At 39.1% G+C, this 52,748-nt stretch overlaps 2 protein-coding genes across 5 annotated transcripts; one reads left to right on the top strand and one right to left on the bottom strand.

Moving 5' to 3' along the window:
- Positions 1-36,283: 36,283 nt before the first annotated feature.
- Positions 36,284-37,549, top strand: LOC102717532 (protodermal factor 1-like). The gene is made up of 3 exons (XM_015838307.2): positions 36,284-36,511; positions 36,607-36,742; positions 36,893-37,549. Exons 1-3 carry the CDS (start codon positions 36,409-36,411, stop codon positions 37,221-37,223), a joined length of 570 nt encoding a protein of 189 aa, XP_015693793.1. The 5' UTR covers positions 36,284-36,408; the 3' UTR covers positions 37,224-37,549.
- Positions 37,550-49,047: 11,498 nt separating this feature from the next.
- Positions 49,048-52,089, bottom strand: LOC107304430. Of its 4 annotated transcripts, none has more exons than XR_001550522.2 (5): positions 51,797-52,089; positions 51,646-51,704; positions 51,150-51,267; positions 49,467-49,580; positions 49,048-49,333 (listed from the first exon to the last, which is right to left on the bottom strand). XR_001550522.2 is itself a non-coding variant. In XM_015838498.2 (5 exons), exons 1-5 carry the CDS (start codon positions 51,806-51,808, stop codon positions 49,295-49,297), a joined length of 393 nt encoding a protein of 130 aa, XP_015693984.1. In that variant the 5' UTR covers positions 51,809-52,089; the 3' UTR covers positions 49,048-49,294. The 4 variants fall into 4 exon arrangements, 2 of the variants coding, with proteins under 2 accessions (XP_015693984.1, XP_015693985.1); XM_015838498.2 differs by having other exon boundaries at positions 51,150-51,318; XM_015838499.2 differs by having other exon boundaries at positions 49,048-49,330; positions 51,150-51,318.
- Between the last annotated feature and the right edge of the window lie 659 nt (positions 52,090-52,748).

The raw sequence follows: 52,748 nt of genomic DNA, 5'->3' as shown, positions 1-52,748 counted from the left end.
GTTTTGAGTAGGTGTAATGGTGTTGTTTGTTTGTTCTTGTCGTTGTTAAAAATTTGTAATTGTCATGGTACTGTGTTGTAACCTGTGGTAATTGACTGTAGTTTCTTTTGAAGTTGTTAACGCCAGATTTTGGCAAATAAACGTTATTGGTTGAAACATGGTTAAAGACCGAATCGGACATGGCAGCTTGAGTCGGCTGGAAACAGGAAACTGGACGCAAAGGGGATGCAGCCGATAGAGTCCTAATCAGATAAGAATGAGAGTCCGATTGGGCCCAGAGCCTGGAGATAAGTTCGGTATTTAACCGTGAGTCCGTGTAAATTAGTTAAATCTATCTTGAAGTATTTTTAGGATTCTGTTGTTTAATTAGAGTCCGAATAATGTAAAATTAGATTGGTAGCGGATTCTTATCCGGTTAGTTATCTCCCGGGGTTATAAATATAGGCGCCCGGGATCCTTGTAAAATATCTCTCGATCAATTGAACTTGGTGCATCGCCTCAAATCTTTGACTTGCTTGAGCTTTCGGCGCGGGGTTTGTCAGCTTCGCAATGTATGTTCGAGTTTGTCAACACCCGTCGATCAACTAAGACAAAACTGTCTCGATTAAGTTCGATCTTCTGCTTGGTTGATCGGCGGGCTGAGTTCTATCATTATTTTAATCTGCTTTGGTTTGAAGTGATGGTAGTTCTCGATCAAGTTCTCGTAAGTTCTTCTGTCTGATCTATTCGCGTGAGTCTTGCTGATCTAATTCTGTCTCGGTTCGGTCCGATCAATTAGGTTTGCTTGATTCATGTTATCAGATTGGATTGGGGGCTTGCGAGGGCTTACTGCTAGAGTTCTAGCCAGTGTTATCTTGAGTAATTTATTGGTTGTTTATTAATCTTGCTGGTCTTCGGGTCTCTGTGGTTATATCACGCTGGGTCGCATTCTGTCTCGTTTAGGTCTGATCTATGTATTTGGTGCGATCTATCTATGGAGATTTGTCCGATCGGCTGAGTTTAATAGATTAGTTGGTGGATTGCGCTGCTTTGCTATCTTATTATTCATGTGCTACAATATTTATCTGATGTCATGTGTGGTTATGCTTAGATCTATACTGTCTCGATTAGGTTCGATCTTCTAGATCTGGTATGGGCATACGTGTCGTTGGTTAATATTGTTTTGTGCGAGTAATTGGTATGGCATTCCAGTTTATTGTATAAATTCCATGTTTAGTCTTATATCGGCTAACAATTTAGCGGGTGATAACCGCTGGAGCGGTCCGATCAGCCGATTAATCTTAAAACTGTCTCAGTTGGGTCCGATCTTTTGAGATTAATTTGCTGGTTGACTTATCTGGTGTTTATCCTGCTTCTGATTTAGCCGATTGAGCATATTTATACCTGTTATCACGAAATTCCTGTAAAGCCGGTCGTCTGGACTATCGGCTAGGGTCCTGGAGCGGTATCGACTATCCGGTCGATAGCGAATTCAGGGTTAACTGATTTTCTATGTTATATCTTGTCAGTTACATGATCAAACTGACTGGCACGCCCGATATATCTAAGAATTAGGTCCTGCACTGGAATAGTCTAAGATTGATTCCCAGGCCTACGTGTGTGTTGATTGTTATTTTCTGCGTCAACAGAAGTCAAGGCATGATGTTATTTAATCCATTATCTTGAAAAAGTTATAACTCTTGCAGTAGAAAAACATAATTAAATCCTTTGCTAACAATGGAGACGAATTGATCCGCTCAACCTCGAAAATAAGAAGGCAACAAATTGATGCCCTGCGAAATAAGAACGTAACTAGACATTGTTATTTCTAATTGTCATTGCATCAATAGGACTTTCGCGGGTGGCTCATATAGATCCCTTACGGACTTATAAATACCTCGCCAGTAAAAGCGATGGGATACACTATAGATCAAGATTCTCCTCACAAAATGATTTTTGTAGGTGGTCCTCTTAAGACGCTCGCGTGTAAAACCTACCAGGTTGTCTGCAAAATGATTTTAGCAGGTGAGAGCACCACACCATCAACACCCTCTCATCTCTCCCTCTCTTCTTACCCCTTCTCTCCCTCCCTTTCTTTCAACCGAATCCCACTCGCACTTCTCTCTCCTTATTCGTGCCGGTGATGATGATGGCGACCGTCCCGGCCTATGTCTCTGCCTTCAGCCATGGTTGTGACACCCATGCTACTTCCCACTCTGTTGTCTGCCTCATCCCCTTCGCTCCTCTTCTGGCTATGGCTGTGGTGCTAGCTTGCTGCCTGCTCGCCACCGCCACCGCCACAGACCCCTGACCCCTCTTCCTCATGCCTGTGGCTACAATGGTAGTGGGAATCAGAGTATATGGAATTGAAGCTTCCGTGAACGATTGACGCTGAGCTCCTCTCCACTCAACACGAAAACCCCCTAATCTCTCACACCCACCTCTCTCCTCGCTCCATCTCACCCACCGTCATGCAGTAGCGGTGGCTAGAGACCACAGGTTGAGGGGGTTGGGGTAGGCGGTGTGGAGGTGCCTATGACTATTGGAGTGTGGGCAATCAGTCACGAATCTAGCACAAGTGATCACCATGGGAGTGTCAGCAATGATGGATCTAGCGTGGGCGATCATAGGAGGCTTCGACATATCTAGAATGGGTGACTACGCGATGTGTGGGTGACCATGGTGACCATAAACCTAGCCTCGAGCTTAAGTCTTCTTTCCACCACCTGGACCTTGCGAGGGTAACCTTAATTAGGAAGGCTAGATCCAACATGAGCTAGGGTTTCAATTTTTGCAAAACACTATTGCTGGCGGGTGTCTTAACTCACCTTAATTTGTGCAAAAATGCCGTCTATGCAGATGGTTGCATGGTGGCTTGCTTGTGAAGAAGCTGATCTTCGGAGGGTTTGGGGTTAGGCAAGGCAGCCAACCGCATGAGTAGGGGGCATTTTGACCGCATGCAAAGTTTTTTGTTGCAGTGTCTCCACCGTTCCTAAAATATAGTAATGTTTAGTATTTGATTTTTTAGACTATATATAATACTCTCTCCAGTTCCATAATTCTGGTTGTTTTGAATAAATTTATGGTGGAAACTTTTAGAACTTTGACTATTAATATTTTTTAAAATATTTAGTTTGAAAAAACTAGGACAACATGTGTGGATGAGTCCTAGCAAGTAATTTTTATATTTTAATAAAAAATCATTGACAAATATTGATTTAGAAGATCATGTCCTTGTCGAAAATGTCAATAATTATCAAACTGGAGTAACTTCTCAACTTGTTTACTCGTTTCAACTATTCATAACCATAATTAATTTATCCACTCACATTATCATCTCATCAACCATAATCATATATATCCTGTTTAATTTCATCTCTCTTCCTATGGATTCCTACGAAAATCTATAAGAAAGCTCATATTTTAAGACGGAGGAAGTGCTTCGACGATAAAGTCATAGTTTAGGTCAGTGACGAACCTACGTTATGCTTCCTGGGGTCCTCGGACCCCGGGTCCAATTCATACTAAATTATATCATATTAATTAGTGTATAAGTATAAAATTAGATAATTGATACGTATTAGACCTCCGGTAATGTCTGTTCTGGGTTCGCCACTGGTTTAGGTTATTTTCTTCTGAAATGTTCCCAACCTATTTCTGTCACGAGCGTGAAGCGTTGCACCTGAAAGGCGTTTGCGGAGCCGACTTTTACCAGACTTAGCGCGGCTGCAAGGAAGGGATCGACACCAAGAGCTAGCTAGCCCTCGCACCACATGGATCCAAGGCGCGTCCCGAATTAATTAGGGAAGCAAGGCACAATAAGAGAGGCCCTAATTTAACAAACGAACCATGCATATATGGATTTCAGACGTACATAGACACATTGCAATGCTCACGATCGCCTGGCCAACTTGGAGGAATTCGTCGCACTGTGTTGGGAGCGCGCGGCTATATATAGGGGATTAATTATACAATCACCGTCGTGGAGCGAAGCCGGCCAGCCTCTGCATGCATGCATGCACGCACCACCATCTGGAAGCCACGGCTGGGCCACACCGAAATCCAACACGTACATTTGTGTTGTTAGCAATGCAATTAAAATAGACCACCAAATATTGTAAACCCTCCTCCCTCTTGTAAATAACTCTTGATTTCGTAAACCCCTCGTCGTTTCGCTTTTGTTTATAGATATAAACTAAAATTTAAATTTTTAATCTTAAATTTAAAGTTAAGTTTGAGATTTTTTATTATAGTTTATTTCAGTCTTTATTTTTAGATCGTTAAAAACATGTATATAAAATTTTTATTCATAAATTATTTCTATGCGAAAAATATGCCGTTTGAATTTTTTCTTAAAAAAGCCAAACAATGATGCCCTAAACCTTCTTCTTTATCTGTACTAATTAAAAGAGAGTCATTCATCCTCTTCTCCACCTCACATAACGCAAGAACAACCGGTCCAAAAAAAAACTAGATAAAATTAAGTGTTTCTTAAAAGTTGTTTATTTTATCTACAAACCTGTGTGCGATTATATATAGGTCTGTTGCAATATACCAATTCATTACAAAAGACAGTCCTCCTGTCCTCTTATCCGAAAAAGATTATTTTATATGCCGGATCGCATGCTGGCGTCTAAATTAAGCGACGGATGCTCAATAATGTCAATATATAAGAAGATATCAGGTATCTCAGGAAAGCTGCCAAGTGATGAGGACATGGATGGATCCGCTAGGCAGGCCTACGAGGAATGATTAGTAACACAGGCAAGGTAGAGTATAATTGTAGTTACATAAACATATATGCAGCTAAGCCCAACTGTTCAGTCTGCAACACACGTTAGATCTCTCTAGATCTCATGAAAAGTCTAATGACATAGGAACTGAGCTGCATTAAGTCAACAAATGACAATCGACTGCATTGAGCTAGCTATAAACTGCAACAGTGAAACTCGATACATAGCCAGTACCTGCTATGGTTTAGTGTCATATGACAGATACGTACCGGCACATAATTAATTAAGCGCAGAGGGCCAAATATAATTATTGTTATAGACTTTTAGTTGAGCACCATTTAGCTTATAGATGGGCCGGTGTCCCACCTGCTCAACGTACCTAATTCAGTTCTTGTCATGAATATTAATTTCTAGATGTGAGCTTTTGTTCTCTCAACAATATGGAAGATATATATGTTACTCAGAATGGGTTAAGCCCAATTAAAGTTGATTAAAATTCCACTAGCACATAATAAATGGTAGAGACAATAATACCATCTTAGAGATTTAAAGTGGAGAAGCTCTACTTAAATAGAGAGAGGTTAGTGAGACTCACCGTTGACTAGTTGAGACGGTAGGAAGACCGTCACACGCCCGCGCGCCGGCCGGTCCGGTCCGGGACGCGGCGTCAGCTCGTCCGGCGGGAATTGAAGGAGGGGTTTCCATATTCCTCCTTCTCCTTCCCGAGGCCGTAGCATTCTTCTCCATAGCTTTTTCTCCTCGAGTTCTTGCGCCACCCATCTGTCTCCCCGGTTTTTTTTCTCTTGCGCGCACGAGAGTTCAGAACGAGCAGACCTCCGGCACCCCTCTCGCCAGAGTACCTGCTCGGGTAGGCGGGTGCTAAGGTTTTTAGGGAGTGCATTCGCACGACTGCTCACTGCGACATATCAACTGATGGGAATGGAAGCGGAAGCGGTGGTGCTCACGGCGACGGCAGCGGTGCGCACGATGACATCAACGTCAACGGGAACAACAACACCAACAGAGACAATACTGCCTCAAACACCAGCGGAGGGCCATTTTCAGGTTATATCGCGCTCTCCTCTATTCTGTTTAGTATTTTTGAATGCCTGATAGCAATGGTTTCATTGCTATATCATGATCATATGGATGCTTGTGCTTATCATATATTAAGCATGCTGTCAAATGTTCTGTTCATAATCGTTAGATTATTCCCTATGTTTGTCATGCCTATTGTCTTATTATTTTGGATTAAAATATGTCGAAATGTGACCATATTTCCAACAATCCAAAAACCTTATAGGACCTTTTTGGTAGTTGGTTTGCTGCTACTTTGAAACCGCATGCATTTGATGGTTCAAACTATAAGAGATGGAAAGCACGTGCACTGCTATGGTTGACATCCATGCAATGCTTCTTTGTCTCACTAGGCAAACCGACCGAAAGGCCTCTCTCACCTGAGGAGGAGGCCAAATTTGAATCGGCGGATTGCCTGTTCTGTGGGGCAATGATCAGTGTATTGGTCGACAACATAGTGGATGTGTATATGCACATGCCTTCGGGGAAGGAGATGTGGGATGCACTTGAGGCCAAGTTCGGAGTTTCCGATGCTGGCAGCGAGCTGTATGTCATGGAGCAGTTCTGTGACTACAAAATTGTCGATGATCATTCTGTAGTGGAACAGACTCATGAGATTCAGATGCTGGCAAAGGAACTTGAGAACAACCATTGTGAATTGCCTGACAAGTTTGTGGCTGGTGGCATTATTGCCAAACTGCCACCCTCTTAGTCAGATTTTGCTACTTCTCTAAAACACAAGAGACAGGAGTTCAGTGTTATTGATCTCATTGGCTCCTTGGGTGTTCAGGAGAAGGCAAGGGCAAAGGACAACAAAGGCAAAAAGGTAGAGGGAGGTTCTAGCGCCAACTTGGTGCAGAAGAAGTACCCTCATGCATCCGACAGCAACAAAAAGAAAGTCAAGCCTGACGTCAAACCAAATGCCACTACTGCCTTTAAGAAGGAAGGCAAGGGAAAGGCCAAGGGCGACTGCTTTGTGTGCGGTAAACCTGGGCATTGGGCCAAGAACTGTCTTGATCGTAATGATAAGAAGGCTGCCAACATGGTCATTAGCGAGGGCGAAGGAACATCGGGGTATGGTAATCTTTTACCTACTGTTTTCTCTGTTTTTCATTCACCTGATTGGTGGATTGATACTGGTGCTAATATTCATGTGTGTGCTGACATTTTCCTATTTTCTTCTTACCAGGTCGGGAGAGGTTCCTCTTTGTTGATGGAAAACGGGTCACTTGTGGCTGTTCATGGTGTTGGTACGATCGATCTGAAGTTTACTTCGGGAAAGACCGTGCAATTCAAGAACGTGCAGCATGTCCCTTCAATAAAGAAGAATCTAGTTAGTGGCTCTCTACTGTGTAGAGATGGTTTTAGACTTGTGTTTGAGTCCAATAAATATGTTGTTTCTAAGTATGAAACTTTTATTGGTAAAGGATATAACAGCGGAGGTTTGTTCTGCTTTTCCTTGGATGATATGTGTAATAATAAGGTTGTGAACCATATTTGTGAGAATGATGAGTCCAATGTGTGGCATTCGTGACTCTGTCATGTGAATTTCGGTTGTACGATGCGCTTAGCCAACATGAGTTTAATTCCAAAATTCACTTTAGCCAAAGGTTCCAAGTGCCATACTTGTGTTCAGTCGAAACAACCTCGTAAGCCTCACAAGGCAGCAGAGGCGAGGAATTTGGCACCTCTAGAACTTGTTCATTCAGATTTGTGTGAAATAAACAGTGTGTTGACTAAAGGTGGAAAGAAATACTTCATGACACTGATAGATGATTGCACTAGATTTTGCTACATGTATTTGTTAAAATCAAAAGATGAAGCGCTGCATTACTTTAAGGTCTATAAGGCTGAGGTAGAAAACCAACTAGAAAAGAAAATCAAACGTTTGAGGTCTGATAGAGGTGGAGAATATTTTTCCAATGAATTTACATCTTTTTACGAAGAGTTTGGAATTATTCATGAGAGGACGCCTCCCTATTCACCCCAGTCAAACGGGGTAGCCGAAAAAAAGAACCGCACTCTAACTGAGATGGTGAACGCCATGTTAGATACCGCGGGACTATCTAAGGAATGGTGGGGTGAGGCAATTTTGACTGCTTGTCATGTCCTGAATAAAATTCCAAGTAACACCATTCGAGGAATGGGAAAAAAAGAGGTTAAATATCTCCTAACTACTCACATGGGGCAGTTTGGCAAAGGTGATTGTACCTATAGTAAAAAAGCGAAAACTTGGACCAAAAACAGTTGACTGTTTGTTCCTTGGTTATGCTATCCACAGCGTGAGTTATAGATTCTTAATAGTAAACTCTGGTGTACCAGACATGCGTGTAGGTACAATTTTTGAGTCCAGAGACGCTATATTTTTTGAGAATGAATTTCCCATGAAGAGTACACCTAGCACTTCTAGTCAAGAACCTATTATATCCCATGAGCACTTTGAAACGATAGAACATGACGATCAAACTGTTGAGGAAAATCCCGAGGAGAATAATATTGTAGATACTCGAAAGAGTAAAAGACAAAGGAATGCAAAATCTTTTGGAGATGACTACATTGTATATCTCATAGATGATACTCCAAGAACCATAGAAGAGGCATATTCATCTCTTGATGCTGACTATTGGAAGGAAGCGGTACGAAGTGAGATGGATTCTATTATGTCGAATGGTACTTGGGAAATCGTTGAGTGTCCATATGGGTGCAAGCCTGTTGGATGCAAATGGGTTTTCAAGAAAAAGCTTAGGCCTGATGGTACAATTGAAAAGTACAAGGCAAGGCTTGTGGCCAAGGGTTATACCCAGAAGGAAGACGAGGACTTCTTTGATACTTACTCACCAGTTGCTCGCTTGACCACTATTAGGGTACTGTTAGCTCTAGCAGCCTCTTATGGTCTTCTCGTCCATCAGATGGATGTTAAGACAGCTTTCCTAAACGGAGAGTTAGAGGAGGAGATCTATATGGATCAACCAGATGGCTATGTACTAGAAGGTCAGGAGGGAATGGTGTGTAAATTGTTGAAATCCTTGTATGGCCTCAAGCAAGCACCTAAGCAATGGCATGAGAAGTTTGACACAACACTCACATCTACTGGCTTTGTTGTGAATGAAGCTGACAAATGTGTGTACTATCGCTATGGTGGGGGAGGGGGAGTAATCTTGTGTCTATATGTCGATGACATGTTGATCTTTGGAACCAGCCTCAATGTGATTGAGGAGGTTAAAGATTTTCTGTCCAAAAGCTTTGAAATGAAGGACTTGGGAGTGGCTGATGTTATTCTTAACATTAAGCTACTGAGAGGGGATGAGGGTGGGATTACACTTGTGCAATCTCACTATGTGGACAAGATCTTAAGTCGTTTTGGATTTAGTGACTGCAAGCCAGTTCCTACTCCTTATGATCCTAGCGTGCTATTAAGGAAAAAACCGAAGGATAGCGAGGGATCAGTTGAGATACTTCCAAATCATTGGCTCATTGATGTACTTAGCTAGCGCAACAAGGCCTAACATCTCATTTGCTGTTGGCAAACTGAGTCTGTTTGTTTTAAATCCGGGAGATGATCACTGGCGGGCTCTAGAAAGAGTCATGCGCTATCTAAAGGGGACAATGAGTTTTGGAGTTCACTATACTGGGTACCCAAAAATGCTAGAAGGGTATAGTGACTCTAACTGGATATCTGATGCTGATGAGATAAATGCCACAAGTGGATATGTATTCACACTTGGAGGTGGCGCTGTTTCTTGGAAGTCTTGTAAGCAGACCATCTTAATGAGGTCGACAATGGAAGCAGAACTCACAACACTAGATACTGCCACAGTTGAGGCCGAGTGGCTTCGTGAACTCCGGATGGATTTGCCGGTGGTTGAAAAACCAGTACCAGCAGTTCTAATGAACTGTGATAAACAAACAGTGATTATTAAGGTGAATAGTTCAAAGGACAACATGAAGTCGTCTAGGCATGTAAAGAGAAGACTGAACTTTGTCAGGAAACAGAAAAACTCCGGAGTGATAGCACTGGATTATGTCCAGACGGCTAAAAACCTGGCAGATCAGTTCACCAAGGGACTATCACGTAATGTGATAGACAATGCATCGAGGGAAATTGGTTTGAGACCCACCTAAAGTTGCACAATAGTGGTAACCTATCCATTGTGATCGGGATCCCGTGAATTTGGATGGTGAGACAAGCTGTTGTATAACTAAGAGAAGAGACCCTTAAAAGGACTCATTTCCATAGTGCATTTCTCTTCTACTCTGTATGGTAGGATGGCTTATGCCTTAATGTGATCCGAGAAGCTTTTCCCAAAGCAGAGATGTTGACCTACAGGACATCTTAGAAGGAACACACCTATATGAGTTCGACTGCTAGTCACAGTCTATGAGATTTGGGTAATCTCTAGATACTCATGAAAGGGCCAGGAGTTTGACTCATATGCTCCAAACAAGAGGGGATGCAGACGGCAGCCTAGTATCAGTAAAGGTTCTGAGTGAAACCTGACCGCACAAGACTGATAATTCAAGGCATAGTCCATTTTTCAGTTGTGGTCTGATATAGCTCCTTATCTAGGTGAAAGTTCAACTTAACAGTCTTCACCGAAACACTGGTATAATAAACAAGATAAGTCTTGAGAACTTTTCTTGTGGGCTATGAAATTTGGTGGAGATTGTTAATCAAAATGGGCTAGGCTCAATTAAAGTTGATTAAAATTCCACTAGCCCATAATGAATGGTAGAGACAATAATACCACCTTGGAGTTTAAAGTGGAGAAGCTCGACTTAAATAGAGAGGTTAGTGAGACTCTCCATTGACTGGTTGAGACAGTACGAAGACCGCCACGCGCGCGCGTGCGTCGGCCGTCCGGTCCGGGACGAGGCGTCAGCTCGTCCGACCACTGCGCCCGCCCGTCCCTTCCTTTTGCAACGACTGGAAATTGAAGGAAAGAATTTCAAATCCCCGTAATTGCGTAACGTCCGTAGCGGTAATCACGCGTTTTGATTGCACGTAACGTCCGCAGCGATAATTACGCGATTTGACTGCGCGGTAATTCCGTAACGGGATTGGGGGACGCGGATTCGGGGGTTTCCATATTCCTCCTTCTCCTTCCTGAGGCCAGAACATTCTTCTCCATAGCTTTTTCTCCTCTCTGGTTCTGCTCGAGTTCTTGCGCCACCCATCTGTCTCCCCGGTTCTGTTTCTCTTGCACGCACGAGAGTTTAGAACGAGCAGGCCTCCGAAACCTCTCTCGCCAGAGTACCTGCTCGGGTAGGCGGGTGCTAAGGTTTTTGGGGAGTGCATTTGCACGACTGCTTACTGTGACATGTCAACTGACGGGAATGGAAGCGGGAGCGGTGGTGTAAACGGTGACGGCAGCGGTGCGCACGATGACATCAACGTCAACGGAAACAACAACACCAACGGAGGCAGTACTGCCTCAAACACCAGCGGAGGGCCATTTTCGAGGTATATCGCGCTCTCCTCTATTCTGTTTAGTATTTTTGAATGCCTCATAGCAATGGTTTCATTGCTATATCATGATCATATGGATGCTTGTGTTTATCATATATTAAGCATGCTGTCAAATGTTCTGTTCATAATCGTTAGATTATTCCCAATATTTGTCATACTCATTGTGTTATTATTTTGGATTAAAATATGCCGAAATGTGACTATATTTCCAACAATATACACGCTGTAATATGCATATGCGTCCGGATCACATAAAAAATCCACGATATATTGCTTCTCCTAACACATGATTAGTGATAGAAAATTCAACCGCAAATTCGTAATTAGCCTTACTAACAATCTTCTTAAAAACAAATTTTTATGTGTGTAATATATATTTATAAACACCCGCAATTAAACCATACAGACAACTTCACCATCCATTCATATGCTTCCACAGTAAGAGCGATGTTGATCCAGGCCATGAAAAGAAAAGAAAATAACTGTTCAATTTTAATAGTCGCAACCACCAACTCATATTTATGTACTATACACGTACCTTCTACTCACAGTGAGATCTGTCTTTTCTGTTCAAAATTGCATAGATTAAATTTAAGCTTATATGTTGGTGCTTAAATACTAGGTACAGTTATATACTACCTTTCGTTGCTAAACGTTTAACACTGTCGATTTTTTTATACGTATTTGACTACTCATCTTATTTAATTTTTTTGTCAAATATGTAAAGCTATATATATATTTAACAATACATAAAATAATATAAAAATAATTAATAATAATGTAATTTTTTCAATAGAACGAACTGTCATATGTACATAAAAAAATCTACAGCGGAAAGAGTATGATTCTAATATTTTCGTATCGGTCACACCGCAAAACATGCAAATTATGAGTGTGATGCGTTCCCTATAAATTGATGCGTCCCTTATACTTGTGAAAATTAATTTGTAGCTAACCTGATATTTATAAACACGCGCCACGGTCGATCGATCCTAGTTAAGACAGCATATATAAAAACACCATGTTACATATAAACTCCTTTGAATTCTACGTGTTGGGTACTTAAAAATAGACGCAAATTTGGTGACATTGTCCCATGATATTTTCGTAACATTGAGTCACTGATGTCTGGGACCCACATATACCTGAACCCACGTGGGTCCCACATGTCAGTGACTTAATGTCATCGATAATATCACGGGACGATATCACCGAATCCGGGTCCAGTTAAAATGAGCCCCGTAAACTACATCACGTTGGTGTAGCATGCAAGAAATTTAGTAGCGGATCGAGATATGTTTAGGCTATATTGCATTTTCTGGTCCGTTAAAGTATTTCAGCTCTGGGTCTCTTGGATTAATCCCGCCCGGCCGATGGACCTACAAATAACTCCACGGCACGAACAACCGTACTTGGGCTCAATTAAACCGCACGTTTAGACTGCCCGGTCGGCGCGATAGCGGTCTTTGTCGGACACCAATTTACTGCCATAGCTATCTATGATCAGATATAACATATTCTATAACCAACAATTTACTGCTCCCTCGGTAGTAAAATATAGCTATCTATGATCAGATATAACATAATATATGACCAACAATTTACTGCCTCCTCAATAGTAAAATATAGCTATCTACGATTTGATATAATATATTCTATCAAACGAGATTCTCTAAAACTTAAAAGATAAATAGTGGCATGACTTTATATGTATTCTCAGCTGTAAGATTGATTGCTATAACACAAGACTAATTTTACTATCTGTTTTTTGACTTTTCTTAGCAAAGTCAGATAATCCTGATGGATATTCTATGACCAAATTTGTATGATTAAAAAGTGTTATATATCGTTATTAGTAGCTATATTTTAGAGCAGAGAGAAATTTGTCACGGAGCAGAGCACGTCGTCGTCGGCTGGGAATGCAGTACGACCCCTTCGCACGAACCTCTCATTACTCCCGTGTTTCCCTCACCCTTTTTCCCGTCCGTGCGTAGATCGATCATCGACGACGATCAAAGCTACGCATAGTTTCCATTTGCTCACGAATTCAGGACGGTGAGCCTGTTAACGATTCTTTTATTTTTTAAATCTTTTTAGTTTTATTACTAAACCATTTAGGTAAATATTTCGACATCCGAAATTTTTGGCCACGCAACCCAGTTCGATGTGACAAGACAACACTGTCACACCGAATAACTAGAGTGGCGTGGTCAAAAAGATTGAGCAAGTAAATAATATTATTAATGAAAAATTTAAAAGCGGGTGATCGGCCAGCTCAGGGTTATATAATAATATAGGACACATTTCACGAAAATAAATTTTTAGATGTCACGTCGGATGTTGAAAGGGGTTTTCGGACACGAATGAGAAAACAAATTTCACATCTCGTCTGAGAACAGTAAGACGAATCTTTTGAGCCTAATTAATCCGTTATTAGGACTAATTAGGCTCAAAAGATTCATCTCATAATGTCCTCTCTAACTGTACAATTAGTTTTTTATCATATGTTTAATACTTTATTTAGATGTTTAAATATTCGATGTGATATTTTTAGAAAAAAACTTTTTGATAACTAAACGGGCCCTACTAAGCACTGTACCGGCGGCATGCACGTACATGATCCCGTCAATCCACTGCAGTTTTGGGGTCCAGGAGCCACTGGGACTGATCGACCACAAGTACTCTCTCGATTCGCATCATGGCAATAATTTGCTGTACAGCATCGACTGGGCTGGAAGCTTCCGGTGTTGCTACGTCTAATATATACTCTCCCTCCGTTTTCAAAATAAACCAATTTTTTATTTTTTTTACCTATAAAGTTTGACTCTTTATTTTATTAAAAAAATTACGATTAATATTTTTGTTTTCATTAGATGATAAATCATGAATAGTATTTAACGTGTGACTAATCTTTTTTCAGTTTTTTAAAAAAATTTAAATAAAACTAATGGTCAAATGCTGGACACGGGAACCGAAGAGTTAGATTTATCGTGGGACGGAGAGAGTACTTAGTACTAAATTACATCATATTTTTCTGAAGGGATTTTTTACCACCCTAGCGTACACCTCTAGCGGCACGTTTAAGTTTTAACGGTACATTCTACTGTAGAACCTTGTTTGATTCACGTTAACGATATGAAATATATAGAAAGGTTGAGTCAAATATAATTTATTGATTAATAAAAAAAATATTTTTTTATACTAATTTTTTATTAACCTTTATATAACAAAGTTTCCTTTAACAAATAGTAATAGTTGACTATAAGGTGTTGTCATGTGAAAAAACAACTTTTCTCTCTTCTTTAATAAATACTAGCACATCGTCCGTGCTTTGTAACGGGATTTTATATTTTCAAAATAGCATTAAGTGAGAGTAGTTGACACATGTAATCCTTGGTTATTTTTTCTTAAAAAATAAAATATAAATAAAAAGAGAAGACATTATAAACTTTAAAAGCCTAGTAAAAATAAAAGCCCACAAAACCTATTTAAAAACTCTGGCAGTACTCTCACTCTCTCTCCCCTCCCTCACTCACTCACTCACTCACTCACTCTCTCTGCTACGGCAGCAGCAGTGCGGCAGGCGCGCGTGCGTGGGGGCGAGCCGACGAGGAGGACGGCAGGCGGGGTGGCGGTGGCAGAGGGGCGGCGCGGCACGAGGGTGACCCGCGCGACGGCAAGCGGGCGGGTGGCGGTGGCACAGTGGGCACGTGGCACGAGGGTGTCTCCGCGCGGCAACGACGACTATGGCCCGGCGGCGACGGCATCACTCCCTCTCCAATAACAGTCGGTCCTCTTCCTAGCCTTTTCCGGACCCACACTCTAGTAGTGGTGGCTGATTTACTGTCACACCACTAAGTTTTTTTATATATGTGGTATAGGAAACATAAAATAGAAATTCATCCAACGCGCGTGTTATATGACACAAGCCATACGTATAATACATAGATTATTTTCAACGACCGCAACAGTATAAGACACGAGTTTTATACGACTTGCTAGACAGCAGAAACCATGTGGCGCCCCCATGTAGTCGTCACTTAACTGTTCCTTTCCATTTCATTGTTTCTTCCACTCTGGATCGAAAAGCCTCAGAGGGTCCTGTCCTGTCCTTTTCTACCGCCTCCATCCCATAATTCTACCGGTTGTGCTTATTTTTGGACAAAGTAATATCTAATAAGATTGGTCACTTCCTTGATATCTGTTAGTCTGTTTTTAAACCGCAAAACAGTGTTTCAGATGAAAATTTTCTATGTAATCATTTTACAAATTAAAATAAATCTATTTTCCAACTTTTTAATATTCAGTTCTCGATTTACCATAGACTAATTATATTTTTCGTTTTGCGTGAAGATAAGATGTTATTCCTCCATTCCATATTATAATATTACTTCGTAGAATTGTTTATATTTAGAGTTAAATTCGATCTTTACCATTGCAATTTTGACTATTCAGAAAAATACCAATACAAATCAAATCACGTATTTGGAAGTATGCCATCGGTACAGTGACAAATTTGTTTCATGCCATTATGTGTACGTTTGCCACCGTTGTACACACTTTCTTGTACATATATTTTTGTATGGACGGAAATGCCCGTGATATAAAGCGCATCACAGCTGACCCAACTAGATAGCTAGTACTCACTCCATTCCCAATCCCCTTCTCCATTCAAACAGCGACGACGGCGACGACCAATCTGGGGGAGACAACGACAGCGGCAACAACAACTTCGACGGCCAAGTAATCTCCATTCCCCACTGAAGCTACCCCACGCAAGCTGCACATCTGGAGGGGAGTGGCATTTGCGGAGGCGGGGGCAACAATGGCAACGGAGGCAGCATTTGCGGCGGCGACAACAACGAGCAAGTTGTTGGTGGCAATGTGAAGAATATGGCCACTACCTCCGCTTGCCTCTTGCTATCGTCGGCGTCGAGCCCTTTCCTGCTGCTACCTCCGCCTGGCTCTTGCTGCAGCCACCGTCACCACCTCCGCCAACTTGGATTGGACCAGGGAAAAGTGAGTATTGCCTCTCCGGATCCATGCGTAAGCCATCTAAATGGCGCCATAGGCAATTTCGACCATACGAGAATTCTATACGAGTCTGAATGAGTCAAAACGGCCTACATAATGGCATGGAACAAATATTGTCACCGTACCGATGGCATACTTCTAAATACGTGATTTGTATTGGTATTTTTCTGAATAGCCAAAATTGTAATGGCATAGATTGAATTAACCCTTATATTTATAAGTGTGTAATAAATATAGACACATATATAAAATATATACATGGATATATGAATGAATTTAGGTAAATGCTGAAGATCTTGTAAATTGTAATACGAAATAGAGGGGTAATAAAAAAAAAACTGAATAGAACGCGCCCGGTGCACGCGTACGAATCGATCGATCTCTCGGGCCCCTGTGGACGTGCGTGCGTCAGGACCGGTAGTAGCTAAGCTGTTCGATCGATGGCTGTGCACGCAAGAGTGCCACACGAGAAGCTACCTTGCATGTCCTAGCTCGATGACGACGACGACACGCTCGCTCTCGGGGCTATCGCTTGCACAGCATCTGCATGCATGCATGGCCAATTAGTTAGTTAATCGTCCGACCGATCTGTCGGTCGATGGAGATGGCTGCAGGCCGGTTCGTCCGTCCATGCATGTCGATCGTCTCCACTTGGCCATGACGATTCATCGATCGCCTTCAGTTCGTTGTGCTTGCATATATACATGTCCCCGGTCTCGATCGATAGCCTTTTTCCTGTGGCTTGGACTTGACTGCACGTTTACACCCAAGCTTTCTCATTTCTACTTAGGTTTATAAGCCAAAATTTTTAATTTTTAATTTTAGTTTAGAGTTGATTTTGATGTTTTTTCACTGAAGTTTATTTTAAAATTCTACATCGCTAAAAAATACATATAATATTTATTCAGAAATTACATTTATTTATAAATATATCAATTGGCTTTTTCAAAAACAAAAGAATCACCTCTGATTCGCAGAGCACGGACCCGACGGTGAGGCATGGGAGACGCGTTCCCTGGAGCACGCCACAGTGGTGCCCGTCCTGGACTGTCCCCCCAACCCCATGCATAGACAATTTGTCTCTTTCTCACTCCAGGTTGTTTGCATAATTAATTTACTAGATACTATAGTTAGGCCCTATTTGTTTCAAAAAATTTCTCCTCCAAAAACATCAAATCGAATATTTAGACTTCTAAATAAAGCATTAAATATAGGTAAAACGAAAAACTAATTGCATAGTTATGTGAGAAATCATCGGACGAATCTTTTGAGCCTGATTAGTCGATGATTAGCCATAAGAGCTACAGTAACCCGCATACGCTAATGACGAATTAATTAAACTCAAAAGATCTGTCTCGCGGTTCCTAGGCGAGACGTGAAATTCGTTTTTTCATTCGAGTCCAAAAACCTCTTTTGACATCTGGTCAAACGTCTGATGTGACACCTAAAAATTTTCATTTTCCCAACTAAACACCCCGCTAGACTATTATAACACATTTAGGGTGCGTTTAGATTTCAAAAATTTTTGGAACAAATATCACGTCAAACGTTTGACCAGATGTTGGAAGGGGTTTTTGAACACAAACAAACAAATTACATATTTCACCAACAAACTGCGAGACAAATCTTTTAAGCCTAATTAATCCGTCATTAGTATATGTTGATTACTGTAGCACTTATAGCTAATTATGGCCTAATTAGGCTTAAAATATTTGTCTCACGATTTCTCCCATAACTGTGCAATTAGTGTTTTGTTCCATCTATGTTTAATGCACTATTTATGTGTCTAAAAAATTGATGTGATGTTTTTGGAAAAACTTTTAAACAGAGCTTAGGCCTTGTTTAGTTCCCAAAATTTTTTTCCAAAAACATCACATCAAATTTTTAGACATTTAAATGGATCATTAAACATAGATAAAATGAAAAACTAATTGCACAATTATGTGAGAAATCTCGAGACGAATCTTTTGAGCCTAATTAGTTTATGATTAGCCATAAGTGCTACAGTAAGCAACATGTGCTAATGACGGCTTAATTAGGCTCAAAAGATTCGTCTCGCAGTTTCTAGGCTAGCCGTGAAATTCGTTTTTTCATTCATGTCCGAAAACCCCTTCCGACATCCGATCAAACATTTGATATGACACTTCTTCTAAAAATTTTCTCAATCTAAACAACACCTTAAGATGCATCTCTGGCTAGCTAGCACCATACTACCAAGAGGGAATTAAGTTGGCCTATATATGTTGTACCAGAAGTACAACATATATTCACACCATAAATCTCAGCCTCGATGGGGGAAATTGGCAACCATAAATCCACACCATTAAAAATATTATAACTATTAACATGAAATTTTAGAATAAAATTAATACAAAACTAAATTGTGATTCAAGATTGGTGCAGATTTATATTCACTAAGTGTAAATTATGATTCTTTGAACTTCACAATCATATTCGATACTGACCATTTCAAGCTTCGGTACATACTTTATATTGCGTGGAGCCTGGACTTTCTTTTATCCAATCCAAACTACACATTTCTGTTATGTTTTATTCAACTAGTACGATGGCTCGTACATATTGCGCGGCTAGTAATCCTTATCTTTTATTTTTATCTCTTATCTCCCTTTTATCTCTTTATTAATTAGTTATATAGAGAAATAGAGATAAGAATCAACATGAGACCATGAGTTGCAAAGGAAGCACGTCATGGGTTGTTCTTTTGGGGTTTCAGATAGATTGATCTTTCACCCTTTTATATCTTTGATCTTTTCTTTTTTTTCTCTTATTTTTTCGATTAATCTTATAATTAGATCCTACCACCAGGTGTAGCTACTCTCTTCATGTTTAAGAAGCAGAAACACTTTCGTAACTGTTTCTACTCTCACCCAACAGAAAGTATAGACACTGTTAAATCTCATTTGAATGATACAACTACATGTATAGAGTTTATATTTTCTGTTAGAAAAGAACAGAAATATGTATGAAAGTGTTTCTGCACCTTAGACGTAAAGGGAGTAGCTACACCTGGTAATATATATATATATATATATATATATATATATATATATATATATATATATATATATATATGCTACAATATTACTTTGTCAGGATTTCAATACTTTGTAATATCGAATTCATCAGTAATAGAAAAATATTAGGATTGCTAGTCTCGTTTTAATTTGCTAATAATATGCAAAGGTTGTTTTTTTTCATGAGATCACGTACAGTGTTGTTTGGTTAGAGGAGATTTTCCGTTTCGAGCCGTACATGATTCCAAGATATATGCGTGTGTGACAATCGTGCTAAATACATCGTGATATGCTTAATTAATTTGCCGAGTTCCAACTCTTGCTATATGTTTTCTATAGATATACCATATACATATTAAATCTATTTTCATGATAATATTATATATATATATATATATATTTATAAATCAATGGCTAGATTTTTCTGTTTAATATGAAACCTACTAGGAAGTGTCCAATTAGTAGATAGATAGATAGATATGACTTATGAGTATGTAGGATGAGGTTGGTTGAGGAGTGCTTGAGTTGTTTTTGCTCTAACTTACGAAGTTCACAAGCAGAGTGGGAGAGATAATTAATCTTGCAAGCAGAAATTTGTTTAGGGACGGATTCAGAACAAAATAGTAATGAGGTCACTACTAATCAATTCCTTAATAACAATGTAATGTGCCATTGCCAAATTTTAAGAAAACGTTCTTGATTTAGAGCATTTTTATTGTACGGTGATTAGCAGAGAACCATGAATGTCAGATAACCTCAAGACATTAATGTATGCACCGCTCAGGGTGCGTGTGGTTGGGTTTGAACCACGCGCTTGTCAGTCGCTTGCAATGGGCATGCATTCAGCATATCCAACCACCGGACAAATGGACAATAATAATTTGGCACGTGCCAACCCAGCAGTAAAAGTTTGTACAGTTTCTAATTTAATAATTTTTGTTGTTTTCAATATTACACGGTTTTCTAAATGAATATTTGACTATAATTTTGTATTAATATATATATATATATAATAACAAATATATGTTACTAACTACCCTTACCATGTATATATATCTATTGTCTTAGTATTTTAAAAATATATATTATATAAAAGTTATTAATAATTAATGTTTTAAAAGTTTAACAATTAATGCTATTGTTCAAAATAAAAAGAATTGAGAGGCTACAGGGAGTAACTAAATAGCGACAAAGGAGACACGATCTTTGCAGCCATAGTTGGAGTTGGGTGGCTAATGAGGAGATGGCAGGATTAATTGGCTTTGGTCAGTAACAACCACAGCGAGATCGATCGACACAGTCTGACTGACAAGGGCCACAATAGGATGCTCAGGCAAAGCACAATGATCAACACTGATGCCGGATCAATCGTGGTGGGACAGGCACCCGTACCGTACTACTGGCCACGGTCAAAAGAAAGAGCTTCATTTGGCCCAGCTTGTCGATCGACACATGCCATAAACGCACACCAGAAGATGTTGGGTCGATGCTTGCTTTCGTTGATCATGGCAGCGTTCGAAACCGACCTAGGAATATTTTTTCCTCTTTTCTCCATGCGCACACTTTCTAAGGTATTAAACGATGTATTTTTTGAAAAAAACGTTTTATATGAAAGTTATGTAAAACATCAGATTAATTTATTTCCTAAGTTTGCAAAAGCTAATACACAATTAATTATATGCTAATAATTTTTATCGTTTTACGTATACTGATTAGATAAGTTAGATACGTCGACTGCGATCGAGCCCTATATAGCGAAGCCCTTCCATCACGTACCATGTTGAAAAGATGATGCATGCACCATGCGGCGGGCGGGCCATGTAACTAACAAACTTTATCTTTTCATTGCTTTCCATGGGATGTGTGCAGAGTTGCATGTGACTGCATGGAACGCACGGCAAAAAAGTAGGTCAGATGAACTGTCAATCTGTCGCCGGGCGCGCGATGGAGCAGCTAGCGTCTGGACGATGGCGAAGGAAGCGCGTGTCGCACGGCGCGGTGTCTGCTCGATCTGGGCGGGCCAGGCCGCGCGGGCGTGCAAGTTTAATTATTGTTAGGACCAACCGCGATACATATATAACGTTAATTCTCAGGTACATATATAGTCTTTCTGCTGGGTGTGGTACGTAGAGGAGAGAGCGGGTGAGGGGAGAGATTATGAGACTATATACGACTCGGCACAATGTGGACACAATTCAAGTATATTGGGAGGGATATAAATTTCGTTATGGACCAGTCACTAGCATAGAATGGTATCGCCACCTCATCGATGTTGGATCCACAATTGGCATCCATAGAGATCCACAGGTCAAAAAAAAAAATGTAAGCCGACATTAATGCCCCGACTCTAGCTCCATCCAAAAAAGTAATCCACATTGACATACACATCCAACAACAAACAAACATCGTCACAGCTATCGTGAGATACGATTTTTTTTCCTCAACAAATTTAATAATTCTAGAGAGATTGGATCACGTCAACAAGTCGAAAAAAATACCTAACATATAAAACAAATTACATCAATTATACAACTCCATAAAGAACCAGATTGCATCAAATAAACATGAACTCCATATATCCCACGAAGCACCATACACATGAACTTACCAAGCTCGACCTCTGAACCCAGTACACTGCGAGCTCCATTAGGTAGATATTGTTGGAATTAATAAATAAGCTAAGGCTCAAATGAAAATTAATTTCTAAGATCACAAAAGTCCACCTCACAGAAAACACATATGTGAACCTTTAGTATCACCTTGCTAGTTCAACGAGAGTGAAACCTTCTTAGATAGAAGAGTTCACTCTAGGCACTTGAAAGATAAAAAGTAGAGGAACACACGCATGCTCGCTCGCCTCACCTCACCTAGCCTAGCTTGGGCTCAGGTCGGGTGGTGCACGCACATGACATGCACATGAATGGTCCGCAAAATTTGGCTCCTCGTGTTTGTGCGGATGCGGTTTCCTTTTGCAGTTTTATTTTGCTGTACTAAACGGAAATTCTGGTGTTAGTTTTGAAAACATATCGGATCTTTCCATACACGTGAGATGGCTGTTAACGCCAGATTTTGGAAAATAGTCGTTATGGATTGAAACACGGTTGAAGACCGAATCGGAAAAGAAGGCTCAAATCGGCGGGAGACAGAAAACTAGGTGCGATGTGGTTGCAGCCGATAGAGTCCAGATCGGACAAGGATGGGAGTCCGATTGGGCCCAAGGCTTGGAGATAAGATTCGGTATTTAAGTGTGAGTCCATGTAGATTAATTAGGATTTATCTCGAAGTTTGTTTAGGATTCTGTTATTTAATTAGAGTTCGAACCCTGTAAGTTAGTTAGTAACGGGTTATTATCCGGTTAGTTATTTTCTGGGGCTATAAATATAAGTGCCTAGGGTTCTTGTAAATTATCTCTAGATCAATCTAACTTGGCGCAGCGCCTCAACTCTTCGACTTGCTTGAGATTTCGGTGCGGGGTTTATCAGCTTCACATTGTAAGTTCTAGTTTGTCAAAACCCGTCGATCAACTAAGACATAATTGTCTCGGTTAAGTCCGATCTTTTGCTTGGTTGATCGGCAGGCTGAGTGCTATTACTGCTTTGATCTGCTTCAAGTTTGAAGTGGTGTTAGTGCTCGTTCAAGTCTCTGTGAATTCTTATTTTCAAACTGGTAACGTTGTTCCAGTTGACCTGGTTCTGTTTCGGTTTAGTCCGATCAATCTGGTTTACTACGTCTGCGTTGTCGGGTCGGGTTGGGGATCCGTAGAGGCTTATCGTTGGAGTTTTAGCCCGCGTTATCCTGAGTAATTCGCTGATTAGTTGGTTACACTCACTGATTTTCATATTTCCATGGTTATATCATGCGAAACTATGTACTGTCTTGGTTAGGTCTGATCTATGTATGTTTGGTATGATCTGCCCATACAAATCTGTCCGATCGACTGAGTTTAATGGTTTAATTGATGTATTATGTTGGTTTACTATCTCGTTATCTGCATGCTATAATATTCTACTGCTGTCATGTATGATTATGCCTAGATCTGTACTGTCTCGATTAGATTCGATCTTCTAGGTCTGGTATGAGTATGCATGTTATTAGTCGTTATTGTTTCATGTTAATAATTAGTATATCATCCTAGTTCATATCCGATTCCGCATCTAGTCCTGTATCGGCTGTTGATCTCGTGTGAGATAAGCTCTGCGATGATCCGATCGGTCGATTAATCTTAAGACTGTCTCGGTTCGGTCCGATCTTTTAAGATTAGTTGATTGATTGGGATGATCGGTGTTTATCCAACTTCTGACCCAGCCGATTGGGAATATTTATAATTGTTATAACAAATTCTGAGAAGCCAATCGTCTACTCTATCGGTTGGCGTCCTGGAACGGTATCGGCTATCTGGCCGATAGCGCGATTCCAGGGTTAACTGTTTTCCATGTTATATCTTCTCAGTTACAGGATCAAACTGACTGGCACGTCTAGTACTTCTAAGAATTAGGTCCTGCACTGGAATGGTCTAAGATTGATTCTTATGCCTATTTGCGTGACTGTTGATTGTCATTTTCAACGTCCACAATGGCATAGAGTTCAGATAGTTTACGGGCATCCTATCCGGTTCGATTACGATATGCTAGGCGTACTGATTACATGTCCTATATATACCGAGTCGCTATCTCTTTGCAAGACGTGTTAAAAATAATCTAGGGTTTGTCTTTTCTTCTATACTACGCCGCCACCGTAGTCTACTCCATACCCCTGCTGGCCTGCACCGGCGATCGGGAGAGCAGGTTTCCAGAACCGTCGCACTCACGAAGTCCTGTACTGGGAGAGGGCAAATAAGGTTTTTGGGAAGCGTTCCACGTGACTGCTTGTTGTTCGTCCACGACGGCTCATCTTCTTCATCGATCGGTTGCGTCTCTCTGTCGTCCACATCTTCTGCTGCGAGTTCTCCATGCTGCAACCAATCCTCTTCCGGAGAATAACCTTTCGTACAAGTTAATTATGTTTAATCTATTACCACATCTGTTTAATCTATTTATGTGTAGCTCTTTTGTATACATATTTAGATTAAATCTCTTTAATCTGTGGCGGACCGCCGCCACCACAACCTGCCACAGCAGCCGCTGCGACCTACCGGGCCCCACCATCGTCGCTGATGAGGATGACCTGTTGCAGCCACCGCAGCCACGACTTGCCGCCGCCGCCGCCGCCGCCGCGCACGCTCGTCACACTGTTCGCCGCCGGATCTGGCCGTCGAGAGGCGGATTCAAATAGGAATATGAATAAATTTACATTTTTTTAGAAAATGGGATGAACCCGGTCTCTATATCTAATCGGATGTACATAACCAACAATACAACAAGAGTTCTTAGACTCCACCTTACAAAGGTTCACAAACCAACATCACGACATACCAATACCAACACAAGAGTACTTAGCCTCATAGTCTTCACAAGGGTGATCTTACAACTTTGAGAAACAACACAAAACAAGAGATAGTGATACATCTACCTTCATCTCAAATTCCACCCATGCTTAGAGAAGGAATCCAAAATTCTCCCTTCCAACAAAGCGCGCCGCTCCTTGACTTTTTCTATATCCTCCTTAAGTAGCAAATATAGTTTGGTGGTTTACCATGGATACAAATACGAATATCCGGGTACTGTTAATGTACGTATATGCTTAGAGCATGTAATCTAGATCCTTCTTAGCTATAATTCTCTAACCAATTTTGCTAAGTTTTTAGCCGTACTTTAGTGTTTAACACGAATACGTGATATTAGCATTATTTAAAGTTAAAATGGCTATTCAAATTAAGCACGTATTTACATCAAATGAGCTAATTATATATGGATAATTTTTATCTCCAAGAGCAACTTAATTAAGTGATTTTTCTAATACAAAACTATCCGTGTCCGTATTCATGTCCAATCCATGTTCATATTCAAAATACGGTAGGCATTTTATTCGTCCATAGCCGCTCGTTTGTTCGTCGCTACCGATAGCCTAAGCCTCGTGCATAAAAGTAACCACACCACGGTCGGTTTGTTGCCGTCGTGTCGTCGGTCTAGCAGTTGGGGAGACCTTTGGGATTGCAAACTGCTGGGCCGCAGCGAGATGCACTGGACTGGCCGCCGTTTGCTCCCGGCCGGCCCATCATGCCGTCCACAGGATTCGTTGGGCGACGGTTTTAGAGCGTAGAGTGGCCCCACTGACAACCGGCTTTTTGCTTATATTTATAAACTAAAATTTCAAATTTTAATCTTAAATTTAGCAATGATTTTGATTTTTTATTGTAGTTTATTTTCTAACCTTTAATTTTATATCATATATATATAAATTATGTTTTATTTCTCAGTATGCCGTTTGACGATCACCTGCGTAGGTATCTTCCCTTCTCATTATGAAATATGTCATGTTTACGAGGCTCGCGTCGCGTGCATACGTTGCAAAATACTCCAGCAACGTACGAAGCGATGATCCAAGTGACGGATTTTATGGGTCGACCCAACTCTACTCCGTCCTCGATCGTCACCCAGTTTCGTCTTCGTCAGCATCCCAGAAAATACGCTCTCCGCTGTCTGATTGTCACCGTCCAAGCTAGAGAGATACGGTACGATATACTTGTACTAGGTTATTGCCGGTATACGTACACAAAGACAAGATAAAAACTTGGTACAAAATTATAAAGGGTAATGTAATAATTTTGTATTTTTACATGGATACAAAAAATAATTTTTGTTTTTCGTGCATGAGTGTGAGAGCTCACAACAGAGGCGACGGCACGGATGGCGCGGGAAAGGAGATTTCGATAGGAAAGCACTTAATTTTCGATCAAGTGGGAGCAAGGGAACACTCAATATTGTTTATATGAAGTGAATTTATGAAAATGCCACTTCCCCGTGAATAACCTAGAAAGACGGGCTTGCATTTTATAAAATTTTATACTACAATATCTAATTAAATAAGAAATCAAGTCAAGGTATGCCGTTCGATCGTTTATGTATGAGACATTGTCTACAATATATACCTCTCCCAAAGGTTTTTATCCTCTCGATACAAATCAAAATTATTCTACAAGTAATTGAAGAACAAACGAGAAAAAAAAACAAAAACAACTGAATTATAGATAGGAACATGAAGGTTCATTATAATACACGAGGTAATAAGGTGGGGTTCCAAAACCAAGTAATCAAACAATCTAGTCAATTACTAGAGTAATTGTTACACTCGTCTTTCCGTTTTTGTTTATGCTTATAAATAAATTTTTAATTTTTTAATTTAAAATTTAAAGTTATTTTAGAGTTTTTTCGCTGAAGTTTATCCAATATTGTTTTTTCGATCGCTAAGAATATATATATATATATATATATATATATATAAGTTCTATTTAAAAATTATTTTTGTTTGTCAATATGCCAAAAAATCAAACAATCACAATAAAACTCGAGCAAACGTAAGGGGGTAGTTAACCATTTAAGTGTGGACAGGTGTTTAGAGTGGCCTCCACGGCATGGACATTCTCCAGCAGTCGTGCAAGGCCCATGGGTCAAATTGATGGTAACACAAGTACACAACACCACCGATTGTCCTTGTTTTTAGGAATCTCCCTGCACTGTTTCAATGATTCTTGATGAATTATGGAATTTAGAGGTGGGGAAATATCCATTGAAAAGAGCACTTCAAAACCTTTATATAGAGTAGTCTGTCATCAAATAAAGGTCTGACTAATGTTTACGATATAGGGTTTGATTGATGCTATGATATACATGAGATGGTAACCAGGAGAAGGACACCAGGATTTTTTATAGGTTTGGCCATAATGATGATGGGTAATTGTCCTAGTCTTGTTTATTTGTGTTTTGTGAAAGTCACTCTGAAATATAAGGTGGAAACAATAAACCCTTCTAGCCTATCAAACTGCCATCTCCATCTTTTTACTTATTCTTATCATTATAAGCCAAAATTTAAATTTTTAATCTTAAACTTAAGTTAATTTTAAGGTTTTTCACTGAAGTTTGTTTTATAGCCTTAGTTTTTAGATCGGTATAAATACTTATATATAAGTTTTATTTGTAAATTATTTTTGATTTGTAATGTATTGTTTGCCTTTTTCTTTTAAAAACCCAAAAGAGAACCTCTATACACAGTACACAGAAATAAACAAGTCGACGAGACTAAAGTCAGGACTAGTAGTGAGACAACTCCTCCCCCTCATTTAAGGCCTTTGTATTTATTCCGGCAGATGCCCCTTCCATCAGGTAACAAAGAGAGAAAATCTTACTCCGTAGATAATATGATTAGGTAGGGTAGATCATACCGTGCTCGAATTATTTATCTTTGTAGATTTCCTTATCTGAAAGAGTTACTTTCCTGTATCATATGCTTTTTGAAATATTATAGGATAACTATCCGTATACAGTAGGGTACGTGTTATTCAAACAAACAAGTTATTATAGAAGTATGAGATGCGTCGTATCTATGACATTGATATATTTATAGCTCCAAATCAAAGGTGTTCGGGCACATATAAATGGCTCTCATTACCGTCTCTATCGCTGCATGCTCGCTGACGTGGAAGAGAGAATAGGAGGGAGAAAAATGGTTGTTTTGCATAAAGTCAGCAAAATATTGACTCTTGGTGTATAAAATGAGGAGACAACCAGAAAATCTGTTTTGTACGTATACTGATTCTAATCAAATGCGCTGATCAGATGTAATGCGAACAGATAATTAATTAGCATGTAATTACAAAGAGTCGGCTTGAAAGATTGTCTTTTATATGAGTAGTTTTTTCTGCTGACATGGGAACCCATAATGAACTCTACCATTGAACATGCTCTTGTATATGCATACGCGGCAACAATTTTGATTCAATGTTCTTGGAAGATCGAATGAGAATCGAAGTTAATTCAGAAGGCGTTCAACTTGGACTCTGTTTTTCGTCGACGCTTGGATGACGTCGTCCCCGGTGGCATGAAGGACTTGTGAAACATACACCATTTCGGTGTTTTGCTATTAATGGTCCTGACCTATAAATATAACACAGTCCCTAATCCGTAATCAACTTCATTGATCAAACAATAAAACTAACTTGTGATGCAACACACTTTATACAAACATATATGAAAAAAAAAATTCTGTGAGATAGTGATGTCCTCGTCGTCAACACCGATCACCAAGACACCAACAGCTAGCTGAATGTGCGGTTTCAAGGCGTCATCTGAATGGAAGAGATTTATTAATTTCTGAAACCGCAAAAGGGTAGTAATGTTTGTCCGAATGTTGTGGTAGGTCGATCGATCGGCATCACTGAATAATTAATCTTGTCTTAATCTGTGACAAACCCTTCTGAAAGGGTAACAAGTAGATAGAGATAGATACAGAGAGATATATATGTGTATACAGATTACAGTATACACATATCATTGTACTCATTAGTTGAACCATCAATTAATGTACAACAATCCATTAATCCATCCGATGGCCGAAGTTGCTAACCCGAATCCTGGCCCTCCGAACTGTTTCGTCGACCAGTAACAGAGAGATCACATGGCATGCATCTCTGTCTCGAAGCAAATCTCCGAAAGCAAAGTACAGTGCAGCAGATTCTTTTCCTCCTTCCATTGTGCTCCATTCATTAGCATTTGGTTGGTACACTATTGCAAATATTATTGTCAAGTACGTAGTAGCGGTAACAAGCTAGGTACGTATCTCATGGTCAAAGAACAAATTGAATTTGAACTATTTCCATTGGTCAAAAATCTCATGAGCAGATAAACTTTCATATGTTACACTTATAGGTCAGGAAGCAATTAATTATGAAAGCATATCCTTTCACTGAAGTATGGCTAATTAATAGGGTTTACGTTACTGCGGTTACCGCCATGGTAACCGTGGTAACCACGCCCTCCGCGGAGGCACGGCTTCGGTAAGCTGCGGTAACTGAATTTAGATTTAAGAAGAATTTAAAAATTTTGAGAAAATTTAATAAAAAAATATATGTCATATATGTTGATATATAGTGTAGTTTTGTCAAGAAATTAATAAAAAATATATTCACGCTGTAATTAAAAATTATAAACGAGTATTTCGGGAAACAAAATTAAAAAAATAGCCTATTGCAAGTAATATTTCATAGGAAGATAGTCAGGAATATTTTGTGTTGAGTCATTATTATTTACACTAGACACTAGGGTACATAATGTTGAAATACAAATATACAACGATGGATATATGGAAAATATGTATAGAGAAAAATTATATGTGCATCTTTTTTTCGTAATAATGGAGAGTAGGTATAGTTGTGACGCAGTAATCAAAATGAAGTTATTGGTGTGAATTATTTGGTGAAGGGTGATATGACGGTGTATGTTTGTATGCTGCAATATCGAGAATTTAGAAAATGTCATGTGAAACTTTTCTTGTTTTCCTATAACATGTCCTATATAACATATAGTCATAAAATATTTTCCTATTTTTCATGTGTTTTTTTAGATTTTTTAAAGTTTTTTCTTGCATTTGACATCACACCCGTGGTCTCCTCGCGGTAACCGTAGTTTTGGCTACAAAAACCGTGCGAGACGCAACGGTAACTGCCGTTCTCATATGCTGTTCCAGCAAGTAGTTCCCGCGGCAAACCGCACGGTAAGCCGCGAAAACCGCCTGAGTTTAAATTCAAATTTTTTGGATTCAAATTCATCACGGTTATTGCGGTTTTTACGATTACCATGCGGTATCTGCGGGATCATGGTACCGCGGTTTTGACGGCTTGCGCGGTAAGGGGAACCCTGACTAATACCCACATTCTAGAATAATATCTAAGCAGAGCAAGGCTTTGCCTTTCTAGGGCTGGATAACGAGCCAGCTCTGCTCGGCTCGGTCTTCTTAACGAGCTGGCTCAACTTGGCTCGTTGTCGTAACGAGCTAAAAACCCAGCTCGACACGGCTCGTTATAAAGCTCGAGCTGGCTCGTTAGACTCGTGAGCCATGCATAAAATTAAAGTTAATCTAAATAATTTTTGAATAGGTTATACAAGGAAATTTTTATTTCAAACATGCAAATCATATGAAATTGTATTTAAATATTAAAGTTTGAACCAACAAATCAAATGGTGAACCTATGAAGTACTGAACACATGTATTCTAGGATGAAATCAATGAATGTTGGTGAATCTTGTGTCTTTGGTCTAGCTCGTTAGGCTCGCGAGCAGCTCACGAGCCAGCTCGTTATCTCTAACAAGCTAAATGCTAGTTCGGCTCGTTAGAAAAATAAAACGAGCCGAGTCAAGCCGAACCGAGCCGAGTTTGTCACGAGTCGAGCGAGCTAACTAGCCATAAGCTTTCTGTCCACCCCTTTACCTTTCTATATGTGAATTGTGAGAGTGCCGTGTGCCGGTGTGCATAGTAGTTGTGCATTTGTATCCACATTATGTTGTAGTGGAGTACCTCTTAAACCAGGGCCACGTTCGTTGCCCCCTCTAATAAGTTAACTTATCCCACTCATTTTCCATGCGTACGCTTTCCGAACTGCTAAACGGTATACGTATTATTTGCAAGAATTTTCTATAGAAAATTTGTTTTAAAAACATATTAATCTATTTTATATTTTTTAATAATTAATAATTAATTAATCATGTACTAATCTATTACTACGTTTTTCATGTCTATGTAAGTTAACTTGTCCCCTCTCAAATAAACACGGTCCATCTATAATGCGCAACTACGGAGGCAAATTGGAGTATTGGACTGGGGTCTTATTGGTTGTGGTGGAGAGCCAGCTAATTAATGTGAGGAGAGCTAATCAATGGTGGTCGTTTTGAAAACAGAATTTTAGAAAATACGGAAAATAAGAAAAACGTAGGACTGAAATATCTTGTATTGACAAAAGGTTGCTGTCTTTGTTGATAGCTGACAGGGGTGGAGCTACGGTATCTCATCTGGGTCAGGTGACCATGATGACTTTCGGAGAAATTTATTGTTAAATAGTTTAGGCGAAAAGATGACATTAGAATAAGATTAATGTATTCTAGGACCATTGACAATGATGAACTAATTTTTTTAGCTTTGTTCCTGCTTATAAAAAAACAACACATAATTAATTTGATGGTTTCTAGTTAATTGGAGATAAAAAAGAGAAGATAGCTAGCTTAATTGGAATTTCTCAAAGGAAAAATGAAACAAGGTTTGAGCCAATGAGCTAATTTCCTATGGAACTGAGATATATGGAATTAGTACAAACGAATTTACCAACCTTTAATCCTACGTACCAAACAACCAAGCTATAAAAATTACAATAAAATAAATTGAATCATTCAAAATCGTTTCAATCAAGGAGCCCTAAAACGTTCTTTATTTGAGCACACCCACACACAGGCCGCGCATTTAAATTGCAAAATCTGACCGGAACGAACCATTCAAAATGGACACGAGCCTTTGAGTTTTGAGTCCTGAGATGACGCTGCATGTCCCCTTCACGTCAACTCAACATGTTGAATGCATGATCGCCAGCCACATCGTGTTATTATAATGAGTATTTATGCGCCGCCACGAAATTCGATTGCTGTTAGCAGTTGCTTCAATTAATCAATTTTGTGCTGTTATCTCTCTCTCTTAGTAGTATAAATTAAAACAGGTTTTTCTATGTTATTAATTCTCAAGAGATGGTTTAACTGAAATATATAGACAGTAGTGTGTTCTGGTAACTTTGCTGCATGGAGGACATCGTAAAACATCTCACAACTAGAGGACATCATAAAAAAACTTGTACTCCGTAGTTTGGTAGATGACACCATAATCATTATTTTATTTTTGGTGCAATTGGAAAAAGAAATAGCATTGAAATGATAAATTTGGGGGTGATTCCTTGGGTTCGGCATATTTAGAACGAAAAGTAATTTATGAATAAAATTTTTTATATGCTTTCTTAATGATCTAAAAGCTAAGACTAAAGAATAAATTATGATAAAAAAAACTCAAAATCAGCTTTAAACTTAAGATTTTAAATTTTGGCTTATAAACATAAGAAAAACAAAAAATATGGGGGCATTTATCTCTCGGAACTGCACATGTTATTCAACTTGGTTTATAGGAATCATACCCTCGGTCCTACTACACCTCCAAAACCCTAGAGCCATGCCCACGGTACATTATTTAACATTTTGCAAATTTTTAATTATTTCTCCAGGTTTTGAAATTTTTTTTCACATTTTCAAATTACAGGTTATAGCATTAAGAACTAGGGTTCGCTTCCCTCAAAACAAAAATGGCGGCGGGTTCCATTCTGCCATTAAATTCCTGCAAGAAGTTTCGATCGAGAAATGTAGCAGTTGCAGCTTAATTTACAGGTAGCAGCAGGAAACCTTCTGTATTTTTGCTGGCAATATAATGTTTGCCATTACTAACATGGATTGATGGATGTGTATATAGGCACCAGAAAATCTCATATGCAACATGTAGTAGAGAAGTGACATTTTTCTTTTCAATAACACCAAAAACAGAAGCACCTAAAACTAAACTAATGTTGAATTAAGCATCAAAGAATAAATTTAACTTGATGTAAAACAGAGTACCTTTACGCTAGTACCTACTATTATCAGTGGATAAATAATCTAAGCCGAGGCTTTTTAACCTTTTACCACTCTTTGTCAGGTGGGTTTAAAGAGTGGCAAAATGTTAAATTTTCCATCTCAATTACTATGATAAGGAACGTGGGTCCTTATCTTGATAGATCAATTATGGAGACTCAACGTCGATGATCTAAAGGCTCCGATCAAACTGATCAAACCACTCACAATCACTACACCACCACTTTGTTGGTTATTAACCGAGCCAAAATACGAGTTACCTCGCCAACAAGGCAATCTCTTGCAAACGAATTGAAGAACACAAGTGTAATAGAGTATAAGAAGTAATTCAAATATAGTATGAATGTAGATAAATACACAACTTTATGTTCTACAAACCGAACTAGTGGTGAAACTACAATGACAGAAAAATCAAAGCAAAACCTAATCCTAATTGAATGACGAGTATTGAATATGAAAGTCTAGGGTTTACAAGGGGCCCTAGATGTGTCTATTGGACACTGATACCATATAAGCCCTAAATTACTAAAAGAGGGTGACGTAACACTCCAAGAGATTTTGGAGGTTATCTTGTTTTGATGACTTATATTAACTTTGAAGAAATTTTAACACAATATCAGATCCATTGGAAATGTGATCTCATTAGCTTTGCGTACAAATATAGAACAATGAAAATGGAATACGAAGGTTACTTGGGCGACCAATTTAGCGTGGCCTACTTATTCTCGAGGTGGACCTGCAGTTGACATAGATTGAATATTTATTATCTTGACTTGAACGCACTCACTGGTTTTGTCCTTCTCCTAGCTTTGGCAAGTACTCCTAGTACTCCATAGTTCCTTATTATCCATCTATTCATAAAACCAAATAAATAAGTATTTAGAAAAGAACTCACATGCAATTGTAATTGCTGAGTAAAGGATTTAGTGATAGAACCTTACATAACAACTTAAGTATTGTCGTGTATATATAAACAAGTGATATCCTCATCACATAGAATTATGAGTATTGTAAACAAAAAAAATAATTTTACTATCGGTAGTTGAGGTGGTAGTACAAATAATTGTTGTCACTTGAGTTTAAAAAGTATGAAAAATGTCAATTTACCTATTATATATATAAAGTAATACAGAAATGATTCATCATGTTCGTTCTCAGTTAGAAAGTCCCACATTAATTGAAAAAAATAGAATCCGATTACAAATACAATAACAAAATTTAAAAAAAGTAAAGCAAAAAGGAGTCCATGTGTAAATAATGTTTCAAAAAAATACAAAATTTAAATTAGAAATTAAAGAATAATTAATACTGATAAAAGAATCTATCTATAAGTGGAAAAATAGAATTTGATAGAAATGCTATTTAGGAATTAAAAATAAAGGAAAGCAAGAAAGTACTCCATGTTTAAATAAAATTTAGAAAAATCCAAAATTTGGATTACAAATAAAAAATAATTAATATTGAGTAAAAAAACCATCTATAAGTGCAACAATAGAATCTAATTAGAAATACTAATTTAGAATTAAAAAACTAAAAAACAGTCCATGTGTAAATACAGTTTAGGAAAATAAAAGGTTGGATTAAAAATTTAAAAATAGTTGGTAAAGAGTCCATCTATACATGCAATTTGGAAACATCTTTCGTTAAAGGTAAGTAAAATTAAGAGAAAGAGTCAACATAAAAAATATGATTTAGATGTATATTTGAATTAAAAAATAAATATTATACGTAGAAGAGTGTATGTACCCATAAAATTTAGAATACAAGTATAAATACAAATTGGGCACTAACAATAAAGAAAAATAAAATAAGGTTCCACGTAGAAATACAATTTAAAAAATCTGAAATTTGAATTAAAAATAAAAAAAATCAAGATAAGAAACCATGTATAAAAACAATTCATAATGATACTAACCATGCAATATGCATGAGTGGGTCACAATGCTACTTTCTATTAACAGTGTGCAAAGAATATGCATCGTGCAGCACTTCAGAGGTCAGTGTGAGAAACTCAACTAATTAGCTAGAAATTGTAAAACATAAAAGAAAATGCATGTTGGATTTTTTTATGCAACAGTCCTACACCTTTAAAGCATATTCGAAATGCTGGATTGCAAAAACGTAGTAATATAAAAAAAATAGCAGTATGATAGGGATTCTTGTGTGTTACAGATCGAGAATTAAAAACCATATGAATTCTTCAGAGAGAATTAAGAAAAACATGTATTACGATATGGAAAACGTAGAACATGAAACAGAGATTGGAATGGATAGAAATTTCCCTTTCTTTTCTCAGTATAATCTACAGGAAAGTGTTCTTTGGGTTCTTACCCTGTGATCGATTCCTATGTATATGAATCGAACTGTGCTAAAGTCACCAAAATCTTAGGAGCCCAAATCTTTTATATTTTTTCCTCTATTTTCCCTCTAATCGGAATGAGCCTTCAAACAGAGAGTTTTTTTTTACATACATGAGAAGTATCTTGATGTAACAAAAAAATTAGTACAAAATTCTGCTATCTTAAGGTGCATAAATTATACCTCAAGACACTAAACTTTTACGCTGAAAAATATGGTAGCTCAAGATAATTTTTCAAGGATTATAAAAAAAGCTCTAAACCAAAAGGACAATTAACTGCCAATTGCCCGTACTTCTGGTAATAGATGAAATCCACTAATCATCATTATCTGAAAGAAAAAGAAATGATAAAATTCACTGTTTCCGCTAGGCGATCGACGTTGCAAAGTTGCAATCTTCTGTTTTGGCAAATTAAAGGGGGCCAGCCAATTAAGAACATACCCCAATCTGATTAAGTAGATAGTGAGTAGGTGGCAAGCGCCGAATCCAATTTAATCCCCTCCGTCGGGTACACCATTTCAGTGCTGATAGTGCCATGCATGTTTTGTACACCATACCCGTCGGCCATGCCTTGTCATGTTGGAAAGCTAGCTATCAGCAGTTTTGTACACTACTCTCTGCACAGGTGCACAAGAAACATGTCTATCTATCTACTGATCGTCACCAAAGCCTCAAGATAGTATACAGTTATGCAGTTAGTCCCCATTCTGGATCATACGGTAAATTAGGCAGATCATTGGCAGTAACACCACAGAATTCTGATGGTACCCTGAATTTGGCATGATACAGAACTGTGATCTAATTAAGCAACATATATAAATCATTCAGTTCAGCGCCGGGTGTGTTCATGGGATGGGATCAGCAATGTGGCATACTGAGCTGGATGGATCAACGGAGGCATTCAATGGCGGCCAACTGCCCGTATGCCGTGGCAGCAAGATCACATCCCACACAGCGTCCATGCAAACGAACACGGTAGGTGCAGCCCTTCACCTGTATATATACCCCCTGCAGGAGCAGTGTCCCAAGGCACACTCACAAGCATCTCTCTCTCTTGATATATCTCTAGCTACTGCTACTGCTACTTGTCGAGTTGAAGAGATCAGAGCTAGGGAGAGAGAGAGAGAGAGAGAGAGAGAAGATGGTCTGCAAGATCCTTCTGGTCACAGCTCTCCTGGTCGGCATTGCTTCCCAGAGCTCTGCAACCAGGAGCATGCAGGGTGGTCACGTCGCTGAGAAGAAGTGTAAGCGATCTGTGTGTACTTTTGTGTACTGTACCCTTCAGTTGACAACAATAATGTCTGTTCTTGCGGGTACCGACGATCTCACTTCTTGGCAGTCGGCGGCGGCGGCGGCGGTGGAGGCTACGGCGGTGGTGGAGGCTACGGTGGAGGCGGCGGCGGAGGGTATGGAGGCGGCGGCGGCGGCGGTGGCTACTCACCGTCACCGATGACCGGATTCACCGGGAGCTGCGAGTAAGAAACTATATATGTTAATTACATGTCAATTTCTGAGTAATTAATTAAGTGAGTAGACATATGATCACCGGTGCAAGTAACGTCGATGCTGATCATCTATCTATCTGGTGATGTGATGCGTGCGTGTACGTACCTGTGGGCATGCAGCTTCTGGAAGAGCAACCCGGACAAGATCATCTCGTGCATCGGGTCGCTGGGGAGCATCGTGGGCTCGTTCGGTGACGTGTGCAGCTCCTTCTTCGGCGGCAAGCTGCAGACGCTGCAGGACGCGCTGTGCAACACCCGCAAGGACTGCTACGGCGACCTGCTCCGGGAGGGCGCCGCCGCGTACATCAACTCCATGGCCGCCAAGAAGGCCAAGTTCGCCTACACCACGCACCAGGTCAAGGACTGCATCCTCCTCGGCCTCACCTCCAAGGCCGCCGCCGTCGAGCAGGCCGCCATGTTCAAGAAGGCCAACCTCGCCTGCCACTACTAGCTACTCGCCAGCCAGCCGCCCTGCGTCGATCTCCGGCCATCTCTAAGCTAGCTAGCTACTCTCTCAATAAGTCCATGCATGGATGAGTCATTCTCCTCCTATGCATATACTGCAAATTAAGATGTGTGTGCGTGTGTGTTTGGACAGTCACATCTGACCTCAGCTGCCTCTGCCTCTTTGTGTGTGTTTGCCATTAATTCGATATGATGCACGGCGCCACGATCGACGTCTCGTCGTCGGTGAATGCTTTGTTTGTTTATCTTGTGCTTGTTGTTCGAAATTAATGTGTTTAAGAATAATGTTAGTTCAATTGGTTTGTTGGTCGATGAACTGGCCTCTGTTTTTAGGACCCGTTCAGTTTGTAAAATCTTTTTTTCAAAAACATCACATCGGATATAGAGACACATATTTAAAGTATTAAACATACTCTAATTATAAAATAAATTATATATTCTGCCAATAAACCGCGAGACGAATCTTTTAAGACTAATTAATCCATCATTAGCACGTGGTTAGTGTAACATTTATGGCTAATCACGTACTAATTAGTCTTAAAAGATTTGTCTCATGATTTCTTCCATAACTATGTAATTAGTTTTAATGTTTATGTACATTTAATGCTTAGGTGTCCAAATTTGTTTTGTTTCTTCACTGACTACTTGGTTTCTAGGTGATGAGAGAGAGGGGGAGATATGTATCTTGTACATGAGAGGTGTGCATCTATCTTATATCAACCACACGAGTGATTCTTCCTTAAAATCACATGAGGGTAACTTTAGTATAATTATAACTAGTATATAATTACGGTATAACTAACATGTAATTCGATCGAATATAACTAGCACTAAGCTACGGAGATTTTTTTTATTTACATGGTACTTATATGTTAGTTATGTACTAGTTGTATTTGTTAGTTATGTACTAGTTATATTTGTAATTATATACCAATTAAATTATAGTAACACTATAATTATATTATAGTTAAATTCGTATAATTATAAGGAAAATCACCCGGGTTATATATAGGCTCTTCCCTTTGGTCTAGCTATCAACAACCATATGTTTCTGGTAGCCCTCTGATCGCTAAACAGCACTTCCGAGATGTTATCAACTATGTCAAAAATAATGCTGGCCTGATCATGATAATCAATATATGTAAAAAAACGAGAACATGTCAGAACAAAGAAAGCGAGCAGTCTAAAAATTGCTAGATATAAAAATCACACAAAAAGTAAGAATGAAATTGTAACACAAATTTATAGATATTTAATTGGCGTAATCCCTTTAGTTCAGACGGGAGCGCGGTCTGCTCCTGGGCTTTGTCTCGGTGAACGGTGACAAAACCCACAAACCAATATGGGCCGGCCGCACCAAATCTGAGGCAACGCCAAATTCAGTTGCATGGAATTTAATATTTGCTGCCCATAGGGTCATGGGCTTCATGGCGTTGATTTCACGTGGTAGCAGGAAAATTGAATAAGCTCCATGGCCCATGAGCTAATAAATTATGTTTTGCTGACCGTACGGGCTTGGCCTTGCAATATTTCCTCCTGCTGTAGACACTTGCATGCACCCCACTTCTCCTTCTTATTCCTAGCAGAAAATTCATTAAGACCATGTTTGGATCCAAACAAGTCCCTGAGACTTCTAGAAAAAAATGTCCCTCTTGTCCCAAGCAGGAGGGACTTTTTTTAGACTTTTTTGTGTAGTCCCTCACAAATTTTGTAGTCCCTTAGGAGGGACTTGTAGGAAAAAGTCCAGAGATTTCTAAAAGTTTCTCAATCCAAATATGCTCTAAGTACCATTGATTTTGGTCCAATTTCAAATTTTGTTACTGACTATGTTTAGTCCCATGGTATTTCATTGACTTTTGCTTAACTTATACGATTTAACATCGGCATCCATGTAGACACCATTCGTATTGACCAAAATAGCACTAGATCAAAAACTTATAAAATTTGGACAAATCTCTAAATTATCGAATTGTAAGATTTTGGAGAAATTTTGGATGTTTTACAAATATGGTGTTTATAATTTGAAATTCTGGCCAAAATTTGGAAGTTTTTGTCTAAGGGGTATTTTGTCCATTAGAACTAAAATATATTGTACTAACACCAAATTGTGTGTCCAAGGGGTACTTCAGTCATTAGAAAAAATATATTGTATTAACAGTGGCTAATTGGATAGTGATGATAAATCACATAAGTTAAGCGAAAGTCAATGATATATTACATAATTGAACAAAGTCCGTGACAAACTGGTACAAAAGTCAAGTGTATACAATAGATTCACTTTGTTCCTATAGGTGTCTGTAACTTCGATGACCCTACACGAACTTAGTTTGATAGGCCTTTAAGGCTAATTTATTTTCGTTGCAACTTTAATGCTATTGTGGCATAATATAAATTCTACACATCTATGCAATGTGAACGCTATTCGTAATTGTATTATTATTCGTAAGGCAATGCTGCAAGTCGGCTTATATAATTACAGGTTCAAGCATATTGTTATGTTAAAGTCTTGTTAACACTAAAATTTGGTTTGCCGATATGAGCCTCTTCAGTAGACAATATGCCAAAGTAATGGGTAGAGCTAATGGAGACTTAAGCACAAAATACATGCTTTGATGCCTACTGACGTAGCACGACTCAACCGATGAGAATGGTTTGATACTTAGGCCATATTTGATAAATAGTGGAAGGCGTGATTAAGACAAGTCATCAATGAAAGACAAGCCGATAAAGCTGATAAGGAATACCCAAAACGGTATATACTTTTCAAAGGAGAAGACCAAGTACGTTCGGTTGAGGAAAGAATTCTATCGATGTATGCAAATGCCGAGTCTAAGAAGGAATCATGCAAGACAATTTATATTTTCCTAAAATATCTATTGTAACTAGGCAAGATTAGTTATTTTTCTTTTCTTGTTAGGGAAGTCTTATCTTTGATTGCTCTAGTCAACCACTTTAAGTGATTTATGTTGACTTGATATTGGTTGTTTTGTTATCTTCAGTCTCTATCTTAGCTAGGTCCGATCTATTAGATTCTATTTATCAATAGTTTATAGCAAATTGACTTATCTTGCTAACTATTTTATCGGAGTTCTAGTCAATAAATTATCAATCATCGGCTAATGAGATTGATATCCTGCCTATGTTTGCTAGCAAGTCAATCTATCTCTTATTAAGTGTGGTCTTATAATGCATTGGATTGGTCTGACCTATCCTTAATAAGCTATATCAACTAGATCATGTTGGTAGATCTATGCTTGCTATCACCTGGTGGCAATCATTGGCTTGTCCGTTCCTTACTGATAATAAATACTGATCTGTTTAGCGTCTACTTTGACATTGTTGGGCACAGTCTGATGCTTCATTACTTTGGCCCGACTTGTCAAGATTACTCCTACTAAGTTAGGTTAGATATTTTATAGATCTTTGTCGATTATCAATTGGTTGTAGACTATAGTCGATGATCTTTGCCAGTCTTTACTCATTGATATATCAATAACATAGCTAATTGTCTCACTATAATGCTCACATGTTAATTGGCTGGTCCTATTAGCCTATTAGTCGATCGAGTGTTTGATTTAATTCTTTCTATCTTCCTTGTCAATTATTCACACCTCAAACCCTATTTTTTGGACCTACACTGGAGTTAAGTACATCTCCTAGGCTTTACTCTGTTGGTACGAATCTAGTATCTACAAGTATAGAGATAAGGCAAGTATTGAGTACTACAACAATTCCATCACTATGCCATGTAACCATGAACATTTGCAGTGTAAACCAAATTCGTCATTGTGTAAGTAATAAAAAAGAGAAGTTATGAATATACCATGAGAGTTGTAAACCATATATGAATTAGACGACACCATCTCATAAAAATGCGACTAAGGGTGAACTCCTTTCTTGCGGAATTTAACTGTGATATTGATGAGACTTTATACTATCAACATGGTGTATATTTTTGTTCCTAAGGTTTAGATACAAGGACAAGGCCAAATCTACATCTGTGATGGACTACATAAAGGGTGGTATGGATTATATGGGAGACAAAGTGATCACAACTCAATTCATGTTGGTTTGCATCGATCAGTAGATTGGCTACATGTAGATGGCCCTAATTCCAAGAGATATGAGACATAGCTAGTCATGTTTCCCTATTCATAATACATATGTTTGGAAATATAATCAAGTATATTTTCACCTCCAATAAACAACTTTTCATTTCAACTTCCCCATTAGGAATTATTGCTAAATTAGTATAGGTTGCATAGAAGTTGAAAGGGTTGTGCTAACATAATCGAGAATGAATATTGAATACCTTTGAGCTAGACCATTTATCTTGAAGCTCAACAACCATTTCACAGTCAACTAGGAAGGTTGTTCCCGGTATAAATAAGCCATATATTTTATCATTTAGAAGACTTTCGGATGATCAATCGAATACGGACCACTTTTGTTTAGCGCTAGCAAATTAATATAGAGATATATCTACACTTTGCTCTTGTGATTTCATTGAGGGATTACAAAAATGGCCACTTCATCGTCTACCAATTGGCGCTACTTCCTTAGAGGATATCGTCCAATTGTACGTTTGGTTGGTTGGTTATTTGAGAGTGTGGTTGGGTGAATCGTAGATTTATGTTGCCAGTTTAAGAAGGTCATTGGCTTCGAGCTTTATTTGCCAAGCTTGTACCTAGTTATCTTGGCCTCTTTGAGGCTAGTCTGTTGAGACCCTATGTCATGAATATCAGGACATCACCCCATATTTGCAACATATCATCTGGTATCAAAGCTTTCATTATCAGAAAATGATTTTTTATTCCTAGCTATATATATTCGTGCTATTCCTATCCACAAAATCCTAAAGAATATTCGATTCACATATGTTGTTATAGCAAGTTTTGTTAAGTTTCAATTCATTAGTCTTTATTTGGTTGCTGATCATTTTTCATTTGCATATCCTTTGTATCTATATGTTGTTCTGAAATTTCCCCACTAAAATAAGTAAACCATATTTATCATTCCCATAAGCTTTGATCCTGCCTTATTCTACTTGTTGGTTATACCCGGTTTCATATATGTCTTTTGTGCATGTCCTATATATGTTCTTGAGTTATCTTTAGAGAAAAACAGTGGTGAAAAAAGCATTGAGAAAAGATTCTAAACATAAAGTTGCTGAAAAAGTGCTTAAAAAAAGAGGAGAAAAAACTTGTTGTGAGAAGATAAGTAGAGAGAATAATTGTTGGTGTTGTGCACGAGTGTTGAATCATTAGCGCACTTTGTATGATCATTTGCAACTGATTCATACATAATCAGTTGGTATCTATCTTGCGGTGCAATTTTGCTAGGTCTAGAACATAAGACATCCATCCCTATCATAACCCTTTGTTTAGCAGAAAACTCAATATTTTTTGTGCACGATTTTTGTGTTTCTACTCTAAGCATCTTGGATCAACACTAAGAATTGAAGTTCCAGTTTAGATTGTTATCTATCTTAACAATAACTATATTTCAGGTTGCTTTTGTATATATACCCCCGCCAAGCTCCACAAAGAAACAACCAACCTATTACCTCAATTTGAGTCTTGAATTTGCTTGAACATCATTATCTGTTTACAACCGCACATATATTATTTCTATAATTTGCAAGGAAAGTGAGGTTGGTATGAGAAGGTGAGGTTGTGAGAGATTCATCATATATGTTTTATGACTTGTTTCACCAACCATGCTAGGAATAATACATATCCAGCTCCCATTTTATGAAAGCACTGATCTAGAGGTGTATTTTCAATGGGTAAATCAATTGAAAACTGAACTTTAAGCCCAATCCTCTTGCGAAGAGAAGAAGTTGCATCGAGCTACTCTTGAATTTGAAGAATATGCTTATACTTGGTGGAGGAATATTCCTTACAAGTGCTTTGTTAAGTGTTAGGGATTTGTACAGATGAGATTGGTTATGCATACATAGTCCTACTTCCAATTGATGTGAGACCAAGCCAGTCATGTTTCGTTATTCATAATACATATGTTTAGCATTAGTATGGAATCACCACTCATGTTCATGTCTTTCATGCTTATTCTATATACAACACCATTTTTGGCCTCATCATTTATCTTATAATAAAACTAAGCAAAACAACATATTAATAATTTAAAAAATAATTTAGAGGTAATATTTTTACATAAATGTTCTTATAGTTTAAAATGTAAAATAAAGTACTCTCTTAGGTAAAAAAATATTTATAGTTTAAAACAAGATTTAGTCAAACCTTTAAAATTGTGACAACCATTTTTTGTTTGAACAAATTTAGAAAATAAAATAAGTTTACGGTATTGTGATGTACCACTCAAGAAAAATATATGTAAGTCATTTGTTTTATATTTAAATAAGCATTTAATAAATAATTGATAGTTGAAGTTTTAAAAGGTTAACCAAATATAATCCTAAACTATAAATATTTTTGACCGGGGAAAATATGATAAAAAATCATAAAATCAAGTCAAAACATAAGCTTTAATATATCAATTTAGCATTCCTTACATAAAATTACCAAATTGACGAGACGCTTAGCACACGGAGTATAGAGTACGGAACCGCAAGAGCCGTCTCTATATACTATGCCAGCCTTCCAGGCCTCATATCGACATGACAGTGAGGCCATTCACACTGCGCTGAGGTGGCGTTCAGCCCCAACATGCCATGCATGCAAAATCTTGCCACCTTGCACTTTTTGGCCGAAAGACAGAGCCCCTCGTGCCCCAAGCAGGAGACGAGGACCCCGACCTCGAGAGCGGCTAGGGCGTCCCTAGGGCTACGCGCTGCAGGAGCTCAGTTCCTCCCAGCGTCGCCTGGGTGCTTGCAAGCTGCGACCACCGCTGTTGTCGCCCCAGAGCCCGACAACCGTCACGTCTGCCAGGAGCCCGATCACCGCCGGCGTCGAATGGGAGCCCGAAAAACCGCCACCGTCGCTCGGGAGCCCGACCACTGCCGCCGTTGCCTAGGAGCCCGACAATCGCCGTCATCGCCTGGGAACCCGACAACCGCCGTCGTCACCCGGGAACCCGACCACCGCCGCCGTCGCTTGGGAGCCCGACCACTGCTGCCGTTGCCCGGGAGCCCAACCACCGCCGCCATCGCCCGGGCTTCGCCGTGTTCGCCCGCCGCCCGGGTGCCATTGCCTCCGCCCAAACGCCGAACGCCGCCGCATCCGCCCGCCGTCGCCTCCGCCCAAGCGTCGAACGCCGCCGCGTCCCCCCGCCGGGACCGCCGTCGCCTCCGTCCGAGTGCCGAACGCCGCGGTGTCCGCCCGAGCACCGTCGCCTCGCGCCAGACCGCCAAAGAGATAGGGAGGGAGTGTCGGAGAGGCGGAGAGAGAGGGAGGGAGAGACAGAGAAAGGAAAAGGCGGCTAGGGAGAGGGAGAGAGAGAGGCGGAGAGAGGAAAGGGAGAGAAGGTAGGCTGACGGAGAGACCGAGAAAGTTCACAGGGTTTGTAGGTTCTATTTAGAGCAGCTTCCACTATAAAAGAAGTGGTTTACGTAGTGGTTTCATATACGTAACATACCAAGGTACACCATACACTACACTGTGAATGGCCTGACAGTGAACAACCGGACAGCTGCTTCCCTGTAGCAAGTAGCGAAAGCTAGCAACTATCGATAGGAATATAGGGTAGGATAACGCAATAATGCAATTCCTGCCCGATTCAGACAGGGACGCGGCAGCTCGGAATGCAGCCGCCCGCATGCAGCTGGACGCACGCCCGCTCATGTGCAGTAGTGTGTGTGGCTGGGAGGACGTCCATGTGGCGCGCGAGAAAGCGAAGGCGCTACTCCTGCAAAGCTGCAACGCCATCAAAGAAGCCCCGCCCGCGCGCGCGTGTCGATCGATCGACCCTGCAGCGATACCTCGCGCCGGCCCCGGAGAGCCGCTTTCACGATTTCATCTTTAAACCAAAGTCAAGGTCTACCAGAAAATAAAAACTGACTAATATTTATATGTTTATCAAGAGTTAATATAGAGTTAACTTATATAATATTTACGCATAAATGTATATTACATTATTAATTATATAATAATGATTTATCTCTGATACACACTTATAAGTGTTTTGAAGCTTATGTTGTAGGTGACTATAAATATACAATAAATATAGTCCGTTTTCTTCTCTCTTCTTTACTCTCTCCTACGTGTAATCATAAATATGATTTGATAATTTTTAAAACTCATTTATATCATTTACTGTAATAGCTCTTATTGACTTTTTGAAAATGCTTCTAATCGGTGAAGTATTAACTTCTCATATCTATAATTTTAACTATTCAACAGTACCTTTAATTTTATCCTGGAAAAATAATAATTTTAGAAACGAAAATAGCTTAATAAAAGGGTAATATAATCCCATTGTCTTAGTAAAGTGTTCACTATACGATCTTAAATTACAATAAACGAGCTAGCTGATCGTGTTTACATTCCTAGCGCCAGTAGGACGGTGGCACGTAAGTGAGGCGGACAGCAGGAGTGGCCGGCCGCCGAGTGGGCAGTGTCGAGATAATTTTTGCTTTTTTGTTTATGAGTTTTGCTTTAATTTGTTTTTCATTTAAACACATCGGAGAGCAATCTTTAACCGATCGATCGACAGCATGATGCAAGGGCACTTTTTATGTCACATCATCAAGCATTTGTTCCAGCCTCCAAAGTGAGGCCACATACATGCATATGCACCCGGTTGATTAATTAACTATAAGCAACGATGCTATGCTAAGGATCTTGTCTTAGAAGCATATGGAAAATATCGCTATCTAACGGGCTTTTATTAATTCTCTCATCTAATAAGCATTTTCCAGTCGTACATACTTTAACGATGTTATCTTTTTTTTTTTAAGAAAAGACACTTTAACGATGCATATAACTTCAGAGGCAAAGGATGTAAGTTCCTCTGGGTTTCAACGGTCGGAGCAGATCGACCAGGGTGCTGCCCTTGGGACAGAGTGACAAAGGAAGGTACGGAGGTGCATCCGTATTTCCCCAATGACAAGGGCTGTTTAGCTCTGGAAACCTAAATTTTTGGTGTTACGTCGAATGTTTGATTAGTTGTCGAAAGAGGTTTTTGGATACCAATAAAATAACGAATTTTATAATTCGTCAGAAAATGGTCAGATAAATTTATTGAGCCTAATTAATCCGTCATTATCATATGTGGTTATTGTAGTACTTATGGTTAATCATGGACTAATTAGGCTCACAATTTCCCAGTTAATTGTGTAATTAGTTTTTTATTTATATTTAATGTTTTATTTAGGTGTGCAAAGATACGGTGTGTAGGTCTGCCAATGGATTTGGATCCAATACAAATTCACTCTAATCCATCTCTTTACTAGCTAGTCTACCAAACCAACTCACCCTAATTATTTTTTATTAAGATCCAATCCAAACCAATTTAACTTCAATTTTAGTTTAACCCGCACCAAACCATTTAGTTAAAATGGATCCAACCCACTCTAGTAGAATGGATGTGCCCATTTAGTATGTATAAACTCGGACCTAAAATTTTAAAACTCGCGTTCACACTATAAATATTTATCAAATTTGAATGAAATTTGATGGGATGATTTATTATGTGTAAGAGCAACTTTGTGCAAATTTTGATCAATTTATACATATGGGTCCCACGTATGTTTATTCTCTTATCTATTAGCTACCAATTAAGGATCCATTTGCCCTCCACGGGTTAAATCCATTTAGAACTTAAAATCACCTAACCAAACCCAGTCCATATCAATCCATTGTCTCTATAGCCCAACTCAATCCAATTCATTTGAAGTAACAATCTATTTACACCGAACCAAAACAATCCAAATTAAAATCCAAGCCATTTAATTCATTTTCATCCAACACATTAGCAGGCCTAACGGTGTGATGTTTTTGAAAAAAAGATTAATTTGGGAAACTAAACGGGCCAAAATGGTTTAGGTTGCCGTTTTCGGCAGCGGAACGATGATGGAGCTTTCTGGCATATTTTGCTTAACAACAGCGTGGCCAAGGTTCAATATCATAACGACCTAGGACAGAGCGACTCATCGAAGAGGGGATTCAAATAGGGCACGGTGAGGCAACAAATTTAGGGATATTTAATCATTGGACAGTCCTAGACATAGCAATTAATTAACCTATTTGTCTATGGCAGTGGGTGACGGTTCCAAATAAGTGAATGCTCCGCTAATTTATAGCACATGGCTCATGAACCGACTTCACGTGTACCTAAATCACGCCCATACTATCTACAACATACATGAGGTAAGGCCACTAGTCAGGGAGTTTTTTTTTTTTTTTTGACCAAACAGCTTAAATCAATTTGCTGGTGTAAAATGAAATATGTTATTAATGCAAAATTAATTACGTTTTGAAAAAAAATCCAAATCACAAATAAACCTTTTATTTTCAAGTTTAATATAATTAATACATAATTAATCGTGTGCTAATAAATTTGCTTGTTTTATATGAGCAAAGTGGTTCATCTTGTTATAGCCTTAAAATGACTACAATAAATAAGTAATGTAAGTGTACTCTAAAATTTTCTATACCATATTTATACTTATATAGAATATAGAAGAGAGATGATCGAGAAGAGAAAAGAAAATCAATTTGTAGCAGTTGTAGCATAATATCTGAGTGTGTGTATGAGAAATAAATCATATATTATTGAGATATATTATGTGTGATGAAATTGACTTACGTTATCTGTTAAGAGTAGCAGCCGTTTATTCTATTGATCCTGCTGTAGAAGAACTCGTTGTCAGTCTGAAGCAATACCAGTGGCGTCATTCATTATCTATTGGCAAAGCACCCACCCAGTGTATGTATAAGCAGTGCAAATACTTATACGTAAATATTTTGTTACTTATACGTAAATATTTTGCGTAACAATTTATATTAGAAGAGGATAACAGTAAATTAAATTTTAATCCATCTAAAACCAAATTAGTTGATCTAGCCGTTTGGAGAAACAACCGTTTTGTGGTCACATTTTTCATCCGTGCTCCAAGCCTCAACCCGCACTAATTAAGAGGCACAGTGTCTCCGATCCAGTAGGACCAACAGCCCGATTGCGTCAACCTCCGCTTTTCCTCCCCTCCCCATGCCAAAGCCCCTATCAACCACCAGATGATCCGCCAAAAAAGCACCGCGCCAAACAGATGAACGAAGAACTATTATTACTATTACCAGTAATATACACATACTAACGCTACGGTGGTATCTAATAATGTAAATCAATCAACTAAAGAAAGTAGCACTATTAGGCTAAAAGTCCATTGGAGGATTGGCAATTAACTTCATGAGGTGTAAAAGATCATCAATTCAAATACATGGACAAACATTTATGCAACTAACATCTTCATCTAAAATAAATATGACTCGAGAGATTGACTTGTATATTCAGATGGATGGAATGAGACAAATGAAAAAGGAAAACCATACTAAGGGTGAGTTTCAGAGTAAAGGCGGAAGAAAGAACAAGATCATGCAAAATGAGATATCTGATTAGTAAATGATAAGTTAAATGCTACCTATTACAAACTTGTAAATTAAATTAATATTGTTTTTAAAAGTAATTTGAAATAGAACTTTTTTAAAAAGACACACATAACTTAACAGTCTGGAAAGCTTACTGAAATAAATTGCGTTTTTTTCTTTTCCCTTTATAAGGAATGCGACCTGAAGCTTTGGTCTAAATCTATTATCGTCATTCTCTGATAAATGAAAAACTTCATTCCAATAAATGAAAATAGTTTCTAGTTCTCACATCATCATCCTGGGGTGAATTTGATAAATGGATTATCAAAATTACATTACCATTCAAAAATAAAATGAGTTTAGTAAAAGGAAACAAAATAGAAAGCAATATTCATACATTAAGGTGTGACTACAAAATGTCGTAAAAAGAAAAATACATTCTTGAGCTCAATAAGACCAACATACACAGCAATGCAATCCAATCATCCATCGCCTACTATTCTACACACTACATATAGCTCTTCACTGCTCTTCTTGCTCAAAGCACAACTTACAAACCACTTACAAACCTAGAAGGCCATCTTACCTGCTACAGAATTAACAAAAAAGAAGCAGAGTATATATTATGGTGGGCAAATGATACGGTGTGGAGTTCTGGACTGATTTATAGCAGCATATCAGAATTACAAATTACGAAGGAAAAAAATGATGCGAGGACTAACCATACACATCAGAATTTCCAGTGGAGCCCTCTTTCCAATAAGGAGGGCATATGGTGTACCATGGTTCCTCTTTGCTCCATGCTCACATGGCTGCTTGTTCAATCTCATTGTAACCTGTTCATTCACCACAGCATAACATTCCTTCGATCTTTCAGTTTTGAAATAAGTGTTGTTTATGAACACACAAGAGTATGGATGCTTACACTGGAAATGCGAATCAGGTGCTTGCCGTGATATTATCTTACCAAATCAAGATATTGCCAATATGACCAGACATTATCACTTGATTGTGCATGCAACATTGATTCTAGACCTCATAGAGTACAGCTGACTGATAATGAAAGGAATTATGTGCATTGAAGAGGAGATATAATTCACATGGGCTCATCCAAGTTTTCAACCAGAGTCATGTTCCAAATTAGAACAGTCCTACTACTCACAGATTATGTAAAATATCCCAAGAATTAAATTGTCACAAGTTAAAGATCACGAGTATGCACTATATTCGTATATCAAAAAAAGAAAAACACAGATGTCGTCGTTTCACATGGTAATTGCTTTCTAGCAATTGGGAAGGATTGATAACTGTTAGTATAGTCCTTATTCTGGTTAGTTTTTAGTTATGTTAGCTAGTTAGCAGTAGTAGCTTTCTTTAGGCAATAAGCTAAATGTTGTAGCAGACACTTTGTTTTGCCTATAGTCTTAGCCAATTTTGATTTTACATCTAGCTGGAACATATGGTTGATGAACTGACTTGACCATGTACTATATATATATCACCCATTCATTTGGAATGGAAGACAGTTTCAGAAACTAAAAAACCTATATTCTGCTCCTACTTCACTTCTCTTCTTCTTCCAGCCTCCTCGGTTAGGCTGTTTTACATCAAAAAACTTCAATAACACGAGGGCTATGGACTCCTCGGTCGAACATAGTGTATGCTTTTCACTCTAGTGCAGTGCACTATTTTCCACTAATAATCACATGTAAATCTAGACAAAAGGTTAGATGACCAACTTATATTTCAGGGCAAATTTACACGATAACATCTGGTAATTCATGTTTTTAACCACCAGGGTTTTTCTGCCTCATGAAAGATATGAAAATAAATGAGCTAATTTAAAAGGGGATACAACTGAATATGTTAATTGGAGCATAGTTCATTTCAGAACCATACACATTCCAATTCTTCACACTAAAAAACAGTGTCTAAAGTTTGAGGACAAAATGATCAGCACTAACCCACACATCTAAGTTTCATCCCCTATCTCCTTCTGAACTTTTCATACATCTAAGGCTGGTGCACTTTGAAATGTTGATTTCTATTTCTTTAAACAAAAAGAAGACCGAAATACACAAATATATGGCAATGTCTACCTGGCTACCTGCCCAGAATACAAACATCCAGTAAACAAAAAAATCAGCAATAGATCTTGAGTATATACAGGTAGACAAGATAGAGATGTACCAACTGAAGTAAATAACAAATTTTGGAGCCACACACATATTGCATATGAAGTAACTCCATTTGCATATTAATAGAAATATCTTGTTTAAAATAAACAAAAAACCAGTGGTCAATATAATATAATCGACGGTATTTCTTCCCAAAATCCACATCCTAGTAAAAACACTCCGTGAATTAGGTTTAATCAAATGGCACACCCGTAAATAAATACTGACCATATCAATTGGTGTGCCGTGAGAATGGAGGTCACCGGTGACATGGCAACACCATATTTCCCTCTCATATGTCCCAAAGATCATCTTGTTGTGTGGCACTATCTTGATTATTGAGCACCTGGTGCACAGAGGCAACCGACAATGGCACTTTCTTCTCATTTTAAACAAACTAAATCAAGAAACAAATACAAATTAACTGGAAGAAATGACTGATAAGAGGAGAAAGTAACATAATCATACACTGAAATATTTAATAAGATTATGTTACCAACATGCGATGGGAAGGGTAGGTAGGGACAAAAATACATTTGTACATAAGTCAAAAAAATTGTGAAATGCCACTACCACTTTGACACAACACTATATCTTTCTCCTTTTAAGATCAGGCATGGGCTCAGCTCATTTGTAGTTTGCATCATACTTTACGAACTTGAAAAATAAGATAATGATAACACCATGCACGACACGGCATCTTTGGCATGACAAAAACAATTACCTGGGCGAATTGAAAGCTTTTAGTATAGAAATCTCCATTACACCCTCAAACTTCCTTTCCTGTAAAGTGCTTTAGAGAATTAACCAAAGAAGATTAGTAGTAGGTTCTTGAGAGAATTAACCAGAGAGAAGATTAGCGACCACCGGCATACATTTATGAGCATGGATTTAGTGGGGAGCTTTCAGCGATGTTATCCATTACAGTAGGCTGATGGGTGAAGATAAGTGCACGCATACATCACGACAAATTACTATAAACAGTATTGATCGATAGAGGTGTTAATATTTTGCAAGAAAGTAATTAGGTGTTTGGGAAGGGAGCGATGCCGGAGAGGAGGAGACGTGGCATGGGGAAGGAGGCGGTGAGCACGTGAACAAGGTCACCGGTGAGATCGGTGGCCTGCGTGGGCCCGAGCCGACGCGGTACGGTGACTGGGAGGGAGAGGGGGAGGTGGCGTGTCCGCAACTTGGAGGCGGAGGCAGCAGCCGCGGCGACGACGATGAAGGGAGGCGTCGGTGCGGTGAAGGCAGGGCGGAGGCGGTGCGAGCAACATGGAGGCGGCGTGAGGGGTGGAGGCGATGGCCGAGGCGACGATGACGGAGGGAGGCGGCGTAGGCAGTGGAGGAGCGGTGGGGAGGACCCCGGGTAAAGGCAATGGCGGTGGCCCCGACGTAGAGGAGGAGGCGGCGGTGACATAGAGGAGGAGGCGGCCTCCACGGCGACGACGATGGAGGGAGGCGGCGGTGCGGTGGAGGCAAGGCGGAGGCGGCGCGGGTAGTGTAGAGGCAGCATGAGGGGTGGAGGCGGCGGGAGGGAGTGAAGTGGTGGCGGCTAGGGTTCGGGAGGCAGGCGGGTGGCGATGTACGCGGTCACGGAGGCGGAGAGGGAGGAGGTGCGTGCAGGGAATAGATGGGAGGTGGAAAATAGATCTGAGCTGTTCAATGGATGGAGATGATATCAGCTGTTAGATCTGTCCAATGAGTAAATGAGTAATGAGTAAAACCTCTTGGTGCACTATAGGGTAGATTATTATTATTTTTATTATTATTGAATTCTTTTAATTTGAGAACAAAACCAATTGGACATGTCAGTCATAAATAACA

Source organism: Oryza brachyantha, chromosome 6 (genome assembly GCF_000231095.2).
Source record: "Oryza brachyantha chromosome 6, ObraRS2, whole genome shotgun sequence".
NCBI lineage: Eukaryota > Viridiplantae > Streptophyta > Magnoliopsida > Poales > Poaceae > Oryza > Oryza brachyantha.
This window is presented reverse-complemented; position numbering and strand designations above follow the sequence as displayed.

Excerpts from the sequence above, each read along its gene's own strand:
- LOC102717532 (XM_015838307.2), top strand. The coding sequence starts at position 36,409 with ATGGTCTGCAAGATCCTTCTGGTCACAGCTCTCCTGGTCGGCATTGCT. Across the intron at positions 36,512-36,606 it reads TCACGTCGCTGAGAAGAAGT|TCGGCGGCGGCGGCGGCGGT; the intron begins GTAAGCGATCTG and ends ACTTCTTGGCAG. Across the intron at positions 36,743-36,892 it reads GGATTCACCGGGAGCTGCGA|CTTCTGGAAGAGCAACCCGG; the intron begins GTAAGAAACTAT and ends GTGGGCATGCAG.
- LOC107304430 (XM_015838498.2), bottom strand. Across the intron at positions 49,581-51,149 it reads ACGGCACACCAATTGATATG|GTTACAATGAGATTGAACAA; the intron begins GTCAGTATTTAT and ends GTGAATGAACAG. Across the intron at positions 49,334-49,466 it reads TGGAAATTCTGATGTGTATG|CAGGTAAGATGGCCTTCTAG; the intron begins GTTAGTCCTCGC and ends TTAATTCTGTAG.